The sequence below is a fragment of the Podarcis filfolensis genome (genome assembly GCF_964270895.1).
Source record: "Podarcis filfolensis genome assembly, chromosome: 10".
NCBI lineage: Eukaryota > Metazoa > Chordata > Lepidosauria > Squamata > Lacertidae > Podarcis > Podarcis filfolensis.
Genome location: NC_139612.1, coordinates 27,839,779 through 27,911,867, shown reverse-complemented (window position 1 = coordinate 27,911,867; position 72,089 = coordinate 27,839,779). Strand labels below are relative to the sequence as shown.

Sequence of the window (72,089 nt, the reverse complement as noted above, 5' to 3'; positions counted from 1 at the left end):
CCAGCCCCACAGACAAGTACTGGCTCTTGCAGGGCAAGGAGAGTGTTGTGTCAGGGTGGCAGAAAAACACATCAGGAAACAGCAGCCCTCTCAGGCACACCTGTCCTTTATTGCTACATAACAAAAATGGAAAAAAGAAACTCACTCCGGAGCTCTGCCGCATGCAAACTACAGGAGCTTAATAATAATAATAATAATAATAATAATAATAATAATAATAATAATAATAAATTTATTATTTATACCCCGCCCATCTGGCTGAGTTTCCCCAGCCACTCTGGGCGGCTCCCAATCAAGTATTAAAAACAATACAGCGTTAAATATTAAAAACTTCCCTGAACAAGAGGCCCCAAAAGCACTGCACTGAAACACAGCATACATAACAGAGAGATTAAGATCACACTCATCAGCCCTATCCACAATGGTAGTTCCTATTGCTGTCTCTACCCTCATCACCCCTGCCATTCTTTGACTGCCACCACCCGTTTTGCTGGCTTAAGTTGTCAATCATGTAACCAAGCTGAAAGGAGTTTTTGATAGGTGTACGTTTCCCCTTGCCCTCTCTCACACCTGCCACACCCCTGGGACCTCCCCTTTTGGGGCACTTGCACCAGCTTGCTGGCTTGGCCAGGTGGAGGTTCTGCCAACATATCTTGGGGGGAGTTACCTTACCACATAGGCTGGCTGAGCCCCAGATCTGAGAAATCAAGGGTCTCTCAGCTCAGTGAATCTTGAGTTTGGATTGCACTGTAAGGTAAGGCTGCAGCCCAAAATCTTTTTACCTGTGATTGAGCACCTCTCCATGGGAGTTACTTCAGAATAGACATATCAGACTGTGATGTAATTTGCTGAAGTTCCATCTATAATACATAATATTTGTCTGTGTGTGGCATCAGTGAGCATTAGACTGTATAATGAATCAATGCATTACTTTTTTAAAAAAGTAAGCTTTCGAATTACAATAACAAACCAACCAACAATGTTCTGGTTCTTTAATTGCTTTTGATGGGGAAGCATCAGTGCTTTGCTTAGGGCTTGAGGAATCATTTTGCATTAAGGTAAAAACCGCTTCTTGGAAACACAGTATGGCTGAACCCTGTAGAAATCAGTCTGGAAAATCATCATGGTGTTTTACAGGGAAAGTAAAATTAACAATGAGAAACAGCAAGCTCACATTTAGAGTTCTGCACTCTTGCTAGCACTTTCCAAGGAGAGACTGGGGATTCTCTAGTGACGGCGGTATGTGGCTCAGAATTTCATGAGCCAAGAGGTGGGTTGGACTAGATCGGGTGTTAGGAACTTTTGGCCCTCCAGAAATCGTTGAACTACAACTCTCATCAGCCCCAGAAAGCATGGTCAATGGCTAGCAGTAATGGGAGCTGTATTTCCACAACATCTGGAGAGCCGAAGGTTCCCCTCCATGTCTAGAATCCTGTTTCATTATTCTTAAATGTAGTGCAGTGCCCGATATGTGTATGTCCATTCCCCCCCCCTTTGTGCTCTTGTAGAGCAAAGGAGCCTGTGCACATCTAGTACTTTCAGAAATCTAGTTACAGTGCTGGCAAGTTGCACTAAATCTTCCCTCCTCCTTCCCTCCCCAACGCTTGTGTGCTGCTTTTACTGATTTCTTGGCAGAGAAAACTGTGCAGAACCCGTGACAGTTAGACTGGGGAGTTAGATCAAACATGAAGCACCTGTTTGTACATATGGAGATATATAGATTTCAAAAGACGTCTGTTTCTCTTTGCCTGTGCACCATAGCTGAGAAACAAAACAAAGAAAAACAAAAGAAATGAGAACAGGTCCAGAAGAAACCTTTGCTACAATTCAGTACCAGAGGGGGCAAATTAACTTTGTCATCTCAGGTCAAGCTTATCTTTCAGTGTATTTATAAACAGTGCACATTGCAGGAAAATGATGAGAGTAAACAATAAAAAATAAAATCCTATAGTAACTACTGTACATAGTTTGCCCTTGTATATTTATTTATAAGCATTTATAAACTGCTAAATATGCTTAAATATCTTCAAGTAGGTTGCAATATGAAAATAAACAGTATCATTAAAACAAAAATGCAACTCCAAACCAGATCAAAGGCCCCATGAAACTCCATAAAAACAAACAAAACAGGAATTCATGGGATTCAGAAATAATATTTCACTTACTCCAGGGGGCTTAGCACAGGACCCCAGGCAGCACTTCCTTTCTAACCTCACCCAACACAAGAGTCATAATTCACCTGATGCTGCCCAGATGTTTAGGACTCTAAATTCCCATCACCCTTGAGCATTCAGCCTGCTGGCTGATGGGAGTTGTAGGCCGAAACATCAGGAGAGCTGCAGGATAGTGGAGGATGTGAAGTAAAATTGCTGGGTGCCCACTGAAAAGCCACAAGTCAGGGTAGAATTTGGGATGTGAGAGGCCTATCTTGTCTAGTTTAAATCGATGTCAATCAAGATGAAAAGACGTACTGGTGACTGTAGCATTTGTTATAGGGTTTCTTGTCCAATAAGAGATTGCAAGTGTGGCCCCACACTGTTGTGAAGGGACAGGAGAAACAGCCATGACATTCAGTGGTCACAGAATGAACAGAACTAATCTGAGCTTTTAACCCAGTGCCCAGCCCTATTAGACGTCGTATCTTTTGAAATCATAAATCAATGTGAATTGCTCTGCAGGTTGCAAGGTTTTGTTTTACATGCTTTCAGGATGCCACATTTGGAGCTAGATTTGACTTGTGACATTTCCCTACTGAAGCCAATGGTGTGTGAAAAACGGTGGAGGGGAAAGCCATTAAAGGTCACCAGAACATTCATTTATGCAAAGGGCAAGCTCCTATTTACTGTTCCCTCCTGCAAGTTCAGTTCAGCAGCTTAATTCATTGCTCATTCATGTTCTTCTTAATCAATATCTATCACAAGATATTTGGATCATAATGTATGCAAGCATTTTTATTTTCAAAATTCTCAGATAAATAACTGGTGTTGTTGTTGTTTTTAAAAAAGCATCTGGTTGGCTACTGTGAAAATAGGATGTTAGAAGACCCCCTATTCCCTCCCACAGAGATACAGTTCTCAGAGTGTTTTACCAATCAATGGCTCTTCCCATGGAACTCTGGGAATTGTATCTTTAGTAGGGGAATTAGGGTGGCGCTGTGGGTTAAACCACAGAGCCTAAGACTTGCCGATCAGAAGGTCAGGGGTTCGAATCCCCGTGATGGGGTGAGCTCCCGTTGCTCGGTCCCTGCTCCTGCCAAGCTAGCAGTTCGAAAGCACGTCAAAGTGCAAGTAGATAAATAGGTACCGCTCTGGCAGGAAGGTAAACAGCGTTTCCATGCGCTGCTCTGGTTTGCCAGAAGCGGCTTAGTCATGCTGGCCACATGACCCGGAAGCTGTACGCCGGCTCCCTCGGCCAATAAAGCGAGATGAGCACTGCAACCCCAGAGTCGGCCACGACTGGACCAAATGGTCAGGGGTCCCTTTACCTTTACCTTTAACAACTTGCAGCACCCTTAACAAATCACAGCTCCTAGGATTCTTTGGGGCAGGGGGAAGCCACGCTGTTTAAAGTGGTATCATAGTCCTTTAAATGCCTGGGATGAAGCTGGCTTAAGCATCACTGCATGAGTGGAAGTCCTTATGCAAATAAGACTTTGTTGATAACTCCAAAATGTACATTTTTTTATGCAGCTGAGAAAGGACTTCTTCACCATTAGACTCCACAAATGTGCACATTAAAAATCGTTCACCGAGCTTTGCCTGCCCATCCCACACAGACACACATTTTAAGAAGTGCTAGGTGAACTTCCCATCTAGGTGAACTTGCATGAGCCATTACCCCTAAACATCAGCTATACATTTGCAACATGAGGATACTACTGACCAGCTTTAGAGAGTTACTGTAAAGACTCCTGCGAAAAAGTAGTATGTATGACATGGTTGGAAAACACACCCACAAAAGCACTGTGGTATAAACGCTAAGCATTAATAGTAGGCAGACAACAGAGCAAGCATGCTATTAAACTTATTAATGTCTTATAAAAAGACATTTAACCATTAACCTTAATGGGGCCTGATTGACTGAGGATATAATCCCTTCTAATTAAAGTCCTCCTACTTGAAGTATTTAGCACAAGGCAGCCGTTCCCCACCCCACCCCTGCCTTCCTCCAATTATCACAAAACACTTTACAGGAATATTCAACATCGAGGGCAGTGACTTGTAGGGACTGAGTGAGCAAAACTATTCAAAGGATGACTAAAAGAGAAGAAGCAGGAAATTATAATGACAAAGATATATTAATCTAGAGGAGGCTGTGGAAAGCAGTAGTAGTACGGAAGGGAATATTAATTGGCTCAAGGTTCAATAGTAGGAGGCAGGCAGGATAATTAAAAGAGGTGAGGAAAAAGCATCGAAAAGTGGCAAAATGTTGGGTGATGATAATTAGAAAATAATGATAAAATTGAGTGAAAATTATTTTTAAAAAATCTTAAAATGTTTGAATAATTGAAGTGGTATTCCCTCACTGGTAAATTTGCAACCTAAAGTCTCCTCAGACCATTTTAACTGACTTGTTTACTTCCAGGAAAGATGAGGAGCAAGTGAAGACCACCTCAGGGCCTGCTCCAACTTGACTGTTCCTTTTCTAGCCACAGGGCCTTCAACCACTAACAGTCCTGTGGAAAGGATCGTGGTTGCTGCAATTTTCATATGGTTACCGCGGCTTTATTAATATCTCTTTATGTTGTTTGAAAGTCTTGCAAGGATGCACATCCTGAAAGGCAGGATACATAATTGTGAAAGTGAGGGGCGGCTATTAATCCCAGCATGACCCGAAAGCAATTGTAGGGTGGATGTGGGTGTTTGTCATTTTTGCCATTCGGAGCAAGGAAGATCAAATATAGCAATTCAAAATCTGCCATGGTCCAAAATCTTTTTTTCTAAAATGGCTGGAAAATCCTCCATATCCTGGCATTTCCTTTGAGGAGTCAATCATTTTGTTGACTATACAACATTCAAGGAACATTCTGAATGCACGCAATGAATGCGAATAGGCATAACAGAATATCCTTGATGTGATGTGTCAGGTTTGCAGGTGGTTGCTCGCGAGTAAACAGCCAGGACTCCGACCTGTCTTTTACAGGTTTTATTAAGTGCAAACTAGGGGAGCAGGTGGAGCTGTGGGTTAAACCACAGAGCCTAGGACTTGCCAATCAGAAGGTCGGCGGTTTGAATCCCCGTGACGGGTGAACTCCCATTGCTCGCTCCCTGCTTCTGCCAACCTAGCAGTTCGAAAGCACGTCAAAGTGCAAGTAGATAAATAGGTACCACTCCGGCGAGAAGGTAAAGAGCGTTTCCGTGCGCTGCTCTGGTTCGCCAGAAGCGGCTTAGTCATGCTGGCCGCATGACCCGGAAGCTGTACGCCGGCTCCCTCAGCCAATAAAGCGAGATGAGCGCCGCAACCCCAGAGTCGGCCACGACTGGACCTAATGGTCAGGGGTCCCTTTACCTTTTTATGTATAGTTCAGAGATCCAAAATTCATGTCTGTCTCAGTCACTTGCAGATTCCGGGAGTGGTCCCTTCCAGTTTTCCACCCAACATAAATACTTGGCCACCCCAAATCTCCGCCTCCCCTCCTTACGTTTGACCCCTTGCAAAAACTGGGCGACGGAAGCGGCATGTCCGTTTCCTCACCAGCCTGGCTAAGCAAGGTGCTTGGGCTCACAGTGCCATCTGTGAGCCTTTGCCTCACCTCGCCCCTCCTTTCCCCCTCTGCTTTGCTGGAGGCGTGACTCTCTCCACTGCCTGACAAAGTGCTACTTCTCAGCGACGTAGGAGGCTCCCTGTATTTTTCTGCCCCCCTTCCCCCTTTTGATGGCAGTCCCCTGACATGATGCATAGAAGCTTTTCTGACTGCTTTAGAACTAAGTGACTTTTTACACAGTGGGGCTTCTTTCCACCTCCCTGCCCCTACATCATATGCACAATTGCTTCTCCTTTGTTGTGCTGAAGTCTGGGAGGGAAGACGTGTGCTGGTTCGCCCAGTTAATTCTCCCTCTTCTCTACTTGAGGTTCTGCCTCTCCTTTCTGGCAATTTCTATCTTTCTGGATATGTATGTATCAGGATGCCTTAAGTCACACTGACTTTGCAAGTTTTTGCAGAGGCATGGTTGACATAGGAATCACTATCAGCTTGACTGCCAGGATCTACACATCGTGAGTTGCCATTGGTGAGTATTGGTATGTCCAGGGGAAGACAACACACACGGGCTCCAAAATCACAAGAGGCCCAGTAGAGGGCTTTGGTGACTTTGCAGATCACAGCAACCACAAACATCGCTTCCATGACAGTGCTGCCAACTTCAGCTCAGAGCCAACACTCCAAGCCAGGGATAAAGGAAAAATTTGATTCGGTTTGCATTTAAAGGTGAATCTAGCACATTTACGCTTTGCGAAACAATCTGAGAAGTGAAATACAGCTATCCTTTGAAATTCACACTCATCCCAATGTGATCTGTTTGTTAATAATATACCAGTGCTAAAACAGGTTGACCAAAGTGGATCTCGCTGGTAAGGATTTCTGTCTCCAGTGTGGCACCTTGAAGACAGGAGTCTGGAACATAACTCAAGGTTGGACTTTAAAATTTAAAAGGTAAGTTGGTACTTTCATTCTAATTATTCCATGATTCTTATCCCTGCTGTGTACAGTCTTGTGAACAAACACTTAACCTAACACTTTCTTAACATCTACATTAATATGTTAAAAAGTACTCCCCACAATCAATGAGCATTTCAGATGTTGTCACTTTGGTCCTTGGTTACGGTTTTCTTATTTTACATCAACAATATTTCCCCTATAGTCTAAAGTTTAGTGTAATATCTAAGCAATTTTTGAATCATTATTTTATTTCACTCCCTCCAGGCAATATGCTATTTTTTTCCTTTGAATTAACGCTTTCAAGATGCCTGCTCATGTTCACTGACAGACCCTTTTAAGACCCTTATAAGCAGTCAGATATCTTCATCTCCCATCTGATAAAATGTATTATTACACAGGAAAGTATGCAAAAGCCATGAAGTAATTCTCAGCTGGTTTGCAGGGTATGATTCATTCCCCCAAACTGCCACTTTCTTCAGGTGGGATAGGATCCTCATAAGGCGATAGCGGAGCTTTCCAAACTTTTCATGTTGGTGACATACTTTTTAGATGTGCATCATTTCGTGACATGGTAATTCAGTTTTACTAGCAAACCAGAGGTTAAACTAACCCCTCTCCAGCCCCGGGAGGAGCACAGGGAGCACTCATGTGACACACCTACACATTGTAGCCAATGTGTCAAGACACACAGTTTGGAAAGCTCTGGGCTACAGTATATAGAGATATTTCCTCTGCTCCTCTACAACTGGGTTTTGTATAGATATTTTTATGTCCAAGTGCTTCTCTTCAACTCAGGAAGTTATTCTGAATGGCTTGAAAGTACAGTTGTACCTCAGGTTACATACGCTTCAGGTTACATACACTTCAGGTTACAGACTCCGCTAACCCAGAAATAGTACCTCGGGTTAAGAACTTTGCTTTAGGATCAGAACAGAAATTGTGCAGCAGCGGCAGGCCCCATTAGCTAAAGTGGTGCTTCAAGTTAAGAACAGTTTTAGGTTAAGAACGGACCTCTGGAACGAATTGAGTTCTTAACCCGAGGTACCACTGTACAGTCCACACCTCCCTTTGTCTTGGATGTGATGCTCTAAGATTTGCCGTTGTGTGCAGAAATAGAAAGTGAAATGCAGTAGACTTTGGATTACAAGAGGGAAATAAAGAATTCAGACAGAACTACAATGGACTAGCCCGCTGACTAAACTAATTCAGAGGCTGTTAAAAAATTAATGAAGGATCAACATTGGGAATGTCTTATTTGGACTATTGATTAATTAAAAAATGCAGTATGAGATTAGATCAGCACCCCCCAAAAAAAACTTCAGAGCATGGGAAGTGACCCAAAAGATATATAATTTGGCAGTGAATATTTGGCTTATTTGATTGTATTGTAATTTGGAATGCTTTAATGTGGTTTTTATTGGATTGTTAAAATGGGAAATTTATTAAATATTTTTAAGGGGGGGGAGAGAAAATGCAGTCCTATACATTTCTACCCTGAAGTAATCTCCTAGAAAAATGTGCATAGGATTGCCACCTGAATGTCTGGGAATGAGGCCATTAATGAGCTGCATTTAATAACCTGGTTTGTGGGCTGTTGACACAGTACCGGTAATTATTTTTTGTCATCACTGTATGAGAATTGAGTACCAGTCATTTTTTTCCCCCGGTGCACAAACTAGTGCAAACCCATTCACAACAACTTGTTCTTGGGTGCGCTCATGTGAGTGTCTATACCAGCATAACAAACATATCAGAGACCCACAGATATTCTAATGTTTTTCTCCCCAAACTAAGATTGATGTTGTAGTTCATTTATTGGTAATTTTGTATGCTCCCTAAAGAGGAAGACAAATTGGACTTGCTGTGCAATATATTAACCACAGTAGGCTTTATAGAAAGAAGAGAAAAAAGACGTATTAAAATAACTTTCCAAGAGTTCAATTCCATTTTATTGTTAGATAAATTACATTTCACAATTCTGCAGTGGTTTTATGCAATCATTCTGCATGCAAGAAAATGATTTGGCATCCAATAAGTGAAGATTAATTTGTTCCTCTAGTAGATACTGACTGATTAAAAATTGTTTTCTTGATCGCTTGGAAAGTCGATCTGGGCATCAGATATCCATTGTGTACGTCATTTTAATTAATTCATCTTGTAAAGCATAGGCACAACAAACCAAAAAAGAAGCTGTAGTCTAAAGAGCCTCCTATAGAATTAGATGGAATCACCATATGGAAGGAAAGTAGAGAAATTATTGAGGGAAGTAACTCCTTTCTCAACTAGAGAGCAGCTGAGCTGAACTTATTATTGCCTGAATAATTGCCTTATTATTTTTAAATCAGGCTGACGAACAGTGACATGAGGTGAATTTTTTGGTAATGGAAACAGTTAGGGTCAGAGGTGCCAGCTTGCAAAGGTGATGGGGGGTGACATCACGTGTGTGGTGTCCTGACATTCAGACACCATGCGTGTGAAGAGTTTGGATTTGATATCCCACTTTATCACTACCCGAAGGAGTCTCAAAGCGGCTAACATTCTCCTTTCCCTTCCTCCCCCACAACAAACACTCTGTGAGGTGAGTGGGGCTGAGAGACTTCAGAGAAGTGTGACTAGCCCAAGGTCACCCAGCAGCTGCATGTAGAGGAGCGGAGACGCGAACCCGGTTCCCCAGATTACGAGACTACCGCTCTTAACCACTACACCACACTGGCTCCTCCCTCCCTAAGCTAAGCAGAAGCTTCCCAGGCTTTGGGAAAGAGATACTAGGCCTCTGCCATGATGCTGGAGCCCTCCTCCCTCCTTCTCCAAGCCGGATGGGCTTTGGGAAGGTGGCAGGAAGGCTCTTGGACATGAGAGCATTGCACTTCCCTTCCTAAGCTGGGCAGAAGTTTCCTGGGCTTTGGGAGGGAGGCGCTAGGCTTTAATACTCTAATTTACTGGGAACATTTAGGAAACGAGCCTAGTCCCTTTAATCCATTAGCCGCACACCACTGCTGAGGAACATATAAAATTATGAAAAGTCTGCCATGTAGCCCTAGGGTTGTAGGTTGTCCATCCTGGGCTTTCAGCAGTATTGTCCAAAGACAAGAAATTGTGTGACTTGGTACTCTGATTCCTTGCCCATTTTATACACACTAACAGCAGACATGATACAACTGGAGATAGCTATCAATACATACTGTATTACTTCTTGCCTTGGTGAAAGCCCATGGTGATTAAAGACTTTGATTTGCAGTGATAGATATAGATAGATTAGATAGATAGATGATAGCTATAGATAGATAGATGATAGATAGATAGATAGATAGATGATAGATAGATGATAGATATAGAGATGATAGATGATAGATTGATAGATAGATAGATGATAGATGATAGATGATAGATAGATTAGATAGATGATAGATGATAGATGATAGATAGATAGATAGATAGATAGATAGATGGATGATAGATATAGAGATGATAGATGATAGATTGATAGATAGATGATAGATAGATGATAGATAGATTAGATAGATGATAGATAGATTAGATAGATGATAGATGATTGATAGATGATAGATAGATAGATAGATAGATAGATAGATAGATAGATAGATGATAGATAGATGATATAGATGATAGATAGATAGATGATATAGATGATAGATAGATGATAGAGATAGAGATGATAGATAGATGGATGGATAGATAGATGATCGATAGATGATAGATGATAGATAGATAGATAGATAGATAGATAGATAGATAGATAGATAGATATCCATGAAGGTAGTAGCTGTAGTGTTAGGCTACAATGAGATAATGTGTGATATGAAATATCACCCACAGAGAGACTTTGGGAAGATTCTTCTGCTCCAGCATATCATCTTAAGTGCAATAATAGACTATAACTTGCATGTCACCAGTTTTGGATTCAAAGATCTTTTGAAAGCCTGCCCGACCATATAACACTTCCCCAATATTACTTTCAGCCTGCCTGCTTGAGAGCACACTGTAATTTTTTTCCTATAACCATATCATTGTTTCTGGCATAGCGTGTTATTACATTTGAAATTACACTATCCAAGGAATTCAAACAAGTCTAATGAAGCTTCAGGTCTCAGAAAGGCTTCTTTCTAATTAAAACTCTCTTTTCATCCATGAGAAATATTATGAGGAAAAAAGAACTGCAGAAACTTTAAATATTTGCACTACGCAGGAAGAGGATCAGCAAAATTTATACCTCTTTTCATTCTAAATTGTCTTTTTCAGATATGTCCTTAGCTACAGTTAATGCCATGTTTGTAAAGAGGTGGAAGATTAATTTTTAAGCGGCTCATTTAACAAAACAGATATCAGATGTCTAAGGTGTTCCAGCAACTTGTGTATGAGCATGGAAACATTCAAGCATTTACTGAAAAGTGGGCAGAGAAATATATTTTTTGCATATTTATTTTAAAAACATTTTCACATTATCCTTCTGTATAAATATTCTAATGACAACCATAGCTGTAATGATATCTCTGGCTATAATGATCAGATTCAGGGTGGTGTAGTGGTTAGATTATCGGACTAGGACCAGGGAGACCCAGGTTCAAATCTCTGCTCAGCTATGAAGCTCACTAGCAGGAGCGCTGCCAGGCCCCAGGTTATGGGTGTGCCCAGTACGTGCACATGACATCATGCACCCTGCGACCTCAGTGGCACCAAAAGTCAGGTTCCAAGGTCTTGCAAGGCCTCGGGCAGCATCTCAAAGGTCTCGCAAGGCCTTGGGCGTGACTTCTGGTGATACACAAGGCACCAGAAGTTGCATTGGGGGCCCTGCAGTGTGGGTGCTGAGCACCCACAGCAAAATTTTTGTGGGTGCTTGGGCCCCCCAGAACCCCCTATAGTTGTCACCCCTGCTCACTAGGGTCCCCTTGGACCAGTCACTGCAAACCTACCTCACAGGGTTGTTGTGACTATAAAAAGGGGAGTTATATACACAGCTTTGAGCTCTTTGGAGGAGAGGCAGGATATAACTATAATTGATAATGATGTAGTATTTGCATTGTGTACATTAGTTTGATAGCATCATAGTTTTAAACTAACAGTGCAGTCCTATGCACATAGACTGCATAGTTCCGTGGGGCTTATTCTGATATAAATCTGTTTAGGATGGCAGTCTAAATTACATGGAATTATTATTATTATTATTATTATTATTATTATTATTATTATTATTATTATTATTATTATTTCAATGTTTATACCACCCTTTATCAAAAGGTCCCAGTGTGGTGTACAACATGAAAAGCATTTTAGAACATCAACAATAAAAATATAATAATGAAATGATAATAAAAATTAGCACTAATGCATGATCTCCGTATATAAGGTGTACTTATATGGAAGTGAAGCTTTTGATTTGTGTGTTGGAAATCATTTGAGTTTAGATGAACTAGCCTTGCTTATGCAAAGTGACTTGACTCTGTGGTTTCAGACATAAAGTGGATAGGATCAAGAGAATGCTCTATAGTAGATGTGGAACAGGTGGTCCTCCACAACTTCCATTATGCTTCACCCTTGACCATGCTGGCTGGGACTGACTCAGAGAATATCTTGAGAGTCACAGGTTTGCCGTTCTTTAGTAAAGAGTAGATTATCTTCCTGTTTCTCCAAAGAGAAAACAAACAAACCACAAGAAAAACAAAAGAAACCAAGTACCATCCCTTAGAAATCCCAAAATAGATGCAAATAAGAATTTAACAATATCCAGCATGTTTTTAAAAAATTCAGGGCCCTCACAGACCTGCAGCTATCCCTGTTTCCCAGAAAAAATTCTATGTTGAATTATTTGAATCAAATAACGCTTGAGATAATGCCCCATGAATGTAGAGAGCAACTTTTTAATTAGAGATGCTAAAAGATTGAAGATATTTTTAGCACTCTATAGACAATGAACCCACTGAAGAGCATGAAATTTGATATTTATGAAAAGGCACAAATATGATGAAGGAAGTCAGCGCAACACACTGTGTCAGCTACTTCTATAGCACCTTTCAGCTTGGCAGCTGTTTCCCCAATTAGAGAAACAAAGCCACATTAATTGTACTGTTGGGTTATCAATTACATCAAGGCTTTAGTTTAATGAAAGCAAAATAAATTTGTAGAGGTAAAAATGGTATCAGGAAGCACAATCGGTCAATCAATTAAGCCAAAGCACTAGAACTTAATTAAAATTTTCTTATATGTCATGCTTAACAGATGGTGGGAGATGTTGTGAGAACATTCCAGAAAGCCCTTAGTCAGAACTTGCTAGAACTTGTCATTCTGCTCCTTGGCATAAAGTTTTATACATTGGACTTTTACTGCCCTGATGGTGTTCACTTGCCTCCCGCTGGTAGCAAGTGCTGGTAGTCTAATGTGCCTAAGAATATAGAGGATTGGTGGCAGCTGTAGATTGGTTTGGCAGCAAAACAGCAAAAGGAAGCCACCTCAAGTGGTAGATAAGACATTGGGTGGAATCCTAGTCCATTAATGGGTTGATGTGAAGTGGTGCTTCCAGCAGTGGCCAGGGGTGGTCCACCTCAGTTGACCTGTGTATTGATGGTGGCCCAAACCCCAGGCACTACCATAATGAAGCTTCAGAAGGCTGATAATGGCTATACACCCAATGCTACACCTGTAATCAATAAAGCTATGGCCAATTTTTAATCCCAGACTGTTGTCTTGTCAAGTTTGATCCATCATACCATTTCCTATTGCCTTCACCCTCCAGGGTTGGGTGGAGGCATTGTGAGTGGGTCAGCAATGCTCTTTCCTCCTCCCAAAGGCCTTTTCAGTATCCTCAGCTTTTGTAGCAGGAGTCAGACATGGCCCTGCCCTCCTAGGCCAGGCAGGAATCGGCTTGCAAGGCAGGGAGCAGGACTCCTAACCAAAGTGGTCAATTCAACTGAATTCAATTCATTTATGAGTGTGAGTCTGAGGATAATGCAGGCCATGCTGAATCTTGATGCATGTTCAGCTAGCCACGTTCAGCTGATCTTTAAAGTTGCTGAGACCTTGGGACTTTTGCTTAGAATCAGAAAATAAATTTGCTTTAGACATCTAAATTAAGGTGTAAATTTCCCTGTGGCTATGGAGTACAGTGCTACCTCAGGTTAAGAACTTAATTCGTTTTGGAGGTCTGTTCTTAACCTGAAACTGTTCTTAACCTGAGGTACCACTTTAGCTAATGGGGCCTCCCGCTGCCGCCACATGATTTCTGTTCTCATCCTGAAGTAAAGTTCTTAACCCGAGGTACTAATTATGGGTTAGTGGAGTCTGTAACCTGAAGTGTCTGTAACCCAAGGTACCACTGTATTTAGATGCTGCTGCTGCTGCTAATGCAGGAACTATGCTCCAATTGCAATGGGGTTGTTTCATATCAAGCAAATTAATCACTCTTTTAATCATGGATTAGTTTAGATATGTTGCTGAATCTTCTGGGATTTAGTGTCAATAGGTAACCAACTGCTCCAATTTGCTGGAATTTAATACACTGACATCAACTGTAGGCTTTTTTAATTGCACAAATAATGTAAACAGAAAATCCCTGGATTATACTTTTTTTCTGAAAGAAAGCAATCTGGTATGATAATTCAACGCTCTCCACTAAATTTAAATCAAAATATTTAGACATGAGTTAGGTAGATAAAAGGGTGCAGTTATTTTTCATATCTGAATACTTTTCTTACTGCATAACAATCCATTTCTGTTGTTGTTGTTGCTGCTGCTGCTGCTGCTGTCATTGTCCTTATGAACAACAGCAACAAATAATCACATATAGTTTATTAAAACTATCGATTCAGCAGGAAAATAATATTCTGATGTATTCTTTGTTCCTTACCCATTACAATTTAGGCAAACTCTGTGTTGCCTACTGAAAATAGTTCTTACAAATCACTGAAGAACAGCCTTCCTCACCCTAGTGTGCTCAAGATACTTTGGGCTACAATTTCCACCTGTCCCAGTCTGCATGACCAATGCTCAGATGATGAAAGTTATAGTTCAGAAACATCTGGAGAGTGCCAGATTAAGAAGGTCATTATAGAAGCATAATCATATCATGATTGAATGGCACCAGTATACCACAGCCAAGGCCAGTGTAACATATCTGTGAACCTGTGGAGAAAGAGCAGCTGGTGTGTACATCTCCCACTCTTAACCACTTGTTTAATCAGGGTTTAAAACATATGGCCAGTGGAGAAGAAGGAGAGGCACATCTCATGTCACACACCCTCCCAACTGCTTGACTGTCGATTAATGGACAGATCCAGGTCAGGTCAGCCTGCTTGTCCTGAGTTGGAGTAGGGCAGCTTCTGGGGAGATCAGAATTTCAAGAGTGCACTCCATCAGGGCAGATGGGTCTGCTTCCCTGTGCAAAGGTGGCCCCTGGTTCTAGGGGACAAGACTCTGTTGTAATATACAGTTACTGACTCACTCGTGCATGCATGAAAGGGTTAACCTGAGCCTAGAGCTCAAGTTGCCAGAGTGGGTGTGTCTTGGCTGCCCACACTTTCTTTCTTTTCTGTGCTTCCTGGAGCAAGTGAAGGAGGAGCCAAACAATCATGGCTCCTTCCAGGTAAACTGAATCTCTACAAAAGGAAGGTCATTAAAACCCGCATCTTTGCTAGTCCATAAGAAAACCGAGCACTTTTCTTTTTAAGCCATTTGGAAACATTTTTCATCTTTATTTTACTGGCAGTGGGTGGAGACTTGTTTGCTTCAACTTTTGGATACCCTGTGAGTAAGGCAGTGCCAGGGCTGCAGGGCCGGGGATATCCAATGTCACCAAGGGCCACCAACAAAGACATTGAGGGCCGCATGTTGGGCTGCCCTGCCCCAGAAGGTTACCCGTGAGGCAATGCGGCTGTCAAGCTGAAAAAGCTTCTCCTCCTCCTGCTCAATTGGTAAAGGATAATTACATTTCCATGTTAATTTTGATGTTTTCCAAAAGCAACTTTTAAAATAGCTATCATCTTGTGCCATTGTACACATTTAGCTGCTTCTCATTTGATTCCACTGCGAAAAAATCCAAACAAGACATTTTGGCAACATGCAAGAGAGACAATTCAAAGGAGTCTGTATAATGCCAGACAGCAGACTGTAAACAAGATGCTTGCAGAGTCATAACAAAACCAGTCTTGAATATCACTTTGCAGCCATGTAATTCTTATGCCTGTCTACCTATGGAAACGTATTGTGCACATTCGTAGTCTCAAAAGTTGCTCAGAGATGATCCTGGTAGCCAACAAATACGCAGAATTCTGTCATGAATCATTAGATTTTCTGTGCGTAAGTGGTGTGGAGGACACATTTGCATAACCATTTTTGCTGTTACTCTTCTCATAGGCATAACTCTAAGGATATGTCTAGCCTGGGCATTCAGTGCTGCCTTACTATGCTTCAGTCACTGACTTTTTCCAGGGCATCTACGCAACACTGCCATTCAGTCATAATCACCCTGCATTTTCTCTGGGGTTCTTCCATTTTTTCTCACTCCACAGACTTTTTTTCCAGCTGAATGGCAAAGCAGCGCCATTGTGCTGGTCCCGTGGGGAAGGTTACCGTTGGCTTGGTCAAAGTCCGGTCCTGGGTCACAAGTCTGGAAACAGTTCCCAAAGAGCGAGGCGGGGTCCGAAGCAGGAAGCTGGGCAGGGACGGGAACTCTGGAAGGACAGGTCTGGGTCCGGGCAGAAGCAGGTATTCAACGACGTTGCTCCCGCAACCTGGGACCGGGCTGACTGGCCTTTATCTTCTCTGAGACCGGGGCGGTCCCGGCCCCCAGGAGACCCGCCTCTCCTGGCCTTAAGGCGAGCACTCCTCCTGGGAGAAACCAGTTCCCTCCGCCTCTCTGCCCTGAGCTTCTGCAACTCAGGAGAGGCTGGAGGGTTACTGGACCCAGGGGGAGACTCACCTTCCCCTGACAGGGCCGGGAGAGGCGCACCTGTAGGCACTGTGTCCTCAATCACCTCCGAAGCCAGAGTGGAATCACCCGGTGCCTGCTCCTGAGGATCCGGCACAGGTGCAGGCGCTTCAGATCCAAGGCCCTGCCCCCAACTCAGCCGGCCCTGGAGGCGGGGACTCCTGTGCAGGCTGGGGTTCCTCCGGTTCAGCCTCTGAATCAGATTCCCAGGCCATCACAGCCATATCCACAGGTTTAGATGGCCTTAGCACTACATCTTTTTAAAGTGTGTGGGGTGATGTGGTCAGGAATGTATCTGGCAAGCGAACTTACCACAGCTCTGCACACATTCATTGCCAAGCCAGTAGGGCAGAGGTAGCAGACCTGGAACCAGCTGGGTGCACAACCCCCAACATCTCCCAAATCTCATGGTGGCTAGACCTGACAGGGTTTGGAGTCCAGCAACATCTCGACACCATGTTGGCTGCCAATGCAATAAATATTTCCTGTCTCAGGTGGATAGATATTTCAGTGGCTGATCTGTTCACATCCATTTCTCCAATGAAAATTCTCAGGCCATTCCCCCCCCCCCCATTTAAAGCAGTGTGCATTTAAAACAACATCACAAACGGGCTTGAATTATTCCTTGGCTCTTTATGTATATTACAGTATTCCTTGAAAAACCCCTTGTAGTACCATCTCGCATCAGTACCAAAAAGAACGGCTGCCTTCTTTAAATGTTGTTGTTTAGGTTTACCAGACTTGCACAGTATTTAAATTACATCTCAGTTATAACCATATCCATACCATCTGGTGTGTGGGCTCGACAGCACAAGCTAATTTCTTATGTGTTGTGCAAATAAACCTTCCTTTGTGCGGTTTGCTTTAACTTGTGTGTTTATAAACACCCATCTGAAGCAGAAATTAGATGGACGTTTTCAACATTCTTCAAGAAGTGAAGAATATAGCTCAGTCTCTGGAGGCAGACTTGGCAGCAGTCCAGCACACAGGTAGTATTTGAGCGGCAATTTATGCATTTATTTGTCTTTGAAGTCCACCCTTTTCAAGATATGTCAATCATACACCCCAGACCCAACCCCAACCCAAAATCATTATATGATCTTGCTAATGTAATCCTAAACATTACAAGTAAGCCACATTGAGTACAACAGGGCTTGATCCCAGCCAGGTAAGTATTTATAGAATTGCAGCTGTGTTCCAGGTATTTTCTCTGGATATGTTTAATCTCTGTTTTCTGTAACTTTTGAAACAAAGTTTATTTATGCCTTAAAAAAAGAAATAACACCCTGCGCTATTTTGGGCTCATGGCAGGCAGCAAGAGTTTGACAACAGAAAAATTAAAATGTATTAAGCACCCTGGTCCATCTGGTGGTAGGAGAGAAATGAATGAATGAGATATAATTAATGCCACAGAGAAATGTTTACAACTAAAATACCTCCTGCACCGATTCTCTAGCCAATTAAAGCTTGGTTATATAACAGGTCTTCTAGCACTATTTGAGAATAGTTCATTCCTGGGTGGCAACATGTTCAGAGCAAAGAGACAGGTACTGAGATCACCTCTTTAAATGCTTTCCATTTGCCTAGTTCAGTCCAGGTGATCAGTACAAATTCAACAGGCTGAATGCAAGGATGCATACTAAACTTCCCCCTTTCTTTACCAAACCTAATATTAAAACATGACGTTAAGACATGCTGTAATCTATTACTCATGCACAACTGTGGGGATATTAAAAAGAACAGCATTCCTAGATCTGTTTTCCAGCTCACTTTTATAACATGCACAAATGAAGGTACAGGTTGAGCCACGAAAATGTAACGCTACCTATGTGGATAGTGTCATCATATAGTTTAGTCACTAGGTGGCACTGAACTTAGTTGTATCTGGGTGGAGTCAAAAATTCCCTGGCTTCTGTGACTCTGCCCAAGCACTTTGCTTTCCGGTCTACCACAAGTAGGATTTAAATGGCATCCTCTGTAATTTCATAGATATATCAAGCTAAAAATAATTGATATTAACAGATGTCAGCGCACTTTTTAATTACATTCCTGTAATATGGGGGCTATCATTAGGACAACAAAAGTAGATTTTGTGAGTTTTTATGGTTGCCAAGAGACTTAAATCTCAAGAGTGGCTGGGGAAACCCAGCAAGATGGGCAAGGTAATAATAATAATAATAATAATAATAATAATAATAAAAACAACAACAACAACACAATAGACTGGAAGAATAACCACAGTCTATGACACAATGCTCTGAGGCCCTAACTGTTCTTGCTGCATTTAAACTTAAAAGCATCTACTTCATGTAGGTACTTATTTTGACATTTGCCAAATGTAATATATCAATGTATAGGTTTAAATTATGATGGATGTCTTGTGAGTTTTTTAGTTAAAATGTGAGCGGATGAGGTTTTTCCTTTCTTCTCACCCCTTTTTTTTCCTTTCTGTTTTTCTTCGCCTCCCCCCCTTTTCGTTGTTGTTAAAGATGCTATTTAAAGTCAGTTTTAAAATTTTGCATTATTCTGTTTTGTTCAGAGGGCCCCAAGTTCTCATGCGAAGTGCTGGAGCTGTGGAGCAGACCTATAATAAAGTTTTATTGGATACAAAAAGCTATTAAACTTTCCCAAAACAGCCTCGAGGCTCTGATCTGGCGTACCGAGGAAAATCATTACAGCCAATTTACTTAGCACTGACAAAGTAGTTAGTACTGCACAGAATGCAGAAGGGAAAAACCAAAATCATCTCATGAAGGACGAAGCAATCTAAATGACAGGTTGGGAGTGGGGAAACATCTAACATCAGTGCTGTGCTATCTTGTGGAAAAGCTAGGTTTCCTTCAGCAACAGTTTCCTGTGAAAGTGATTCCTGGTATGGGTTTGCCCATTTTTCATACAGAATATTTTACTATTTTAATTCAAAGCATTCATCATTCCTTTAATCAAAGAAAGCCAAAATGACATTTTGCAGAAGTAACTGCGAGACACAGCCTACCATGCAGTGCTTTTATTTAACACCAAATGCCTAATAATATTGATGCACTATAGCTTCAGTTTTCTGGAAAATTGAATGAACCATGGTAATAACTGAGAGCATTCACCCTCACTTGAAGCTTCCCACTGTGCAGCTCAATTGAAACAAGATGGAGAGGCTGTCACCCACAACTTGACAAAAGTTGCAAGAACTCAGCAGTGCTTGAATTGTTTTCAAACAATGTCAGTGTCAAAGACTGATTATAGGCCGGAACCCCAAGAGTCATTTTAAATATATGGGGTTTTATTTTTATTGCTTGTATAGCAGATTCCCCCTGCCATATCATAATCTGCTTCCAAAAGTCTCCACTTACTTCAAAGCTGTTGGCCATGTGGTGGTTGGGAAGAGTAGGAGCTGCTGTTATGAGAAATACAAGCTCCATGAGAACTGGAGCTGTGTTTGGGTTGCATTAACAGGAGGAGGAAGAGGAGGAAGGGGGAACCAATGTGGGAACCTGACTTCCCTGGGAAGCAGAGAGTCTTAGGTGGAATCTACACACAAATAAAACACACAGTGAAACGTTTTGAAAAATACATTGAATTTGGCATAGCTCACTGTTGCCATCTAGTGTCACGTTTGTGTATTGCACTGAACACATTTAAAACATTTTATTTGCTGCTGTGTAGCTGAGTTCTTAGTAGAAGCTTGGAGGCTGGGGGCAGCCATATGGGGAAGTGGAACCGGAGGCAGGAATGGCTGAATGTGAACCCCAAAAGGAGGGTGCAGTCTTGTCACTAAGAAGCAGGTGTCATCTTTGCATATAGGAGCAGACCTACCCACCCCATAGGAGTGCCTGTTTGCAATCCCGACATCCCTGCAAGATGAGAGCATCTCAGGTGTGAGTACACCTTGCCTTATCTTTTAAAGCTTGGCTGGCAGGTGTGAAAACTTGTTAGGACATCTTTGTTTCTTCCATTCCGTTCTGAACTTCTTGCTCTGCTCTTGAACTCCTGAACCATAACACCTGAGACTTGTGTCCACTGCTGAGTCTGTGCCACTTCCCTCAATGAAATCCAATTCTTTGTTCGCAGGGTAGTAATTTCAGAATGGCAATGTTCCTGGAAACATCGTAAGGAACAGCCAAGTACAGTGTGAAAAATTGGTTTAGTTGCTTGCCTAGAAAAGAAATCTTGATCCGCAGTAGCTTTCTGACAAAGCATGCTAGCTAAGAGTTATTCTCTAGATGGCATGCCACGTTGGCCATAAATTCACTTCTCCTACTTTGCACTCAAGCAATTGCTAGTCTGCTGTTTGACACCGTTAACCTAAACATATTTACACTTTGAGCTGCTCCAGTGCTTTCCAAAGAACTTCCACAAATCAGCCTTTTACTTGTTGACATACAGTGAAAAATCCACTGGAAATGTTACTGTGAGTTTTGGGGGAGAGGGAAGAAAGTAAGTACAGTGGTACCTCAGGTTAAGAACTTAATTCATTCTGGAGGCCCGTTCTTAACCTGAAACTGTTCTTAACCTGAGGTACCACTTTAGCTAATGGGGCCTCCCGCTGCCGCCGCCACGCCACCACTGTGCGATTTCTGTTCTCATCCTGAAGCAAAGTTCTTAACCTGAGGTACTATTTCTGGGTTAGAGGAGTCTGTAACCTGAAGCGTCTGTAACCCGAGGAACCACCGTATTGGAACCAAGCCTTCACCTTCTGATGCAATCCTATTTTGAGCTAAAGTATAATCACTCTACTAGGCAATCAGGGTTCATAGCAATTATTTTTAAACCTATCTTTTTATCATTTGATGGAGTCTTTTGTTCCAATGGAAATGCCTAGTTTGTAGAGCTAGGATTCTGTTGATTATCATCATTTAATTAACTGAAGTAAGCTTTTTAATACATTAAGACAAAATCTGTTTTGCATCTATTTATCCTTGCATTCATGGTCAGAGGCATTTGCCTTTACCAAGGCAAGATTTGGGGGATGAAATCTGCACGGTGACATTATACCATCAATTCCAATGCTATTTCCAAGATTAGAACCTTGCTTTTCCCTGTTTATATAACCAGAGCTCTGGTTCCCTATCAGTGCCAGGGATTTAGGAAGCTGAAAAGCTTGCTCTGAATTGAGGATTATTTCTACACACTGAGGCAAATTTATCCTTGTGGTAAGTCAGATTCCTTCAGTGACGTTACCATAGGAATAGTATTGTCTCAAAGCATTTATTTCAATGTGTTCTTCTGGCTTAGGTTATCTGCAGTATTTGAGTAACAGCTCCCCCCACCCCCTCAGCATGACTTATGAAATCCCAGAGTCTTTACTCCTAGGAATCTAAGCCATGGGTGGGGGCTAACACTTGCTCTAATGTACTTAGTAGAGGCAGCTAATGCCTTTTACATGGCATGTGAATTTGGTCAAAGCAAAATCTTTAATAGAAAAATTAACTTTGTTACGGGAGCAGAGGAATGCCACAACTTGAACCAGTGTTAAATCCTTTCTCCTAATGTTTGTATGTGATGTCAATCATCATTATCATCATCACAACAATAAACAAAAACTAAGATACTCATTCAATAATACGTTTTAAAGGAGCAAGGCCTACTCACCCCACGAAATAATAATAATGTTTATTTGTACCACGCCAATCTGACTGGGTTGCCCCAGCCACTCTGGGGAGCTTCCAACATATATAAAAACATAACAAAACATTTAACATTACTGGTCATTGACTGAAATAAATAAATACATTAAACATTTAAAAAATCCCTGTACAAGGCTGCCTTCAGATGTCTTCTAAAGGTTGTACAGTGGTATCTTGGGTTAAGAACTTAATTCATTCTGGAGGTCCATTCTTAACCTGAAACTGTTCTTAACCTGAGGTACCACTTTAGCTAATCGGGCTCCCACTGCCGCCAATCCACCAGTGCACAATTTCTGTTCTCATCCTGAAGCAAAGTTCTTAACCTGAGGTACTATTTCTGGGTTAATGGAGTCTATAACCTGAAGCATCTGTAACCCGAGGTACCACTGTACACATCTCTTTGACGTCTGATGGGAGGGCATTCCACAGGGTGGGTGCCACTACTGAAAAGGCCCTCTGCCTGGTTCCCTGTAACTTTGCTTCTCACAGTGAGAGAACTGCCAGAAGGCCCTTGGAACTGGATCTCAGTGTTTGGGCTAAACTATGACAAAGGATGAACATGACAAAAGCCAGTGACATAGCTAAAAACCATAAGCATAGATAAATAAGTACCGTATTTTTCGCACGATTGGACGCACCGGACCATAGGACGCACCTAGTTTTCAGGGGGGAAATCAAGGAAAAAATATGATTCCCCCCCCCAGCTCTGGGAGCAGTGGACAGGTGGCACGCAGCCTGTGCGCTACTCCAAGACCTTCTCCCTGCTTTTGCGGGAGGTGGCGGAATTCCCCCACCTCCCGCAAAAGCCCACAGGAGCCCCGCGTGACTCCTGCGGGCTTTTCGACCAGGAGGGAGAAGGGACTGAAACGGCCCGTCAGTCCCTTCTCCCTCCTTGGGGAAAAGCCCCCAAGAACCGCTCGCTCTTTAAAGGCTGCGCGGCTCCTGCGGGCTTTTCTAGGAGGTGGGGGAATTCCTAGAAAAGGCAGCAAAGCCGCGGAGCTCCTTTAAAGAGCGCACGGCTTTTGCCTGCTTTTGTGGGAGGTGGGGGAATTCCCCCATCTCCCGCAAAAGCCCACAGGAGGGAGAAGGGACGGACTTGGCCAGTCAGTCCCTTCTCCCTCCTTGGGGAAAAGCCCCCAAGAGCTGTGCGCTCTTTAAAGGCTGCACGGCTCTTGCAGGCTTTTCTGCGAGGTGGGGGAATTGCTCGCCTTCCCGCTGCCCCCCGATCTCTGGGGCTGGCGATGGGGGAAGCGCTGCTTTCCCCACCGCCAGCCTCAAACCCGGGTTGGAGAGTAGCGGGAAGGCATCGCTGCCTTCCCGCTGCCCCCCGATCTCTGGGGCTGGCGATGGGGGAAGCGCTGCTTTCCCCACCGCCAGCCTCAAACCCGGGTTGGAGAGTAGCGGGAAGGCATCGCTGCCTTCCCGCTGCCCCCCAATCTCTGGGGCTGGCGATGGGGAAAGCTCTGCTTTCCCCACCGCCAGCCTCAAACCCGGGTTGGAGAGTAGCGGGAAGGCATCGCTCGCCTTCCCGCTGCCCCCCCGATCTCTGGGGCTGGCGATGGGGGAAGCGCTGCTTTCCCCCACCGCCAGCCTCAAAGAGCAGACTCTCCTGGCTTCAGCGGAAGCAATGCAAAGCCTCCGGAGCACAGGCTTCGGAGGCTTTGCCTTGCTATCGCTGAAGCCAGGGAGCCTGCATTCGCTCCATAGGACGCACACACATTTCCCCTTCATTTTTGGAGGGGAAAAAGTGTGTCCTATAGAGCGAAAAATACGGTATGTTTTTGCCTGGTACCTAAAAACAGAGAATGGGCACCAGGCATGCTTCCCTAGGGACAGCATCCCACCAATGAGGAGCCACCACTGAAAGGCAACCTCAGAAATGGCACACAGTGTCCAGACTGGTTCATGTGAGGAGATGCAGTCCTCAAGATCATGGGCTTCTGAGCTGCATAAGGCTTTATAAGTCAAAACCAGCACCTTGGCTTGAGCTGAAAAACTGATTGGTAGCCAGTACAGTCAAGACTGGGTAGGTGTTACATGTTCAGACTGTCTTGCCCCAGTCATGAATCTGGCTGCTGACTTCTGTACCAGCTGCAGTTTCTGAACTGCCTTCAAAGGCAGCCCCATGTATAATGTGTTGCAGTAATCTGGCCTAAAGGTTACCGGAGGATAGACAACAGAAGTTAAGCTATCCCTAAATAAGTACATCTACCACATTATACTTGTGTGTGTGTTAATCATACAGGTTGCATTCCCTTAAGCAATTAATTAAATCTGCATAAATTCACATAAGCATTAAAGAAAGAAGCACTGCTTCTTTGTTTCTAAATGAGGCGCACACATTCTTGCTTGCACTATGAAAGAGGTGTCTCCATTTTCTCTTCACACAGAACGGAGTGCCTCCTTTAAGGAACGGAATTTGCAGTTTTCAAATCGAGGCACCAAATTAATTGGCAGCACCTTTAAATTCAATCCTGTGTTTTGGTCAATTAATCAGGTTAACCAACTGATCAAAGAAGCCTTACCAATGAGAACTGTCTGTCTGTCCATATACGTGTGACAGACAAAGCACAACAATTAAATGAACAGATCTGCCCTCTATTGAAATGGATAACTGATAAGATGTAGAGGAAAAGAGTGGTCACCAAATGGTGGGCAGGAATAGGCTACATGATGGTTCTCCAAGTGTGAGAGGTGAGCCTTCATCACCCTGAGCCTCACAGTAAACCTCTGACAATTCAATCCTATGTTTAGTCCCAAATCAGTCCCATTGATTTCACTGGGATTTATTCCCAGGCAAGTGCAACTGGGATTGCAGCCTTCATTGCGATATGTGTCCTTCCCCATTGCAAGTTGTGTTTAGAGGCTTAATTCCTTGGCTTCAGCCATTTTCAGTAGAAGAAAATAAAGAAGAGTAATTTCTTGCTTCTTGAAGATGGGGCTGCTTTTCAGCAGGTGTTGCCACTAATTGCTAGAGATAATGAGCTGCTGTCTATGGCAGAATGCTTCCAATTAATTGACAAGGACCAAGTCCATGATAAGGGGACTCTTTCCAGGAACTGTCTATTTGCAGACCTACCCCCAAAAGCTAATGGATCCTTTCTTCCAACTATGATGAGTCAATTTCTGTTGCAGGGGAACCAAAAATTGCATAGAGGATCCCGCCAACAGTGAAGAAGGAATCTAGGCTGTTGGACCAATAAAACAATATACTCATAACTTCCTATGAAGGCACCAAAATCAACAAATACATCAGAGTTCCCACCCACCCATTGCTTGGGCAGAGGAAAAGATTGCTGCAAGGCTTAGCAGCTGCAGTCGTGATGATCTCTTTATAAATTACCTTAATACATTTGTAGCCACGGCCGTAGAATGCAGAACCAACGTTTAGTGTCTAGAGGTGATTTTTCCATTTTTTCCTATTTGGTTCTGGCTTGAGCCCCCACCCAAGAAAACCTGGATAACCAAATTGGGTATCTGTGTAGTTAACCTGCCCCCCACCTGAATACAAACATCAGAGTTTTTTATTCTTTTCCAAATTAACAAACAGCGGTAGCAATTACAAAATAGCACGACAGATGAAAAACCGCAATGATATCCCCAAGTTCAAAACTTCCCACTTCCTCCCAAGACTGATATGTTCTAATGAGAGTCTGTGTCCTTTTGCCTTACTCATGATTAATCCAATGACGCCGTCTGTTAGTTAGTGTTCCTTGCTTGCTCTGCCAACATAGAAAACATTGAGAGTATTATGGGGCACCCCAGAAGATGGCAGCAAATAGGCTCCTGTAATTCTATTTGGGCTCTGCAGCTGTAGTCAGTAGAAAAATCAGACCTCCTGATCTAATAAGACAAGAAGACCAGGTCTTGCAAAACCAGAAATTGCCTATGCTCCATGCACTCCAGGGTAAGGATCCAAGGTAGCTGAAAGCCTCCTTTCATAGTAGTGAGTTCATCTAGGAAATATGAGCTCATCTATTTGCGATTTCATCCAATGGGAATTCCTGCAAAGCTGAGCAAATCCATATTTCAAGTAGATCAGCATTTAGACCATGTAGTAAAATCTAACTCCAACCAGTCAGAATGCAGGTGGGGTGCCACCACTGTTGCACCCTCCTGAGGGACAGCAAGGACAGGGCAGGGTGGTGGCAATGTTGGGGGAACGCCAGGTTGACAGCAGCGAGCCATGATATCTCTTCACTTTCCCTGCCCCATTCTGGTCCCAGCAAGAGGCAGCCAGGTGGGCAGCATTCCAGCAGGGTCCTACCTCTGGGTGACTGGAGAAGGCACAAGTCCCCCAAGTGATAAGCTCTACCTCAACATAACAGTGAAGCGCATCAGGACATTTCCACATATAACCATTCCACTTATAATGCTGTGCTTAAAGTCACGATCAAGGGGCTTTCATGCACCATCAGGGCCGTGCGACACGATGGCGAGCTTTATGAAACGCGGATTTTTCATGCAGCAGGAAACGCCTGTATTTCTGTTTCTGATGAGCTCACTAGGGAAAGCGCCTGAGAAAATCAAGAAGCATTGCTGCTTCATTTAATTCCCAGGAACACAGGGAAGCCCCTATCAGTGCAGGAGGCGAAGCCTGAGTGGAAGAGCGGTGGGAATAGCAGCAACAAAATCAGCCCAGGAAGACAAACAGCCCACAAGACAGATGGTTAGTAAAATGCAGCAGCAGCACTGAAGTTCTCTGCTTAGCTAGAAGGAAATCCTCTCTGGCTTTGCTTCTGCCCTCTAGGAAGACTCTTGCATGAGCACAATCAGAAGGCTTGCCATCTGGCCTTGACTTTAAGGGCTTGTACCTTGTTCTTTCAGAACAGTCACAGCCTTTGGGAACATCACAATCAGCTCATGGTTGCAATCGTCTATTGTTTGATGAAAACCCATCACAAAAATCAAAACAAGTCCGCAGTATGCTGAGCTCCATTGGGACAAAGGCTGGGTGATAAATCTGCTGGATCTTGTTTTAGAAAACCTCTGTCCTCTTATACCTATGGAAGCAGCGCCCACTGAGCTCCGTGTCCTTGCTTGAGAACATCACAGTCTCTTACAGTAAGATCCATGCATTAAATGTGTGAAGCTTATTATTTAAAATGTTAATCGTTTTAAATTTTAATCCCTCATTTCTGCAGAACTTTCCATGTAGAAAACCAAATAAAATCACAGGTCCTACATATACAATGTGCAAATTCAATGTACATGTTGAGCCTCATGAATTCTAATAATAGGTATGTCATCTGATTAATGTCTATTATATCCATGCTGCTTAGGAGCACAACAGAACAATCCTATGCAGGCCTACTCAAAAGCAAACCCTGCAGAGTTCAATGGGGCTTAAGATGACACTCTATTGGATTGCAGCTTTCATTCCAAAACAGGTGTTAATTTGCATTAACAGGGAGAACTCTGGAGTACCTTAAAGAGTAAGAGAGTAATAAATAACCTCTTGCTTCATCAGATGTCTTGAATTGGTCATATAATGGATATCTGTTTTTTCAGGCAGTTGTAGCCTAGTCCTTTGAAAATTTACTCAGTCCTAAAGAGCATGGGAGCAGAGAAGACAATCTGCCACCACAACTGAGACCAGGGGGACTTGCTTGCTAGGATGGAGAGCGAATCACACATACACAGCTCCAGACTGATGTAACTGACGGTACTGAGCCTCTTGCAGGATTCAAAACTTCTGGTGGTCAACTCTGTCAACAACCCATTCTGGGACTCTCTGCCTGCTGTTGACTTTAGCTTTCCATCCATACGTACACAGTGGGAGCTTCCTCCATAACAGAACCCTCACCAACAGTGGTGCTCCTCTCTGCAAATAAAGGCTGGAAGAAAGGCACCAACACACCACCCAAACCCCTTCCAGCCAAGAACATGGGCAAGGATAAGACCAGGAGCAGACTTTGGTAATATTTTCACAATCATTCCTTTTGGGGTAGCTGCCTTTTAATGGATCTTTTCAATAGGTTCCCTGAAACTTCACATTATTACAAAAGCAGAAGTTGTTGTTTTGCACCTTCTCCGTTTGGTGCCTTATGAGGGGGAACCCTCTGCACTGCCCTAAATCCGCCACTGATAATCACCCTCTTGGTGTACATAGAATTGTATGAACTAATGTTTAATGTGGTCAGAGACCATTCATAGGCATAAGGGATCACAAGACATGGTGAACACACACTGTTTGAATGGCAATGGCCATCACCTTGGGGGGGCCCTCTCAAATATTTTAGGGGGGCGAAGAGACCTCAGCCCCTAGGAGTTGACTCCTATAACACCTTCCCTGCTCCCCCAAGAGAAGCAAAGCTCAGAGAAGGTCGCTGGTGACCCGTCGTCCCCTCCTCGTTCATCTGCTGGCGAGGGCAAAGGAAGAGAAATTGTTGTGTTCTTCTTATTTGACGGTCTAGCTAGCTGGCTGCATCTCATGCATCAGATGTCAAGGAACTAAACAACTATCTGACTTTTAGAAGACATCTGAAGGCAGCCCTGTTTAGGGAAGTTTTAATTTTTTGATGTTTTATCGTGTTTTTAATATTCTGTTGGGAGCCACCCAGGGTGGCTGGGCAGGCGTGGCCGGATGGGCTGGGTATAAGTAATTCATCATCATCATCATGCAATATTTCCCCACCCGCTGCTCAGTTTCCTCCCGGGTCTTTTCCAACCCAAACCTCCCTTGGGAGACCTCTCCACGTGTGGAAAGCTCCACACCCTCCACCACCGACGGCGCGGCGCCGCCCCATCCATCTCCAGCGGGGGCGGACCATTCTGCGCCTGGAGTTCGCCCCTGGCATTGCGCTGCCGCTAAGGATTCGCCCCTTGGCAAGCCAACTCGGGAGCGAGAATCGAAACGCTCCCGCCGCTGCGAGCTCTACAGAGCGCGCTCTGTAGCCGGGGCCGTCCGAACTGGTTCGAGCCCGGCTGACTCGGCCAATCGCGAGGCTCCCGGCTCCGGGGAGCCAATCCGCTTCGGAGAGGGGGGCGGAGGCGACGAAGCGGGTGCGCAGGGGATGCCTTGTGCGCGCTTAGAGCGCTCGCTTGCTTGCCTGGCGCCGCCGCCGCTCGCCCTCCCGCCAGCTCGCTCCCTTCCGCCGATCTCGAAAACTTCCAGCGCACTCCGGGCAAAGGAGCATGCACGGCGGGCGGAGGCGCAGCGTGAAAGCCCAGGCCCCTGGTCCCACGCCGGATCTCCGCAGCTCTTTGCCATGAAGCACTGGCTCCCGCACCTTCAGGATCAGAGGTAAGCTTGGCCGAAGTGCTGGTCCTTTGGTCCTTTCGTGCTGCGCTTTCGTCGCCCAGACGTAACGCTGCGCAGGGTGCTTTGACCCGGGAGGGCAGGGAGTTTTCGGAGTCTCCTTTACCCTTTAAATACACGCGCGCGCCCTAAGGATTATGCACGCGATCCTTCACACGATTACTCGGAAGCAATCCGCCCTATGTTCCAGAGGGATTGACGTCGAAGAGTTGGGCATCGAGGTGTAAATCTTACGCGGGGAGATCCGTCGCGCTAGGGGAGGCTTCCTAACGTGCGAAATTATGAATGGAATCGGATTCCGAGGGGAGTGGAATGAAATGCCTGGGGAGCGACAGAGAAGCGACGTGCCGGCAAACTCTGGAGATACATATATATTTGGTGGGGTGGCGATTATTCTGAGATTTATTCAGCGTCCCCCAGACATGACAACGTCCCAGAAAATAATGGCCATGCGTTAGAACGTCGAGGCGCCACAACAGCTTTGCTGTTGAAACTTTGATGTTCAATTGTGGCGACAAGGAAAGCCTCTGGCACCAGATTTCTAAAAATGAAGTTAGGGTGGGGGGTAGAAAGAGTAGGATGCGGGGTTGAAAAGGAAAGGGCAAAATGCTGAGAAGAAGAAGCGGAGGTGCATACCAGTTCAAGGGGAGTTGATACGGCGGCAAACGGCAGATCCCTACTTGCCCCAAGAAGAATGATGGGGGGAGCCGGGCTACATTTCCGTGGGCCTTTAAGAGCAGCACATTTTCAGGCGCCAAGACAGAAAGCAGAAAAGGGAAACGAATTGCAGGTGGAGGCAAATCTCAGTAGGGAGCTGCAAACCTGGCTAGGTAGCGGTAATTGGGAAGAGATGCATTCCCTACAGCGATATGTTGGGAGAAGGTGGGATGTCGAAATTGCATGGAGGTGGGTTAATAATCAGACTCGGTAAAGAAGGAGGTGAGTCAGATGCTGGCTGGGACAGGTGGGATTAAGTTTAGGTAACAGTGAGCAGTATGAAGGTTGTAACGGAATGATACTGTAGGCCCCAGGCAAAATGGAAGAAGGGGAAATGTGCAAGAAAGTAATGATTACAAGTGCCAAAAACGAACCTTTGTTATATATAAAGTCCCTTTTTATTTATGTAAACAGGAGTACATTATAAGCAGAAAAACTGGGGGATATATATGCTGGTATAAAACTGGTGGGGTTGTAATTATGAGTGTTTACATGTGTCCCTCTCCCTTATCATTCACATAAAAGTAATTAGGAGAGATGCCAATAACATAGATGCAAACTTCTGCAAAGTCTCTTGTGTACAATCAAAGGGTATCTGAATTTTGTTTCCTTTGATTTGAGCATAGCCACAGAAAGCAAGGGAGTGGCTAATGTAAGTCCATTGAATTCAGTAGGTCTTCTGAGGTCTACTTCTGAGTATGCCTTGGATACAACCTTTCATTTCTTTTTATTTGTGAGATGATACAAAGTAATGGCTTCGAAGTAAAATATGGCTGCAAGCTTTTTTGGAATTTGCTTGGTAGATTTATCAGTTAACTCCACAGTCCCAAGTAGACACCTTTCCTTAGAAGTAGGTCCCAATGATTGCCCATGGACCATCCTTTCAAGTAAGCATGATCAAACTGCAGCTTATAGTTTAAAAATTAAAATTATAGTTTAAAGATTAAAATTCGTCCCTCAGCTGATTGGCAAGGGCTGATATGGAAGAGCAAATGACTGGGCAGGTTGTACAGATGGACCCTCTCCTTCCTTGTGCCAAGGTTAAGGGAGAATAATCAGATAACTTTCTTCCCATTTTTATCCAAAGCTATCAGACATTTTGTGCCTTGGAATGAAACCATTGTGGCTTTTCTTCTAGCAATAAGAACAACAAGCAATTGAGTCAGTTGAAATCAATGTCACTATCTTTGCTTAGACCTAGATCAACTGGAATCCTGGAGGGAACATTTTGTACCCTGGTTCAAGTATAATGGGAAATAGCTTATGAAAGACAATATTCCATTTTCTTTTCTTTTATCCAGTTGTTTGAGTAACTTATATGCAGGGGAGCAAGTAGAAGAAACTTTCCTCATAAAGGCTCTGTATTTAAATGCAGTTGATTAATTGATTAAGATCCATGTGATTAATCAACTTGTAATTGCTTGACAAACACTGCATTAAATAGATATTAAGATTCCTATGCGGGAATCAAAACATAGTTCAGATTCTTGTGGTTTAGCATGATTTTTATGTGTGACTGGATATCAGCCACTTGGGTTTATTTTTTCATCAGGCTGGGATGATCAAATCAGTCACTATATCAAATGCAGTGGGTTGACACAATTTGAAAACTAGGGAGGTTATTCCCCCACCCCAACGTAACATGCTGAACCATGCTTGCTATCCTATATTATTATCATAACTGAATATACAAAGCTCCATTAGAACCTTAATATTTGTCCTGATCAGCACGGAGACATATGCATATAAAATCTCTTCAGGAACAGCAAACCATTCTTTTTGCTAAATACTTCAAATCAAGCAAAATACTAAGTTCAAAATAATGCACAATAAACAAATACATTCTCACAGAGTCAATGTTTGCGTGTAATTTCAAATAATGTATTCCTTAGCAAAGCATGATTAAGAGATTCTGTAGGCATAGGATGGGAGAACAGAGAACAAGAAACCTCGTAATCCAACCAGTTAAGCAGTTTAAGGGAGAGAGATTTCAGCAAGTGCTTAATACTCCTGTGGAAATCAATGAATTAATATCAAACTTTGGCTGGGTAATTCTCCAGCTTGATAATGTATCCCAAAGATTTGCTTATCGTTGTTGCTGGCATCTGGTTAAATTCTAAATTGGTTACATTGTTTTTTGGAAGATGTCCCAAAGAGGAAATAGCATTTCTGGTGAGGCCTGTATAGGGTGCATAATTATTCTTCTCTTTCCTTTTTTAAAAAACAACATTAGACATAATTAAAAGAGCAGGATGGTTTCCTTTTGTTAAAAGCATTGGATCCATAGTTTCTTTAACTTTTCTCTTACTTCCCACGGATTTGTAAAATCATGTCCATTGGTAGGGAAGTCTCCAAACCATCAATACCTTCTGGTAGTTTAATTCATTTGCCTTTCTGCTTTTTATCACAAAATACTTGTGCTGTCTAAAATGCCCTTTTTATTCATATCTGCCTTTATTTTTGTGTTTATTTAATAAACATATCGGTCACTTTTCAGCAAAAGCAGCTCTCTCAAAGTGACTTACCAAGAAGAAAATATGTAATTATTACTCATATCCATTAACATTACTACAAAGTTGGACTCAGTTCAAAACCAGGAGCCTGAGTTGGAATGCCTGGCTGTTAAAGAATCAGATGGAAATCTTTCTATTTTATTTTTCTACAAGGACTTGCAAAGGCACAGAGAATATTTTCGTAAGAAATCCATCACTGTTTTTGCTTTAGTATTCTTAAAATTATATGAAACTTTTCTGGCTGACTGCCTAAGGCAGCTATGGGTAGTCAACACGGTGCCTTCTAGATGTTTGACTCTAGATCAGCGGTTCTCAACCTGTGGGTCCCCAAATGTTGTTGGACTGCAACTCCCATCATCCCTGAGCTCTGGCCTTGCTAGCTAGGGGTGATGGGAGTTGTAGTTCCACAACATCTGGGGACCCACAGGTTGAGAAAGGCTGCTCTAGATGGTCCCATCAGCTCTAGCCAGCATAGCCAATGGACAGGGAGCATGGGAGTTGTAGTGCATCTGAAGGGTGTGGCACCAGCTATCCTTTCCTTAAGCTGTTGGAAGCCTCTCTTTTGAACTTCATTTATCTTGGTGGTGGAGAAGCTGTAGTGCTGATCAGTCATCCCTGATCAGTGGCCATGGTGGCTGATGAGAGTTCAATGACATCTGGAGGGCCATAGCTTCTCCATCCACGATCTAACCATATGCTTCTCTTTTAAAGTTCAGCTGCAGAAATAGCTTAGCAACAATTTCAAGTGAAAGTTAAATAGAATAGCTTTATCATAGCTGTCCTGTCCTACATTTCTGATGTATTCTTTCTTTTTTTTGGGGGGGGGGGAGAGAAGCCCTGGGTATTTGAAGCAGAACATAAGTGACAGAAAGAATTCCAGTACAATTCCTGCTATTGAACGGCTGCTTTTCTAAATGACTATGTTGTCTTCAGCCACAAGTGGCTCTCCATATGTAGACACCAGGGGGACTACCAGTGATGGCAGACTTGGGCAGCTGGCTCGAAGCATGCAGGGTGTTTCTTGAGGACACAGCCAACCAAACAACAGCCAGCAACTGTTACAGCAATTTCTCATGAATCGTTGCCACCCGTATTTCTCTTGTCTCAAGATGTGTGGCCTCAGAGATGTTTTGTACATCCCATGTTGAGTAGATCCCAAATGAGGCCTGCAAGTCAACTGTACCTCTGTGTGGGTTGCCTCCCCCACCCCCTAGTTATACCCAGGGCTTTTTTCCAGCCAAAACTCACCAGAACTCATTTTTGGCACCTCTCAGGTGGGCACCATTGCCATTAGAAGACGTTGGAGCTTTGTGCTGGACTTTGGAGCTTTGCACAATGAAGAAAGCGAGTCGATTCCACAGTACCCATGTCTCCAACCCCCTCACTCTTGGGGCTCTTACTAGAGCTTACCGGGGAGCAGGGGAGTCGCTAAGGGTACCCGCCAGAACACCAGGTCCTCAGAATGCTCAGTTTGAGGTTTTTAGTGGGGTTCTGCGATGCTCTCGTGGTCACCCCAATCTTCAAAGCACGAGGGCTCTTTCAACCGAAAGAGCTCCTGTCCGCCATTAATCGGGCGACCAACCGGAAGTCCATGGCTGTTATTTTCCAAGGTACATGACATAGAGCAATGTAACTGGTACAGCAGTACCACACAGAAGTGGTGATGGAGGGACACTACTCTGGCCACATTCATACCATACGACCTTTTCAATACATGAATCTAGACTCAGGGGTTCTAGACTCGGGCATTGAAGGAATAGGGTGGCCATAAAACCATTTGGGAACTTGTCTACTTGTCCTCTCCCTCTTTAAGATGAATAATTACAATGATGTAGGCTGGTGTTCCTCAGCCTGGCACCCTCCAGATATTTTGGACTATCTATGTGCCTGTTTGTTATGATCAGTAGGTAAGGTTCTCTTTGTGTTCCCTGCTCTGAATGATGTGAGCAGTGTAGCGACCCATGAAAGAGTCATTTTGGTGGGGTTCCTTTCTGGTGGTCTCCCCACTGAAGTGCATCTTGCCTCCACAACATATTTGCTGTGACAGGTGAGGATGTCTCTCTCCTGCCAGCCTTCTAGAGGTGAGGTCTTCTAAAGATCTTCACCCTCCATTTTAAGTATGATGCTGCTATTATAATAGTTATGAATGAGTTGTATCCAACTTATTTTGACTCAGAGTAGATCCATTTGAATTAATGGACCCAAGTGAGTAATGTCAATTGATTTCAATGAGTCTACTCTGAGTATGTCTAACACCAGAGACAACCCTAAGCATTTTATTTGAAGTTGGCTTTAATAATTGTATTCTATATTATATTTTGTTGTTTGTGACTATTGTGGGGAATGGGTGATATATATATATATAAAAGACCTTAATAAATAAACTCCACATTGACCAAGCTGACTGGGGCAGATGGGTGCTGGAATCTGCAGAGCACCAGACTGGAGAAGGCTGGGGTGCAGTACATGGGCTGACTTTTAACATTATGGGATTTCAATGCCGTCACAATTTGGAGGTTTGTCAGCATTGTGGATTTAGTTGCAGCTGCTGTGACTCAAGAAAGTAGGATTGCAGAATAAATCCCCCAAAAGAAATCTTCTAATCAACCCAGCAATATTGAGATTATTGTCTGAAGGAGGAAAAGTAAGCCTGGGGAAATGGAACCCATGTAAGAACTCTGGGCTTTCTCCAGAATATGAGTTTTTCTCTGAAAATGTCATTACAGTACTAACAGGCTTTAAATAGTGCCAAAAACTGGAAAGCCCCTTCCTAAAGTATTGTTTCCATCTGTGAAGAGGATTTTGGAATAGGAATGGCCACACAGCTTGAAAAGGATGAATGGAGGATAATCTCTATTTTTCTGTGTGTCCAATAGAGACAGAAACCTTATACAGAGCGCAGAAGCTGCAGCATTCAGCTCTTTGTGTTTTGAAACACAAAACCTGCATTTCACAGTCTCTGTATGTAGATAAACCATACAGGGGGCTTTCTCCTGAGATTCTCTCCTCAACAGTCATTAGCAGAGTTGTTTATGATTGGCTGTGAAGGATCAGTCTGTGTTTTTGGTTTTGTTCTTATAACTCAGAGGATAATGCAACATAGGAACTAGAGTAAAACTGTAGCAGTACTCTTGGTTCAAGAGTAGAGGTGTTTTTTGTGTTTTTTAAAAGAATGCCTTATATAATAAACCTGTGAAGTAGTCTGTGCCCTAGATAGGTGTTTTTCACATTTGAAATCCAGAATTTGTTTTTCAGAGCTTGATTTGTAAGAATCAACCCAAAGCTTGATTCCTAAGAATCCAGGGGCTGCTTGAAAGTTTAGCAAGACAAACTGGTCCCAGGTTGACCCAGCAGCAAATCAGCAACCAGTGCAAATCTCCGAGCACAGGTGTTGTACGTTGACAAGACCTCATTCCTGTCAGCAATTGTTCTGCAGCATTCTTCACTAACTGTAGCTTCTGGATCAAGCATGAGGGAAGACCCACATGGAGCGCATTGCAGCAATGCAGTCTTGGAAGTAATCAAGTTAAACCAGTACATGAACTACTGTGGCAAGGCTTTCCCAATCCATGAATGCCTGCAGCTGTCAAACGAGATGCAGTTGGTGACAGGCAATTCCTGGATCCAGAAGAACCCTCAAACCTTCTCCTTTGGGGAATCCAGGGTAGGCAACGGACCAGTTTCTCAGTCACGGGAACGACTCACCCACAGTTCATTCTTCATTATTTTTCTGCTCCTTTCCTTTCAAATATCTTGGGGTGTTTATCTTGTTGGTCTTCAAGGTGGTGGCACAAAATGTTATTGCTTTACTCAATACAGCTATGACTCAGGCAGTCTTTGGAAATATCACAGTAAATGAGAGCAGACAAGCTGTGTGTCTCACCTATTGCAAACATGAGTGCTTGGTGTACTGAAAACTAGTCACTGTTGGCATGTAAACTATGCTAAATCATTTCCCTATGTTAGCATCACATCTCTCTGCCTCTTGCCCCCCTCAATACCTGACTATGAATGCTATCTGTAACTATTTGAACCAGTGAATTAAGCAGTGTATCAGTGCTTTGTAGATTACGGATATTTAAGGCAATGTGGAAGATAGCTTTGGTTTCTCTTCTTTTATGCAAACTTGCCCAATTGTTATAACAAAAGATATTAGAACAGTAGAAACAGTGAGTTTTAGCTTCCTGTGTATATTATTATTATTATTATTATTATTATTATTATTATTAATAATGGGGATGAATGGCAGGCATCTGGGATACTTTGGGCTCAGTAATAGATGTTTAAAATATGTGCAGGCCATTTTTATTTGTTTGATGACATAAATTGTATTAAATTTGGTGCAATCAACCTCAACCTTAGTGGTTTAGAATCAGAAGTGATCCTGGCATTTCATACCTCTTGGATTCCTGTTTATAAAATGTTTGTTGGCTTGCTGGAGCTAGCCATGTGGTTGAAAGGGATGACAAGATAGCATTATGAGTTGCTGACCTTTTGTCCTTTTTCGTGTAATCACCAGTAATGATCCCTACATCTGAATATTAAGCTAGGGTTTTCTGGTGCCTGAACATCCCTGTTGAATGAAAGCAGCAGCATGCCCTTGTGGAGTTAACATACTGCAGTCAAGGAATTTGTAAAAGAGATCTGCCTGGCCTTTCATGACATTTTAGTTGAACAGACTCGAATCTGCTCCTCTATCTGGCTTTGACATAAATTCATAGTAGTATCCTTAATCACTTCCCTACAAAGCCCTGTTCCAGGATTCAGTCGTTCACTAATGCAGCGTTCGAGAAATAGCATGCTGATTCCTCTGACAAGGATTAGTGCATTCTAAACATCCTGGTGAGTTTTTTTGCCCCCTTCCCAATAATACTGTCATTGTGACTGCAGAGGTGAATTTCTGGAAAATAATTCAGTCCAAAAATATATTTTAGTCAACCTACTGCAATAATTACATTTCGTATCTTCCTCCGTGACATTTCATCTTTTCCTCATTCCCAAATTATGCTTTAAATTTTCACTGTGCTTTTTATGTGTATTTTTGCTTTCTCCTAAGGAAAACTGCTGGAAACCATAGGTTTCCATATATGGGACTAGGCGGTGGCTGTTTAGCCTAGTAATAATAATAATAATAATAATAATAATAATAATAATAATAATAATTTATTATTTGTACCCCGCCCATCTGGCTGGGTTTCCCCAGCCACCCTGGGAGGCTTCCATAGAAACCAAAAATACACTAAAATATCACAAATTAAAAACTTCCCTGAACAGGGCTGCTGACTACACTGACAGGTGTGGCCTCTTGTAAGATCTCACTCAGAGGAGCATTGTTTTCCCAGCCATGGTATATGAGATAATTTTCATACACATTTTGGTAGTACTATTTTTTTCGCCAAGAACTATAGTGCAAGATTAGAAGTGAGATCTGAAGGATCCACATATTATTTTATGAAGTGTCAGTCAGCTTAGTTTCACTTTAAAATGCTTATCAAATGAATTCCTCAAATATCCCAAGCAATATCTTATATTTCAAATGGGTAAACACCATATGCAATTACCCCCCAAAACACCATCCTACCTACAGCTCAAAAATTCTTTGTTTCTCTCTGTTGAACAGTTTTAATCCTAAATGTCAGGAATGCAAAAGGGTTGCACCTTGAACTTGACCCTAAACTTTAACAAATATAATATGTTTACAATTGCAAAGAAATCAAAATAGTTTTCTAGAAATGCTAAGTTGCTGTTTGTAATGCAAAAGCAATGCGTGAATTAAATTAAGTCACACCCACACCATGTGTTTAAAGCACCTAGCTTCCCCCAAAGACTCTCAGGGACTTTAATTCTCCCCCACAGAACTACAATTCCAAACACCCTTAAACTACAGCTCCCAGGATTTGGGGGGGGGGCATGTGCTTTAAATATATGTTATCAATGTGAGCTCATTCTTAATTTTCCCTGGGACACAGTCAAGTAGAACAAAACAAAAAAGCAACAAGGACAATGAAAACAAAGTAATTTAAATCTAGGTCATGAAATTAAAATAGCCATATACCGTATTTTTCGCTCTATAAGACGCACCAGACCACAAGACGCACCTAGTTTTTGGAGGAGGAAAACAAGAAAAAAAATATTCTGAATCTCAGAAGCCAGAACAGCAAGAGGGATCGCTGCGCAGCGAAAGCAGCGATCCCTCTTGCTGTTCTGGCTTCTGGGATAGCTGCGCAGCCTGCATTCGCTCCATAAGAAGCACACACATTTCCCCTTACTTTTTAGGAGGTAAAAAGTGAGTCTTATAGAGCAAAAAAAAAATGGTAATTGATAAACCAATGATAACATATCATCTGTTAATAAATAAACATTAAACAGTCCTTTGATAATTCCCAAGGTCCATCAACAAAAATACCAGACAACACTTCAGATTAACAGCAAAAACAATGCATTTCCAAAACTAAATCCTGACATCAGCAACAAGTGATAGCCCACCCTGCTGCTCTCTACAGCAGAAGCAGCCTTTGTAGCTGGAGTCAGTCAAGGTCTCGCCTTTTCAGGCCAGATCACAATAGGCCAGGTGAACAGCTCTTGTGGGACTTGCAATCCGATGACACTTTGAGGGGCAGCCTTTGTAGGCCAGCCAAGCAGGGAGCAGGACTCGCAGTAAAGCACCTTCAAAAGCGGCTTTTGACATCCGGAACAGCATAAGCAGCCTTTTGTAGCTGGAGTCAGGCCAGGTGAAAATAAGACAGATGAGCAGGTATTCCAGAGCTCTCAATGAATTATTTCTGGCACTTATAGCAGTAGCTTTTGCCGCTGGAGTCAGTCTAGCCCCCATCCTCTCAGACTAGGTAGAACTGGGCCAGATAAGCAAGGAGCAAGCCCTGTGGGCTCACAGGAAGATTCATTTTAAAATGTACTGTCCACTTTTCCTCTGGGCTGCCTCATTTCGGGTTCCAGATGGGGGCTCACATAATTGAATGTTGCTCCCGGTAAACAGAAAAGCTTGTATGACAGGAAGCATGCTAGATTAAAGTCCTGTTCACCAGCATCTAATTTTCTAGGCAGGGGTTTTTAATCTTGTTTTTCTTGCCTGGAGAAGCATTTGGTCATCTGGTACAGCCTACATGTAGGTATCTCAGTTTTCTTTGTTTACAAAGTGGGAGCTATGTCAAGATGTTGCGATATGTAGTGTTCTTTTCAGGAATTCAACCACTCTTTCCCACCACCACCACCTCTTTTCTGATTTTTTAAAATAAATATTATTGTCCCCCTACAGTTAATCAGAATTTCATGACTCCTGGGCACACTCAGTACTCATTGGATTGTTTTGAAGGTCCTCCCTCTAGGATTTCTCTTCTAAAGTTTTTTTTGTACTGCTACAAAACTTGGCATTCACACAACCCTGCTGATCCCTCTGTCACGTGTGTGTGCGCAGCAATGTTTTGAATGTGTATGCAATGGTGCTCACCATCTGAACATCAGAAATAGAGCACAGTGTTTAGAGAGCTAATATCCAACTTTTTAAGTGTATAGAATCCTTAAAGTAGCTGACAAATAAAAACAGAAATAGGTAAATAGTCATAAACAGTATTTATCTTAAGGGTCAATAGGCAAAAGCTTGTGAAGCAGTAACTTCATTATTCTAGCCAATAATTGAGGCTGTTCTGCTTTTAATGGGTTTTTAACATTTGGTTAGAATCCCCATCCTCTTTTCATCAGTGATACAGTGGTACCTTGATCTACGAACTTAATCCGTTCCAGAAGTTCGTTCTTAAACCAAAGTGTTCTTAAACTAAGGCATGCTTTCCCATAGCAGCGGGGGACTCAATTTACAAATGGAACACACTCAACAGGAAACGGAACATGTTCTGCTTCCAAGGCAAAGTTCACAAACCAAAACACCGACTTCCAGGTTTGCAGTGTTCTTAATCCAAGTTGTTCATAAACTAAGCTGTTCTTAAACCAAGGTACCACTGTACTAAGAATGGTGTTTGAATTTCCTCTTTTATATTCTGAATTGGTGGGGAACCCATAACGGATGAATATCTACATTTGATTTTGTAATCTTCCGTTTTCCATTTTGTGTTAATGACATTCAGAAGCAATTCAGAGGGTTGTTTTTTTTTTTTGTTTCTTCAAAGGTTCTGGCAACATCATATATGAGAAAACTGTTGGTTAGCAAACTTACTGGGTGCTGTTGGACTTGATGGTTGCCTCTTGGCTGACCCTATTTTTTAGTGCTAATGTGACATTAAAATTAGATTGGAGATATATTGCCATCCTGAAGCAATTTGATGGGACATTAGAGTAATTTCTGAATAAGTAATCAGTACCATGCTATAATCTGGTTACACGGTAGGTCTGTTCTTTTCAAAAGTGGAGAGTATTTTCTCCTTGGTTTAAAATTTAGAAGCAAAGAATCATTCTTGCCAAGTACATGATATAGCAAATATAAAAAAGTCACAAACCCATGTTGCCCCCTGGATTCACTGCTACTGGCAGCATACTTTTGAGAAGGGTCTTAGAGAACAGGAGTTTTCAAGATCAGTGACAGTGGTCATCCCAAAGTTTTGAAGCAACTGATCAAATATTTTTAAATGTCAACAAATCTTCATAACCCTGAGCATTAAATGTAGCACTCATGGGACACTATTGTCTTTTGATATGTGGTTCTAGAAACTGGAGGGAAGGGTTATAAAGGGGTGAACATCTGCTTAAATTCTCCTCATCTCTGATGGAAAGAGGGACATTTGCAAGAATTCTTTCCCCATCCTGTCCCCATTATACCTTTCACACAAATACCCCACCAGCATTTTCTGCATTGGGACATCAGAGAAAACTGGGAGGAGGCAACCGTAGGCCACTGCAAGAGGCGCAGACTGCAAATTAAGAGACACAAATCTCTGGAATTGTGGCGTAAGGAAAAATCCTGCAAGCAAGAAGCATATAATGCCTCCCAGTCTGACTGAGAGGCTTCTGTTGCCATACAAGATCAAATGAAGCAAATGGGCTGCTTGGCTGGGTGATTCACACTGGAGCCTGAGAGCAAATCACAGCCTATGGGAACTTATAACCTGCAGTCCTAGGTGAGTCACCACATAGACCAGTAGAAAACAGACCTGACACCTTCAGTTTCTAGATCTGGCAACTCATGATAAGAGGATAGCCTATTTCCTCCATCCAATTAAATGGGTGGGCAGGGTGAGCTTGCCCCTAATTTTCTGCTGTAAGTCTTCATGTTCTTTGTGACTCTCAGTATCTCATTTGGGCTGCTGACTTTGTTTTTAATAATGTACCACCGTGTTAGTTAGCATGTCTTGGTGGCATACACATCCTTGTTATTACGAGGTAACTCATTGGCTGGTGTTGGTTGCTTGTTTACTGCCACTGTTGGGAAAAGAAAAGAAAGGATCAGCAGATCATTTGGAAAGTGTGATGTGGCATGCAGGTTGCTTACACTTAAAATGTGAATACTTGGGCAAAACTAACACAGAGCAAAGTAGCACTCAAAACATAATGTTTGTCACTGCACATTTCTTAATGCAACCAGTACCATGCCTGTTGACAGGGGTCAATTTGTGCCTAATAAACAATCCAAATGATTAGGGCATGGTTAATTTAACTACCCATCTAAAAATTCTTCCTGCCTAAGATTCATGCAGAATGGTTGTCTAGGAAATTTTCTATTTTGGTTGTAGCCAGAAACATAGAAGCAGCTCAAAGTTAGCCTATCATACTGAATTGTTCCTGCTTGGCTGGTAATCAAAATTTCATGAAAGCTCCATTTGAACCAAAGTCCTGAGTTTCCAAGAGTTCAGTGCCTCTTGAACTGCATAAACTGGAAGAAAATGAAGGTGGATCTCCGCTTGTTCTGGGGATGATGGCTCAGCACAGATCCTTAGTCCTCCTCTCCATTAATGCTCTTTATCCCCTCCTCCCAATCCCCAAATGACTATCAGATTTGATGAGCTGGATGAAAGAAAGGATTGAGTGTTCCAGCCCTTCCTGTCCCCATTCCTCTTAATGTCCACCCTCACTGCCCATCTTTCCACCTTTAAGCTTGAATGTAATTAACACAATCTGTATTCTTTGCATTTCATTGTCCTCCGACGGCACTGTTTCCATTCCTCAAACCCCACACCCATGTCTGCGATACTTCATGCCAGAATGAATTTGTTAAGTCTTTGATATGTCGTGAGACTCTTGGTGGTTTTTACTGAGAACTAATGGAGCTTGCATCTGCATTGCCCTAATTTGGATTCAGTTTTTTCCTAAGTTAAGTGCAGAGGCAGCCAATATGGTGCCCCACATTGGGCTACAACTCCTGTTGGCCATGTTGACTGAGGCTGCTGGGAGATGTAGTTCATCAACATCAAAAGGGCACCTCATTGGCTATTCCTTGTCTAGTCTGTGTTGGAATGTTAGAAGACCCATCTTTTGCCTAGGATCTTAAACAGGTGTTTGAGATGTTTACTGTATGTTCATAATTTGTGTTTCTGTGATGCTGAATTTACCTTAACTTGGTGCAGAATTACAGAAGTGTTATACCAAGTTCTGAACGTCCTGCTTCATAGCTGGATTACTGGCAACCTCAAAAGGTATTATGTACTCTTCATTAGTATTTCAGAGTGGCATGTTAATACACTAATATCCTAACGTAGGAGTGTAGGACAAAGCAGGCCTCTGTCATAGAATTTACAGTCAGAATAATCGTTTTGGGTGCCTTTTTTAACAAAAGCCAACAGCGTTACAAGTAGAATATTTAAAGGGGATAAGAAACTCCATAGAGCTGCTCAACTCTTCCACAAAGCAGGATGATCCAGTACCAACCTTTTCCAGATCTGTCTAATCCAGTGTGCCAGAAAGAGACAAGAGGCTCATGACAGATCTCTCCAGGTGAATGTTTCATTTGCATCAGCATTGTGGGGAAGATAACACCCACACACCCATTCCTGGTTATACAGTGGTACCTCTGGTTGCGAACAGGGTCCGTTCCAGAGCCCCATTTGCAACATGAGTAGAATGCAAACTGCGCGTGCGCGGGTCGCGATTCGCCACTTCTGTGCATGCGCGTGACATCATTTTGAATGTCTGCACGAGCGGTGAAACCCGGAAGTAACCCTTTCTGGTACTTCTGGGTCGCCGTTCGATGCAACCTGAAAAGATTTAACCTGAAGCAAACATAACAAGAGATATGACTGTACAGCATTAAAAGAACCCAAATATTATTTTACTTGTATTTAATTTAACTAGAACACCAAGTCCAAATATTCTTTGAATTTTACAACATTAGGCTTTAATCGCTGCCACCCCTCTCTCTGTGGATGTGGGTGTGAATAATCCTTCAATTTCTTGTAATAAAGAAGCCATTGTTTGAGTGACAGGAATGATGATTATTATTATTACTATTATTAAATGTTGTTTGGTTGTAACACCTACAGTATTTATCCTAAAAGTCCCATAATAAGAGAATTGTTTGCTGCAGATGGGTTTGCATCCATATAATTTTTTTAAAAAAGGAAAAGCTCCCGATGCACATTTGAGTCATCTAGTTCCCTTCAACAATGCAGTGAAAGCAAGCCATAATATTCCTGATTCATTTACAATACAACTAAAAAAATCGTTTTTATCGGGGGTGTGGGAGAGTATCCTAGCAGAAGACCTTTCTATCCTATTTCATAAAATTGATACACTGCTAGATTATAGAAAACCTCAAAGCTGTTTACAAAAAGATAAAACAATAAAATCTAGTGCGTTTTCTGTGAGTCTAACAACTACAATTGCCAACTTTTATTTTCTCTCCCTCCCACTTATTTCATATTAGGGCGCAGAAGAAATCACCCTTATATTTAGACCAAACACATTTTTCTTTATTACCCATGTAGAAAATTCAAAACAGATGGGGAAACATCGATATTTGTTGTTAACACTTAATTATTCTCATTTGAAGAAGATTTAAAATGGGGAAAATACAGAATTTTGGGGTTTGGGGCAAAATGTACAAATGTAAGACTGGCATTTTGATCCTTTCTTAAAACATCCACAAGCTCTATTGGATTTGAATATTTTAATTATAGGTACATTTGTGATTATTTATTTTGCTAACAAAGTCAACATTATTTCAAATTCTGCAATAGCAATTCACAAGAACACTAGCATTTCAATACTTGTGGCTTCCAGTGTCAAGGTTATGAACATTAAAAGAATATCATTTGAACAAATATAGTTGAAATGGAGAGAGAAGCTTGGATTTTTACTATAAACGTAGCTTTTTGTGAGTGCCATGCAAACTATGAACAGAATAGTTTCCAAACCAGAGCTTCAGCTGCTGCCATTTTTTAGACTTATCTTCATAACCTCTTTACGGTCATGGGCTGTATGCCCCTAAATATCAGTCTGGGGCAGGAGATGGATATTGCACTCATGTCCTACTTGAGGGAAAGGATTATGTTCTTAATCTTTTTTTCCTTCCAGTAGCACCTTAAAGACCAACTAAGTTAGTTCTTGGTATGAGCTAACATGCATGCACACGAAAGCTCATACCAAGAACTAACTTAGTTGGTCTTTAAGGTGCTACTGGAAGGAAAAAAAAATTTGTTTTGACTATGGCAGACCAACACGGCTACCCATCTGTAACTGGTTCTTAATCTTGTTTTGGATTCTGAGGACCTCTTGAGAATCTGCAGTCTTTGGGCTAAACTGATGTGATATTGATTCCGTGAATGCAATAGCGTGCCTGTTTGTTTTTGCAGTGGTTTTCAACAGCACAGAGACTTCACCTGAATATCTTCCTTTCATGTTAGACAAGGGGGTGGTTGTGTGAGGAAGGACCTCTAGAGGTGTGGAAGTCCCGTGTGAACACATTTTTGCCAGTGAATATAGGGGGAATGGCACAGTCAGTCTTTTTATCAAGTGAGTACCACTTGTGGTGATGGGTAAACAAGAACTTTGCTACCCATCTGTAATGTGGAAACAGTAGTGACCCATATCACAGGATAATCTTGAGGATAAGCCCATGAGAATGATAAATACAGCTGAAACATTACTAGATACACAATACGGAATGAAACTTAGAGTGCTGAATGGCACTATTTAGCGGGAAGAAACCCCAATTAAAATACTTGTTATTACATATTTTTACATGGCTGTTTATTTGTATACATTTTAGAATTTTATATATGGATGTTTTATGATCACCAAACCTTTATTAGGCACTACAAATATAGGCTAAGTAGTAAAAGTGGACTGAAACTTCAATCAAAAAACTGATAATGCCAAAATTGACCATTGGAACCCTAAGGATCCAGCACAAATGAATCTGCGAGATTTTGGCACTCAAAGTTAGTTTGTTATAGTAAAAGAATGCTATTTGCAAATGTATACTGTCTGGTTCAGAATTTCCACAAGGTGCAGAGTAACAGTGTTACCTAATCAGGAGGTATCTTTTGCTTATGATGCAAGTTGCTAGGCAATGGAGAAGAAGAAAAAATAACCAGGCTGTTCTGTGTTGGTGCTTCATAATAATAAGTCACTTAGCAGTGCAGGCATATTTAAGGGAGCCCAAGCCTTCTAAGAAGGCTTTTTTCTTACACTGTAAACTCACATTATCATTCACTTTTTGCTATCATTGCTTGTTGAAGCAATAGGGAACAATCTTGTAAAGGTAGCTTTTAATTCCGATCTTATCCTTCACCCTTCTCCCCTCAAAGTGACCCTAATACCATGAAACAAAGACTGCCTGTGGTTGCAGAAGAATATAAAGCAGACAATACCAGACAATAGCAGCAAAACATCTGCCAAGTACAGTGGTACCTCGGGTTAAGTACTTAATTCGTTCCGAAGGTCCATTCTTAACGTGAAACTGTTCTTAACCTGAAGCACCACTTTAGCTAATGGGGCCTCCCGCTGCCACTGTGCCACCGGAGCACGATTTCTGTTCTCATCCTGAAGCAAAGTTCTTAACCTGAGGTAATATTTCTGGGTTAGCGGAGTCTGTAACCTGAAGTGTATGTAACCTGAAGTGTATGTGACCTGAGGTACCACTGTACGTGCAAACTAACTACACAGGGAGGGCAGCAATAGGATTGTATATTTCAACCTACAAAAACCACTTCCACAAGAACTGGGCTTTATGTAGCTGTAAAATCATCTGAACTTGCTTGCCCAGGGTAGGCATTAGGGCAATTCTAACACTGGATCTCCTGGGACGCTGGCATTGCCAGCAAGGATACCAGGATTTCATCCAGGTTACCCATATGGGAAACCAATTCGAATATGCCCACAGGTAGGGATGAAAGGATCTGTCAATTCCATTTCTTTACGTTCCTCATTTTTCCCAGTCTTAAATTTGGTTCTCCACATTTGCGAATTTTCATTTTAATCTTAATCATGAAAATTATTCAGCATTTTAGTGAAATTTTCTCCTAATGAATATATTTTTGTGTGCACACATTGATGTACACATTTTGCAAGCAGTTTCTCCTAAGGCATGTTCTTGGTTATTTTTAGCCAAATATTCGTTTTTTATGCACACATTCACCTAATACGTGCATTTTTACAAAATGAGAAACAGCATCGCAAAATTCAGATTAGTGGGAATTTTAAAGTATGGCTGTTTCTGTTCTCATATTGGATCAGAAAGTGCAAATCTGATAAATTCAGCTTCCTATGTGAACTGAATTGAATTTCTCTCCATCCCTACCCACAGATTACATTCTTCTCAGGAGCATATGAATAAGCCTTCGTATGTTTGGCATCTTGACTATTCCTGTTCAATCAAGTGCATATCTGTGTCTATTTGGGGCCATCCCCTGAAAAAAAAACGTATAACAGGATCTCAGCAAAGAGCAATGTGTTGCATCAAATACTGTGGTAGTACACACTATTGTTTGTTTACAAAATATTTATCCTAGTAACCTGTTTTACTTCTTTTCAAGATGTCGTTTTGATTCATCCATGCACCAGTGGCTGGAAGAAAAAATGCACATTGACCCAGTCAGATGTTTGGCACCAGGCTTTTAGCTTTGAGACAATGTGCGCTCAGCTCTGCATTCGAAAAAACCCATAGAGTTTGAAAGAGAAATACAAAATGACATGGTGTGTAATGCTAGGCCTTGCAAAGAGATGGGCAGTCAAACAGGAGAGTAATGTAAATTGGCAGATATCAAGTTTAGAAACTATTTTGATTTATAAAAATTAGCGCCATACCCTAAAATTGGTTCAGGAAAGCTATGGGATAGCTCACTCATGTAAGGAAACGATAGCTACACAGACTCCTGTCTCGCTCCCACCCTGAACAATACTGAAATGTTTTCTGGTGACAACCATGCCACTGTGAGACGTTGGGTGATTGGAAGAGATTAATATTCTTTCTCTTTCTCTTAACAGCGACTGGCGCAAAGCTAACTACATGTATAAAGTGTGGCAAGGAGCACTGGGAGACGGCTAAAACACAGTCATGTCTTCTGTTTGGCGCACCATTTCAGCTCTTCACGTGAACTACAAGAAACTGATATGCCTCTTGGTCATCGCCGTAAGCGTATGCCACAGTGCCTCTGCGATGTGTCCTGCCGCTTGCATTTGTGCCAGCGACATTGTGAGCTGCACCGGCAAGAACCTCTCGAGAGTGCCCGCAATGCTCTTCAAGCACACGAAAAGACTGGATCTCAGTCACAACCGAATTGGGATTTTGGATCATGACTGGATGCCAGTGTTGCTTGATAAACTGGCCACCCTCATCGTCAGCCACAACGGCATCATGAGTATCTCCACAGGAAGCTTTTCGGCGACTCCAAATATCAAGTACCTCGACTTGTCGTCCAACAGCTTGAGGTCGCTTGGTAGTCCTGTCTTCCAGGAACTGAGAGTTCTGGAGATTTTGTTGCTGTACAACAATCACATTGCCCATGTCGATTCTGCTGCTTTTGGAGGGATACACAAATTGCAGAAGCTCTATTTGAGTTACAATTCTCTCTCCCAGTTCCCGATTGACCTGTACATTGGGAAACGTAAACTCTCCGAACTTGTGCTATTAGACATTTCTTACAACCAAATCCAGTCGATACCCATTCACTACATGAGCTTAGTGCCGGCCAGACATCTTAGTGGGATCTATCTTCATGGGAACCCCTTTTACTGTGACTGCACACTTTACTCCATGCTAAACTTCTGGTATCTTAGACACTTCAGCTCAGTGGAGGATTTCAAGGCTGAGTACACATGTGTGTTGCGGTCAGGCTCCAATATGAATAAACTGCCCTTATTGCACGACAACTACTTGAATTGCTCGGAAAGCACCATCAATGGCTCTTTCCACGCATTTGGCTTTATTCAGGAAGCTCAACTTGGGGAGAGGCTGATCGTACCTTGCGACACTAAAATCAGCGATGCAGGCACCCACTTTGTTTGGATCAGCCCAGACAATCAGTTTTTGGAGCCCAGCAAAGATATTGAACACTTCAGAGTATTTCTCAATGGGAGTCTGGAAATCGACGAGGTCCAGTATGAGGATGCTGGACTTTATTCCTGCATTGCAATAAACAGGAAAAGACTGTTGAATGAGACCATCGAGGTGAGGATCAATGTGAGCAATTTCACCGTGGACCGGTCTCACTCCCACGAAACCTTCAACACGGCTTTCACCACCCTCGCCGCTTGTGTAGCCAGCATTATCTTGGTCCTCCTTTACCTCTACCTGACGCCGTGCCCTTGTCGGTGCAGGTCCAAGAGAAGAAAAAGGCAGCCAAGCCAAAGTAACCCACATGCCTCCATATTGACCTCGAATCCTCCCCTGGACCTTCCAGCTGATGAGAAAAAAGCCAGCAGCGGCAAGAGGGTGGTGTTCCTTGAGCCCGTGAAGGAGCCAAAGCCGGGACAAAATGGGAAAGTAAGGATGTTTCCTGGTGAGAACATCATTGCGGAAAGTATCCTAAAAACTCCCCGAACGAAATCGGAATCCGATTCCATGAACTCTGTGTTTTCGGACACGCCTTTCATGCCGTCCTCTTAGCTTCCTGCCTGCATTCGCATTGTATGGCTAACTCTTTCAACAGCTGACTGTCCTCCCTCTAGCCAATCTTAAAAGAATAGGGGAAACTCTTTCAAACCAAAAGAAATGATGAGTTCATTCTGATAGGTGGTGGTTACATGCCCATCATTCTGTAAACCTGGACCAGTGCTGGGGAGGAACACTTTGCTAGATGGCTTTTGCAGCTCTCTGCTTTGAAGAGGCCACATCATGGCAGATGCCACTGCTGTTTCAATTTCTGTGCTTATAGGCATGTGAGTGCCGTTCAATGAGTGGCGTTTGTGCACTGCTCCCATTCACTTCAGTGAAGCTTGTATTGGAGAGCTTCCCAGCAGATTAGATCCTTGGCTGCGTACCTGTATAGAATTTGTGTAATTGTAATTATCAGGGATCCGAACCACAATCAATATGGCTCCTAGAGCTTAGATTGATAGGGAAAGAGAGAAATAGCCATTTACTAAACTTCTGGTTTCTGCATTTAGGCACTGAGCACATAACAGAAACAAAGGAAGTGATACAACAGAAATATTTCACAATGGTTTTTTTTTGTAAATTATGACCTAAGATTTGTGATTTTGGGGGGAGGGGAGCTGTCATCTCCTTCTGAATACTAGAGATTCAATAGCCAGTAACTGAATGTATGATTATGTGGTTTAAATAAACTTTCACTATGAGAAAACTTTGACAGAAAACACTTGTCCAAAGTTACGATTTATAAACCACTTGAGCCTTTAATGCTTTTCTCTCAAAAGGGACAGTGCTTTGGTCCTATTAAGAAATTGGAGCCAGGGCGATGTTCAACAGGTAAAGTTTCCCCACCAGTGCACAGAGATGGGAGAAGCTGCACCTTTGGAATATCTGGGTTCCTCACCATTCTTAAAGAGACATGAGCTATGTTGCTTCTGGAATGTGGCCACTTCATCCTACCTACTTATTCTGAAACATGCATATGTGGTGTGTGGCTTGAGGACAGAATATCTTAAAAGAGGAAAGCAGAGGATTCGTTTGGAAGTAAAGGAACCAGGGTTTGTGCAATTAGATGTTTTGTATATGAGCTACTGCACTTTGAACACTTTTGCTGACTTGTTGAGAGCCATAATGGAAACCACCAATCCCAAATTGAATCCAGCAGGAGCAGCCAGGCCTTCTCATTATCAGCGATGAAGTGGCTGGCGTGTCCGGACATTGCCTTCTACAGCTGACGGGGGAACCTGGTTGCATCCAATTTCCCGGATTGCAGCCTTACTTAGAAGAATCGGAGTAATTCGGCAGGTTTTTCAGAACATATTAATGTACTAATTTACAGGCATATAAATTGCAATGTATCAATTTACAGGCATATAAATGACGATGTAATGAAATTTGCATTTCGTGGTTTGATATAGAAAGCATCAATTAAGTACTTATTTCTAGGCTTATCAGTTTCAAGAATTTTCCATTCCTAGCAGAAGAACTAGAATTTTGTAGGATTAGGCCTTTATAGTTATTTCCATCTGCTTTAGTATGGTTTTTGTTATAAAATAGACTACCAAAAAAAAAAGCCGTGTTGTTTCTAGAAAACAAAAGACCCCAATATTTTAGTGTTGTTTGTACTTTTTGCACTCTGATCAAGTAGGTATACTTTGCTGCAACAGCACATGGAATAGCTTGTTCAGCCAAGGCTTCAGTAGCATTGTGTCCTTGGGAACTGGGAGAAGCCAGCCTTCGTGTTTTGCTTGCCAGTTGCAATCATCTTATGAAGGTTGCTGTCAAATATTTCTCATGTACGGTTCTGTGTGGCGCTTGAAATGCCTTTGGGGTGACCCTTGGATGAGTTTTCCCCAGTCCTCCCCCACTTCTCCATCCTCAACTGAGCCAAGGAGAAGCTTTTATATCAAGTTGTGTTTGATGTCTAATGTCTGGCTGGCAAAGTTTCACTAACCCTGTGATGCTCTATGCATAAAGTACTGTCCTAGCATCCTGCATCTGATCCATTCCAATAGCTATGTTTCACTGATGGCAGCAGTTGTTTAGTTTGAGCCTTGGAAGGACTCGCATACCAGTTCATAAGATCAAGCATAGGGCTGGGTGATATCTGGTTTTCAACTTTGTGATATGTCACCAGCTACACATCGCGATATGCCAATATATCACAGTGTCTGAAATAAGGATGGAGCTATGTAGAGGCATTGGCTGGCTTCACAGTTTTTCCCCACATTGTGATTTTTGCATAGCACTCATGATTCACAATATATTGCCAGGTCAAAAATTATGAAACCGATATCACAACATGGACTTCAAACCTGTTTTGGATGATATATTGATATATCGCCTAGTCCTAAGCAAGGGCATCCAGCCTATACCCAAGCAACATAGCTATCAGCTCTCTGTACTCAACTTACACAATTCCTGATTTCCTTACTTCATTTCACCTTTTCTTGTACATGGGGCTGAGAGTGGTTCACCTCCCACAGGGCTCCTTCTGGTGAATATAACTAAGGACTACTTGTGCAACATGGGAGCTTATAAATCTAAAGTAAATACATATAATTTTAAACATCCCCTTTCCTCAACATTCCCCATGACCTTCGCCTAATTCTTTGATTCAGCATCAAAATATCTTGAAATAAGCTTTTTGACTAGCTGCAGTCTCTTCTTTGGTGAATAATCAAGGGCTTATACTGGTGCCGAAGGAAACTTTTACTGTCTTGGCCATAAAGATCTAAATAACATTTGTGGATCAGGGTAGATCTAAAAAGGTTTGTAGTTCAATGCAGTGGACACCAAAACAGGGTAATCAGTTTTGCAAGCTGGAGACCAGCTTTGGTCCTCCAAAAGTTGCTGAAATAAAATTCCCCTCAGCTATTGCAAACATGCTCTCGATTCTCAAGTGCTCAAGGCATGGCTTATCATTTCAAATTGAAACAATTTAGATAGCAAAGGACAAGATGATACTGGGTGTAGCAGAATTTGCCCACACACTCCCCCATCTTCGTTTCAGGGAAGGCATGAAATGGATGCTGTCAAATGTTTGGCAGGCTTTGCCTTGCTGACGCTTGAATGACGTCTTGAAAGCCTGTGAGCTTGAACAAAATTCATGTGCTATGTTGAATCCATGAATCCTGCATTCAAAGTGTCAGACATTATTTGCCACCCGCAACCCTGCATCAGGCTATGAAATCACAGCCTAGTGTATTATGAGAAGTATAGATACGGTACTTGCCCAATCTGACCCTCTCAATATTCTGTACTACAACTCCCATCATTCCTGAGCATGACATTTGGCTTGATCTGATGGGAGTTGTAGTCCAGCATTAGACTAGAGAAGGCCAGAGGAAAAGCGTCAATTTGAGAATGGAAGTTGGGTGTTGAATTTCTAAGCATAAAAATAATTGGTTGTTTTCAATGTAAGCATTGCCCAGGCAGGCACATTATGTGACCCATGGGAGCAGCAAAGCAACCAGACTGTACAATGGTGATGGGATAAAAGCAGACCAAATCTCTATTGACAGCAGCAGGCAGGGCAAGGGTTGGCATGGCATTGGCTCCCAGGATCAGTTCATCGTTCCATGTTGATGGAATGGATTTGCTGGGTTTGGATCGCTCTAAACTGGTATGACAGGAGGCAGCCAGTGTTGAACCTTGCTATGGTGTACGCCAAGCAAACAAGGTTTCACTGGGGGACCAGGGTGCAGATTCCAACCAGGCTGATACTGAACCCACGTTTGGGTTTGCCGTGGTCAATCCTCCCCTCAGGCCCCTTTGGGGGCCCCCTATACTATGTTGATCTTGACCAATGCCATTTCCACCCTCATACAAACAACATTCTTCTGCCTAACGAAAGAAAGCCACAGTTTCACTGAGGGAAAAGCGGAAAAATACCCAGCCAAGTGCCAATCAGGTTGAGAGAGAAAAATTCATTTCCAGCCCTGTCAACCCGTGACCCAAAATTGCTCAGTGAAGGCTCTAACCCAACGGTGGGAGGGCAAGAAGCTCTCAAAGCTCCAGGGGAAGCAGCCTTATATAGGCTTTCCCCTCCCATTTTCAGCAAGGGCTCATGGGACAGCTTTTTCCCATGTGCCCATCACACAGAGAAGATACTGGGCGAAACCTTGCCCAGTATTTTCTTGCAATCTATGGACACAGCACCTCCAGGCAAAGTCATCCCATGCTTATTTGACATAGAACGGGGCCTATCAATGAGAGAGCCTTTTCAGTTCTGGCACTGTGTTGCTGGAAAAACTCTCCAGACAGGCTTACCTAATGCTAACCTTGGTCATGTTTGTGGCACCAGGCAACCTCCTCCTTACTTTCCCACCCTTTTAAAACCTTGGCAGTTGCACAGACTCATTCTGGTGTTTTGTGTGTTGTTTTCGTTTCACCATGTGAGTTGATAGTTATTCATCGCATTCCTATGCATATCTATGCCAACACAAATCCCATTGCTTTCAGTGGAGCTAACTCCTGGGTAAATGTGTATAAAATTGCAGCCTTTTAATATCTTAATTGTCTAAAGCACCTTAGAAGCAGCTCTGGTAAAGGGCAGTATAAAAATACTCTAAACAAAGAAATAAGCCCTCAAGTTGTGACATTTTGCATAAGTGTGACAGAAGATCGTCAAGGAAAATGTTCTAGCCGGCTCACTGGATAATGAAGAATTTGCTGCTGACCTTCGGAAGAGCATGACCTAGCCTTATAAGAAAGCGTTGCTTAAGGAATCTATTTTTTATTGACGGAGAGAGAAAGAAAAGTTGCAGGATTTGCTGCTGTGTGCCATCTGTGCATGGACAAATTGGACTGTGCAAGGAGGAAATGAGTTATTGTAAAGAAGGAACATTTTGTATTTTCGTCATGGAAAACTGGTGGAAACAGCAGTGTTTGAGCTTTTAGCATTTGGTCTTTAACTGATAGGTTGGGATATTTTAGTTAGAAAAGCCATTACTTCCTAGAGGTTGGGCACAGCCGATTATACCCCTTTAGAAGTCCTATTCATTGCTGTGTGACTTGAGTAGGATAAAATCCATTGCTTTAAGTCACCAAATGATTACAAAATGCAAAGTAGCATGAATAAAATAACCACTGGCTCTTGAAGTTGTTGTCCAGTTATGAGAACTGGAAATGAACCTCAAAATCAGCCCCTTGTAATAAATATGCTATGCTGAGCACATTCAGTTCCCAATATTTGGGGCAGTAGTTCTGGTTATCAAAATGTGCAAAGTGAATTGTTACTTCAGCAGCATAGCTTTGTATATCATAGAAGAGACTGATGCTCAATCTACAGTGAGGAATAATTGTAAGAATAATCAAAGGCTTGCTGGATCAGATAAATATGAATGTCGAACTTGTTTTTAGCTTATGACTTGTACTGATAATTTTAGTGTACATTTTATATTTTATGCAAGTTTCACAGAGGTCTTTAGAGTTAAGCAGTATGCAAATTCTGCTAAATAAATGTCTACAACTATACATAATTCTGAGCGCAGGCACAATGGTACAGCTGTTCTGGAAACACACATTCTCCCCAAAATTTCAGAAAGATTTTGTTCCACCAGTTTGTAACAGAACTGAATTGTACACAGCTGTGATTGGGTGAGCATTTGTGAGGTGACAATCCCTTCTCACCAGGTTTGCAACATTGATTTTCCTGTTTTAAAGAATGAGGGAACTAAATAATATTTCACTGATTGAATGTACGTGTAGCGCTTTTGAAAGCGAAGCTGGAGAGCTCTTCTGAAGCGTACAAGATTGACGACGCAGTCAGTATTGAGTTGTCAGCAAGGACACTTGACAAATAAATTGCAGAGAAGCCAGGCTCAGCACAAATAAGAACAAAAAACCCACCCCATGCTCATTTCTGTTTCAGTGTATGCTTATACACAGTCCATGTCAGCTTGCTATTTTTTAAAAGAGCTAATTAGTATTGTTAAGTATTTGGTTTCACTCTTTCTTTTAGCCATTGCTTTGAAGTGTACTGCTATACAGGTATTTCCTAACAATTTAAAAGCTGTAAATTTGACATTAGGGGTGGACTGGTACTGCAACTTGTCCACGTGTCATGCCCTCCTCCATCAGCCAGCCAGCCCTTGTGTCCGACCTGGACCCTGCAATCATCTTCTGTAGTCCTTCTTTGTGTGCTTCCTCCACTGACGGTCTGGAGGGTGGCAACACAAGAGCGGGCCTTTTCTGCAGTGGCTCCCTGTTTGTGGAATGCTCTCCCCAGGGAGGCTCGCCTGGTGCCTCCATTACATAGCTTTAGGCGCCAGGCAAAAATGTTTCTCTGTAACCAGGCCTTTGACTGATAAACATTCTATGGCCTTTTAAATGTGTTCGTAGGAGCGGGGGCTATTGGTTGGCTTTTGTTTTATCATATATTATTTATTCTCATTTCGTAATTTTATGCTGTGGACTGCCCTGCGGTCTTCAGATGGTATACAAATTTAATAAATCTCAGACAGCCTAGAAAATGAATGGTTGCAGCTTTGAAGTATCCTGGTATTTTTAAATGATATCTTAGTGGGAACTGTCTTACTTGGCTCTTCTACGTTTTAAGCCTGCCTCTTATCATTGTTAGGGGTTGTAGCCAATTAAGTAATACTCAGAGAAGACCCATTGAAATCAATGGGCTTCAGTTAGTCAATGGACTATTTCAGTGGGTCAGTTTTAACTATGAATGTGTCAGATAAACCCCCATGTTTATTTGCTGGTTTTATATTTTACTTTATTATTTATGCAGCGTGTGAATCGTTTGATTGAACTGCTGAACATCACCCTGGAATGTTTTGAATGAGAGTGATTAAGAGATTTTTTTAAATGCTAAAACACCATTAACAAAATACAAACTCTCGGTGTATCTCACCTATCTCCTAACTGTAAAGCAAATGCAACTCGTCCCATGAAAGAGCACATTTATGTAACCCACCAGCAGTAAACTAAGTTAGCTAAATAGGACCAAAACACAACCTCCATAGAAATTAGTGCTGGCATCTAAATTAATAGAGAGGATTTAGGCAACACAGCTGATAAATCTCTGAGCTGAACATGGAGATCAGCTTAACTTACCTTCTTGGACTTAGTAAATCTACTTGATATATCATCATGACTAAAGCTGTTCTATGTCAGTAGATCAGAGTTTTCTCCTTGATGTAGTAGCTGCCTGTAGGTATTTTATTATGGTCCTGAAGCATCTGTTTGACATACTCTCTGAGGACTAAAAGTTTCCATGGATGTATTTTTATTTATTTTTGTCCTACTAATGCAAAATCGTGATACATGTTGTCAAAGTGTTACATTATTCTAAAACATGGAGGTCAGGTATTCAGAAGACTGCTCTGTAATTCCTCTGAGATGAAGACATCTATTTGTGCAAATAAAAAATAAAGAAAAGATCTGTTTATTGCACACAAGAGGGGAACATTGGTATATCCATGCTGGAAATGTGCAGCTGTATATACGTCCAGAGATGATCACATTTGGCATGGGACCCATATAGTGCTTAAATAAAAATTATTGAGTCTCAAACTAAGATGAAAGCCATAAATTCTGACTTTGGAATTTCAACCCTCCAGTTGTATTTACTGAGTAGTTACAGCATGCATACGCAACGTTTTATTTATGTACCATTTTCTTTATAATGGGTGGTTTTCAACTAAGTCTTATTGAAATTAAGGGACCTAAGTTAATTATGTTCATTAATTTCAATGGGTCTACTCTGAATAACACTTAGTGGAATGCCACCCTAAGTCACATGATCTAGGCTCAAATCCTAGCCTTGAAGTGCTAGGATTAATTTGAGCCAGAGATTGCTAGGAGTTAAGTCCAATATCCAAAATACCAGAATATTTTGTGTGTATAATTGTGATAAATTATTCCTGAATTTACCCTTGGATTAGTGGAGAGCTTCAATAAAGATAGCAGAATATTTATTTCCCATTCTAATGTATTTTCAGCTTCTTACCCTCTTTTAAAAAGATCAAACAGATATATGAAGAAACAGCAGGTGCGTTAATATTGTCTTCACAAGTTCCTTGTGTTTATATTCTCACTTTGTGTTGCATACGCTCTTTTTTCTGTACAAACCTTTTTTTGTATTTCTTTGTAGAATGATTTAAATTGACTGGAAATAAATATTTTCCCATTAAATCTAATGGATGTCGTGACCTTTGCTGAGTGTTAACAGTCTCTCTAAGTGAATGTCAACCTCTTCTATCAAGCACGCACAATGGGAGTTTCTTTGGAATATGAATAAATGTGCGTTTTCAGCCTCCAGAACAGCGGGTGGCAACATAATGCAGAAGAAAACACAGGGCGGGGAAGTTAGTCACTCCTCTTGCTTCAAGTAAATTTACTGGGCCTGTGTCAGCTGTGGATGATGAAGCCATTTGTGGTCATCTCTATCCCAAAGGTTGTGAAAAGCACCTTTCCCTTGATGCGTGTTCAGGCTAATCTTTTAATAAAGCAATTCCATATTTCAGATATCCCGGTTTATTCCAGTTTCCTTCTCTGAGTATCAGCAGTGAAAGATAAAAGCTGCTACAATTTCCATAATGAATGGCTAAATTTAGAACACGTTTATGAAAATGTCACGAGGGCTAATTGCTGTAATTTTGATATTATCCTTTGAAAAGCGAAAGCCTCAAAATAAGCCCTTTTTGGATCACAATGAGAGATTTTTAAAAACAGGTACAGGGGTAGCCAAGATGTTGGTGTGCTACAACTTCCATCAGCCCCTGCCAGCAAGACCAATGGTCAGAGATGTTGAGATTTGCAGTCTGGAGAGCACCACATTGCCTACCTCTGATTTTAAAGAAAGCCAACATAGTTTTGCTTTCTGTGAAGATTAAGAAGGGCTGCCCTCATACACACTTGTCCTCTTGTACACTCAGACATACACACAGATCTTTTGGAAGCAGAGGACTTGAGTAGGAGGAATCATTCCTGGCTCCCACCACCAAAACACAAACAGAGACACGTGTAAGTAAGAAAGATCTTTCTTCAGACAGGTGAAGGCACAGGCTCAGAAGCAGAGGCTCAGGAGTCATCATTTGGGAGCGATGAGTTTCAATGCCCTCCCCACCGCACTCTTAAAGAATTGGAGTGGCATGCTCACTATCAGAACTTGCTTGTTTTGTAAGGATGTCAAGGTTGCAAATGTGCTTCCATTAGGGTGGGTGAATCCGCTTCTATCTACAAAGGCAACGCCTGCTTTTTGACAACTAGATGCACCCTCAAGCTCCTGTTTTCAGTCACTGCTGCCTCCTGTTCTGGCTCTCCAATCTCCACAGAGGCTCTCTGCAGGAACATTATGGAAGAGAGCAGACTTCTCTCACTTCTGAAGCAGCTGAAGTCAGGTCAGAAAGGAGAGATTCCCCTGGCCTTGAAACCAGATCCCCATCATTCAGCCCTCATCCCCATTTCTTCTTCCTTCTCCGCTTCCTATCTCAGAGCCTGCCAATCCAAGCCCAATCCTGACAGCGCTGTGAGGAGCCCACCCACATTCAACAGAATGGACACACAGGTCTGTGCTCTCCATTGTAATGAATATTTACTACATTGCAGTTCCACTGCTGGAATAGCTTTTCGCAGTGGTGCTTCCCAGTAGCTTGCACGAAATTAAAGCATTTTGCCTCACCTTTGCATGGGATGAATATATATGTAATCATCAATGTCTTGATAAACTCCACAGTTCCCTGGAATTCCCTGACTGACTGCCGTTTGTTCTTTGCACTCATAACTAGAAGTCTTCTTCTGTAGCCTTTACTGTTTCTCGATCCATCAGTGTTAGCAAGACCAGAATAGCTCAAAACCCATCATCCTGCTCCAGCATAACACCCTCAGGCTGAAAGTATGAGATATAATACTGTTTCCAGAACCTTCTAGTTGCTAAGCCTTGATAGATGAGGGGAAAATACATTTCTCCTTTGTGTTGTGGGTGTTTTCTCACTGGCTACAGCAAGGACATCTTTGGAGATTTATGTCTGCTTCATCCCATGATACGTTATCTCTTGCTTCATAACCTGACAGTTTATTTATTTTGTTGACGCATTCAGATTACAGCACGTTAAGTCAAGTCATGTCAAAGTTATGGCTACTGGTATCCCATTACATTGGTCCTAACTGGATGCAAGGTAGGGGTTGTCCTGATGTTTTAGGGCTTGAAAATCGGGGGTTCTGGGAGAAGAGGAATGAACCCTTCTCTCCACTCTATTCCCCTGATCTAAATATCCCCACTACCCCCTGAAACTGTATTAACTCCATGGGAGAACACACACAAGTGGCTGCATGGAACTAAAGTCATATCAGTGAGCAGAAAACAGGAGGACAGTAGCAAATGATGCAGAAGGCCTGTGCCACTTCCCTGATGAGATGGAGAAGGGGAAGGGGAAGGCAAGGCAGCAGTAACGTCCATGTGGTGCAGGGTGGATTTGATTTAAATCAAATCGAATTAAATCATGATTTAAATCACTAGTCAGTAAGACTTGATTTCAATTATTTTTTTACAGAAAGACTCATTCTTGCCGGTATCATCTAAATATTTACAACCAGATGAAAGTTTCATTTTTGGAATAAGAAATCTTCAGAGTAGTTTTTACAGTTATATCAAAAATTACTGATTTGGTTATACTATTAGAAATACATAGACATATAATTATGAAATTATTGTGAGGTTTAATAAGTTAACTGCTTATATTTGGGCAACTTTCCTGCTGTACTTTACTGGAAGGAGAAAAATAACCTTTTCCTTAATAACAATTTAAACAATTTATTTAACTAAAACAACAACATTATAGCATATGTGTCCATTTTTGTTAACTGATGCGGTTAAACAATTAAAAAACAAAACCTTGGACTGAGTTTTAGCACACATGAATAACTTAAAACAAATCCTTATTTCCTGATTTGGACTATAATGTAACTTAAATAAAAAACTATCTTTAGAAAGATTTTTCCTCCAAAAGCATTTTTAAAAAAAATAATCCAAATTAAATCAAAAAAATCAGATTTAATTTTTTTAAAAATCCAATTTAATTTTTATTAAAAATCCATTTTTTTTTTTAAAAAAACATTGATTTTTATCCACCCTGATATGGTGCAAATGTGCCTGCTGGAGTACCAGTTTGGGTCTCCCAATGCATTTTATTTGCACCACACTGACCTTGTCTCCCTCCCTCTGTCCCAGTATGCAGCAATGGCTCAGCTGGAAGGAGGTCAGGTCAGCAGCACAGCCACACTGCACTCTCTGATACTGGGGATGGGGAGGTGGAATGAAAACAAGCATGGCTGGCCAGCTGCAATGTTTTCTTGTAGGTCCTGTTTGTTTCTTACCACACATGGATTCTTTCATGACATCCCAAAGTGCATTCTTTGTTCTCCTGGAACCGCAGAGTACTCGGAATGTAAATATATAAACAGAGATGCCTGTATTCTCTTCCTCAAGACAAACTGTCTTTGGTAATAAATTTTGATAGCAATATTAGTACATAAAAAAAACCTAATTGAACCAAACTTTTTCAATACCTTTCACCACCACCATGACCCTTGTTCTGAACCTTTTCAGCTATCACTTTAACCAGACTTGTTTAAAAAGCTTTTCTGTTTTCAAATTTTGCTTACTGTACCTCTCCCACTGAAATCAGTGAGATTTAGATAGGCTTAACATCATGCGCACCATTTGTAATCAAATATTTTCTTTCTTTCCTACAAAGAAGGGGGATATTTGATCCAGCTATGACTGGCATATGCTGGTGTGTTCTGTTTATTTTCTGGCATAATAGGATAGTTTGGGTACGGAATAATGTTTCATGTACCGTACTGTTCTTATTTAAAATTCCGTATGCAGAATTTGGTGAATCCTATCTACCACCCATATGCTCTGCAAAGATAAGCCACCTTCATTTGTGGACTGTTATACGTTATTCAATTAGTTCTTTTTTAAACTGCTTTTTCAAGTACAGTTTTTCTCCTGGTCTAAGAAAATGATCTGTTTAGTAAGAAACTGCCACCACTGGAAGACTTTTAGCCTCCCTCTCCTCCCCTCTCTCTGTTCACCAACTTAATTACAATTCCAGAGAGGCCTTTCGCTCTGACCTATTTCAAATCAGTCATGAAAATAACAAGGATCTTCAGCATCAGCTTGAGCAAGCATGTTTTCAGAACACCCCCATCTTTCATCCTGTCATTTCCCAAATCCAGAAGAACAAACATAGATACTTGGTCAAATTCTGGTTGTAAATAAATTTCAGTGGTGCATAGGTTTTCAGATAAATTGTATCATTTTTCCCTCCACTGCCCCCGATAAACTGCATGATGTAGAAATTCCAGCTGTGTAACAGATATGTTTATTTCTGGATCTTTCTCTCCTTTGAGAGCCAGTGTGGTGTAGAGGTTAAGAGTGGTGGACTCGTAATCTGAGGAACCGGGTTCGCTTCCCCGCTCCTCCACATGCAGCTGCTGGGTGACCTTGGGCTAGTCACACTTCTCTGAAGTCTCTCAGCCCCACTCACCTCACAGAGTGTTTGTTGTGGGGGAGGAAGGGAAAGGAGAATGTTAGCCGCTTTGAGACTCCTTCGGGTAGTGATAAAGTGGGATATCAAATCCAAACTCTTCCTCTTCTTCTTCTTCACTGCTGATAACTGAATTATTGTAGAACATTGAATACTGTTCATTTGGATATTCATCTGGTGTTGGATGACGGGCAACTATTCTCAACAAACTCAATGGAGTTGTTGCAAGGAGATTTAAAAAAGTAATAATTCACAAAGCTTGTACAAATCTGTTCCTTCCCATCTACTACCTCCTCTTCTTCAGGGTACTCTCAGAGACTGCTATCCTGCATGCACTGAGGTTATTCAAATCCCACTGAAATTAAAAGGAATTAATTGTAATACTTAGCGCTGGTCTTGGATGATATTTTGAGTTTATAAAATTACTTTATCTGCAGAACTGAATCCACAATGGCAAGCAGTGTTGGAAAGCAAACAATGTAATCATATTTTAAAGAGTTCTAAAATTAACTCATAATTTGGGGCTGCAGAAGGACTTCTAAGGGCAACAAAGCTTGATTCTTTCCAACTGTTTTGGAGCACTCCAGCTTTATTTGGGTATTCAGATAATTCGTATAAGCAGTCACGTGACGGGGTGTGCAGCCCCTCAGCTCCTCCATCATATCACCTGGATCCTATTTTTAGCCTTCCACAAGTCTGAAGGCAAGAGTCTGAATCAGGGAGCATTCTCTAGTCATAGAGCCTCTCTGCGTAATTCAGAACCCTGCACAACCAAGGTTCTAATTTTCACAAATGGCCTCCACAAAAAGAGGAGTCCTCAGCCTTCTACCCTCAAACTCCTGGAGGGCTGTAAATGGGATGAAGGGATCCCATTGGAGAAGAGGAGGCTTGGCAGTGCCCCCAAACTCACCTCTCATGATTGCTTGCACAGGAGTCATTAGAGTGCCTCAGTAAAGTCCATCTGCACTTCAAACAAGAGAACCACAATCACTAGTTGAAATCCGTGGTGCTTAAATGTGCCTCAGCTTAGCTGGATCTTCATATAATCATTTGTATAATGCTGTCAGCATTTATGTGTGGCTTTGTCCTATACTCCAGCCGTAGGAGCCAACTCCTAGGGTCTGAAGCCCCTTCAGCCCCCCCTAAAATATTTGAGGGGGCAAGGGCCCCCAAAGTTGATGGGCATTACCATTCAAATGGTGTGTGTGTGCCATGTCTTGTGATTGATTCTGTAGAGTGGGGCTTACGTTTCCCCCTCCCCAATATTTTATTCCCATTGGCACCCCCAGCCCAGGTGTTTCAATGCATTCTGAAATCCAGTTTTAGGAAAGCAAATATTCATTCTCGCTCACTACCCTTCGACAGCAATGTGTGATGTGATTCTGTGGGAAGTAGATGAGTCCTGCCTTTACTGAGAGACACATTTGTCCCATCTGTGTTTTTAGCTTAGTCATAGTCATATTTTGGGGAATGATAGCTAGGTTTGTTAGGGTGCTTGCTTAGAAGATATCTTCAGATTCCTCTTGTAGCACAGACCTCTGGTAGGACAACACAGCAGGTATAACAATGCACTATTTCATAGGGTGCTGCTGTTAAATACTGATATATTGTAGGCTGGGTTCCTTCTAAAACAGGTAAAGTTGTTGAACTACAACTCCCATCATCCCTCACCTCCGGCCATGCTGGCTGAGAGTGATGGAAGTTGGAGTCTAACAAACTACGGATGTCCACAGGCTAGTTGTCTCTGACCTCTAATCTAATCTCCTATGGATACAAAGGAAATATAATATTAAAGCCCAAGAAAAGTGTCTGGAGACAGCACATTTCTTCTCTTAAGCCACCCTTGGAGTTTTATACCAGAGAGTTATTCTCACTGCCATTATTTCCAGTAAAATTATACCTACAATTACCTGGCAGCAGACTCCATGAGACCCCCATTTCAGTAAGCAAAAACAATAGGCTTGTCAAGCTCAGCCAGGTGGAACCCCACACAGGCAAGGTTTCTGTTCATACCTTGTATGACACCTAAGCCAGGCTTAATATCACAAACCCTGTTAGTATGAAAGTATACAAATGAAGATCTTGAAAAGATAGGTAGAATACTGTATTTTTCTGTGTATAAGGCAAGGTCCCCCCCCCAATTCTTAAAGTTTAAAATTGGAGGTAGTCTTATACAAGACTAGCCCAAGGTCACCCAGCAGCTGCAAGTGGAGGAGCAGGGAAGCAAACCCAGTTCACCAGATTACAAGTCTACCACTCTTAACCACTACACCACACTGACTCTCAGGGGAGCGAACTGCACTCTACCCCTTGGGGGTGCACAGGCTTTCCGCTGCCCCCCCCCCAGCTGTAGGGCGGCTGAGTGGGAGGGGGCAGGCAGACTCTGGGGGCCCTGGGGTGTGCCTCACCCCTATGTTGCAAGGAGCTCAGTGATGGCACCCGGGGGGGGGGGGCTGAGAGGAGCAGCCGCCATTACACTGCTTGCCTCACTGTTTGAGGTTTAAAATGTTTATTTCTTGATTTGGGGCTCAAAAAATAGGGGTCGTCTTATACATGGGGGCATCTTACAGACGGGAAAATACGGTAATAGTTCCTGGGAAGTGAACAGGATGTTCTTCCATGTTACAGGCAAATGGTAGGTGAGGAACAGATGGTTTAGACTGTTTATCTTTCAAAAGGTGATAAAGCCAACAGCTGTAGAGTACACAAGACCTACAATGCTTGTTTTATGATTAATTCAGCAATGGTGATTTAAAAAGAAAATGTATACAGCTACAGCAGAATGAGAAAGAAAGATAAAAACAGCAGATCAGCTTGTGCCATCCACGGAGGAGCTTACATGTACGCAAAGCCCTAATGCTGTCTTTGCTTTTACTTTGTAGCAGGGAAGATGGAAAGATTTGCTGTTCCAACAACAGTGACAGGGTTCAGTCATCCCTGGAATAAAGAGATTGTTTATTTGTAGGCAGCAATGGAAATTTGATTCATGCAGCTTAATTGTCATCACATAAACCAGTCAATTTGTTAACCATAGGATCTCCAGGCTAACTTTTTATTTTGAATCTTGCAATTCAAGTCTACAGATTGTCTGAAAAATAAACTGAACGATGGAACAGACACAGGTGGTAATGGCATGAGAGAGAAAAACGTTTTTAATGTGGGGGCAGAAGGGTCAAAGTGTATTTCAGAGTTCCTGCCACATGTCAGATTTCTGAAATCATGGTATATATCAGATTAACATTTTACTTCTAAATGTATAATCTCTCCCACTGATGCGAATTCTGCATAAGAATCCTTTGTTGTCCAGTTTATGATTCAGTTATAAATTGTATGTGGAAAATACCTTTCCTTCATTTAACCACTGCATGGGTTTAGCAGTGAGGGGAAGAATGAGCAGCAAAGCACAGCTGGTCCTGCCATTAGGCAGAATGAGACAGGTGCCTCATGCTGTTGATTTGTGGATATTGTGAAAGGGCAGCCAATGTTCACTTAATTATTTCATTATTCCTTTATTTTATTTTTTCCTCTCAGGGAGAAGCACTTCAGGTTGTTCTGCCTCAGGTGCCACAATACCTTGGTCAGGTATAGACACTATGTCTCTTGAGTGGGCCGGGGGTGGCATTTGCCAGCTCACCTCAGGCAGGAAAATGCCTTGAGCCTGCTCTGGGGGTGAGCTACTAGTATAGAAGGACACCCTCCCCAATGTTCCCTGTGGATACTGAGTGCAACATCCATAGCAATTCTTGGTCTCTCCAGTGGCTTCAGACTTAACAATTGCGACTTTCCTAGAATCAGTCAAACAAACTGTAAGTTTTTGCACTGATGTATCCCCAACACAACCCCTTGCAAAATGCAGATATAAATATTCTCCACCGTGCCGCTTTTGCTGCCTGTGAAAACATAGCACCTCTTTTAAAACATTTATTCCCTGTTAGATGTGCACTTCATAGTACTCAGGCTGCTGTGATTTTAGCTCATTCATATTGTATTCGCAGTACAAAACAATCTGTCAGGCTTTTTGTTGGAGGCTTAAATCTTCTTATGTGAGAAAAGTGTAAGCAGCACACATCATCATCTCAGAAGCTAAACTTTCCACCAGTTATTCATACATTGAAATGTGTTCTCTAAATATCCTTAAGCACATGGAGTTTTTCCGACATCTTAAAATAAAAGCCATGTTGTGCAACAGTGATTGTGCTTTCAGATTTTATTTTTTTTTAAAAAAATGCTTAGAAAATAGATGCCTTGCTTCTTAATATTTGGGTTCTTGTATATTATCAAAAGTACTGAAGAGATGAAGACCCCTTCTCTCCAATATGTTTAAAACAGCACCAAATCATTTTAAATAGTCATGGTTCCCCATCCACAATATCCTCAGAATTGGAGTTTGTTGACCCCATTCCCTCCCTTAGAGCTACAATTCCCAAAGTTCCCCAGGAAGAGGGGTTGACTGTTAAACGACTCTGGGAATTGTAGCTGTGAGGGAATCTCCTAACAACTCTCAGCACAAACTACAGTCTCCACGATTCTTGGGTGGGAGCCATGACTGTGCAAAGTGGTATGATTCTGCTTCAAATGTATAATGCAGCTTGTTCTTTGAGGGAGGGAGGTACAATCTCTTGAGCTCCTCCTGAATTGAGATTGGAGTCTAGAACAGGGTAGGGAACTTCAGGGCCTGGGGCCCACATGCATCCCTCTGGGAGTCTCCATTCAGCCTAGGGAATGATCCCTAAGCCCCTCCTTCTCCCCAGGCCACACACCCTCACTGTCCCTGCTCTGTGCCCTTTAACTGCTTTTGCTTAGTTGGAATGTGTCATTGAACTGTAACAATGCCTCTTGCTCACCTGTACAGAGAAATGGGAAGTATGTAACCCCCTGATTTTATTGTGGCTCAGTGGTAGTCTGCTGTACAAAGGTAACCATCTGGCCCTGCTCATCATTGGCATGTGGCCCTCAGAAAGTCACCCAGAAGGAAATGCAGCCACAGCACTGGAAAATTGTTCCTCATCCCTGTCCTGGAGGGTTTACAAACGGCGAGGCTTACATTTTTGAAGCATATGTTTACCAGGTTTTAGGGATTGCAGCTGCCATCTATCTGTAGCCAGGAAAGGCTTTAGTTTTTGCTAGAAATGCTAACATGCAGTTGCACAAATTGCTTTTCGCTTCCTCTATGTGCATTTTAATTTTCCCATACTACAGATGCATGCTCAGCATTCCCATCTCTTCTGGGCTAATTCTCCATCAGACGTTACGATAGGAGTGCAGAAAAGCAGAAGCACAACAAGGAACTCACACATCCCCTTGGAATTTTGGATTACTCCACTCACAGACTGGAGCTCAGATATTTCAGCCTCAAAGGTTTGCATGGGGATCTGAACCGCAATAGTTGGGTGGGGGGAATAACTAGAATGTTGCAACCTCCACACTTCTTGCAATTCATGAAGCTCATGAAACTTTGTGCAAGTCAATATCTCTCAGTTTACAGGTTGGCCGCTTACCCAGAGGGGTCTTGACGAAAGTCTCTGTCCCAAAGCCAAGTGTGGGGCGGAAAGGCTTTAGAGCTTCCAGCAGTGACCTTAGAGGGCCACCTAGCTAGACCCACATCTTCAGGTGGTCCCATAATCCCAGGCATAACCCTGCTCAAGTGTCAGCGCTCCACCTGCAGGCTGAGAATGGATATACACCCAATGCCTGAGCCAAAGGCTACCTATAACTGTAATCAATAAAAGTTGTGGCCAATTTTTGTCTAGGCCTTTGGTCCCTGGGGGTTGCAGGTCCCTGCGAGTGGGTCTACAACTCAGAAGAATGTTACGACACTAGATGCAGGTTCTGAGCTGCTTGACAAAACAGCTGGGTGCAACTTTCATATTTAAAAGAAGCCATTAAAAAGAGAAATCCAGGTATTATGAAACAGAGCAAAGAAATGCAGGTTTTGTTTTTACTCACAATATGAAGCAATTGACTCTCTCCCCCCCCCTACCTTAGCAGACTGGTTTTTCCATCCTTAGCAACAAACAAACAAAACCTTGAAGGGTATTCCTTCTAGACATCATTCCTCACAGGGTGTGTGACCTTGAATGACAGATTAGTACCCCAACTGTAAAGGGTTATCCGATGCAAAGGGTCATAAAACCACTTGGTATTACTCCTGAGGTGGGGAGTTTTCTGTTGAAGATTCTACCTGTAGTATTTTTAGCATACAGAAAGGCAATGTTCTACCTGTGGTGTTTTCAGTAGCCTATAAAGTAAATACAATGAAACGTATTAGAAAAACTTCATCACGACTGTTAGCAGCTTAGCAGTGAAAATAAAAAATGATGTTATATGCATTAGGAGGGACTTCTACTTTGATTATATGAAGAGATCACAGTCCAGGGCATGCTCAGAGTTTAATAATAAGGAAAGAAAGCAGAACTTCCCCGAAATTATTCAAGGCATCTTTTGGTAGGTATATATAGAACATTGTAGACACTTTTGTAGATACTTGTAGATTGTAGTATGGAAGTTCATTATGCTTAATAATATGTTTGACATCAATGGATTCTTTATCAGGTTTTTTTTCTTTTGGCTTTGGGATGTTGCTGTTCGGCTTCATTACTTGATTTACAACATGCTCCTTCAGAGTGAAAACCTACTTAATTAGAAGTCACAGGCAGGAATCCACAAAAAACACCCACCAGTAATAACACAACAGCTGCTAAGTGCCTCTTTCTTCCTCTCTGATTTTAGTGGATGGGTCAGCCAACAGTGAGACCCAAGCAGGTTTCTGACAATAATGCATCCATTAGTACAGTGGTACCTCGGGTTACAGACGCTTCAGGTATCAAACTCCGCTAACTGAGAAATAGTACCTCGGGTTAAAAACTTTGCTTCAGGATGAGAACAGAAATTGTGCGGTGGCAGCGTGGCAGCAGTGGGAGGCCCCATTAGCTAAAGTGGTACCTCAGGTTAAGAACAGTTTCAGGTTAAGAACGGAACTCCAGAACAAATTAAGTTCTTAACCCGAGGTACCACTGCATCTGTTCTGCCATGTCAGGCCATGCATTCTCTTGTACACGCTGTTGTTTGGCCAGACTTACATGCCCGTGGTCTTATAAGAGCCTTACAGAAGGACCATAGCTCAGTCATAGAGCACTTGGTTTTCATGGAAGAATTCCAAGGTTCAATCCTTGGTGTCTCTGGGTAGTGCTGAGAGAAACTTCCAGGTCTGAACCCTTGAAGATGTTCTGCTAATTAGATAATACTGAAATAAATGGATCAATTTGCTGAAATAAGTATAAGGCAACTCCCTCTCTTCCTTAGGCACTTATAAACCAAATGATAAATAAAATAAAAAGCCTGTCCATTCACCTATAATAAGCAGTAGCTCTCTTCTTTGCACTTCTAGTAAATGCCAAGATTGTACTATAGCATGCGCCTGTGTTTTACAGCTTCCCTAGTTTTCTTTGCCGCAAAACTAATTTCATTGCTGCAAAACTCCATTCAATCCATTTTCTTCCATTTCTGTTTTTCCTGTTTATTTTCAAAAACATACGCTAATCAATCAAAAATGCAAAAAAAAGCAAAAATGCAATAAAAAAGAAATGCAATAAAAAGAAAACAAAAGTCACATGGGTGTATTATTTGTTTTCATTTTCTTCCATTTCTTAACGTGAACAAATAAGTATGGAGAATAACTTTATGAATATGTCACAGAGTAAAAGCCATATTTGTGATCAGTTAATCTGTCCATTCCCTAATGGAAATTATAGATATATAATACTCATCTGCCTGCTAGGTTCTGCATATGAATCTCAAAATTTAGCTAGGACATGTGTGAAAACTAATGTAACCTGACAGTCTCTCATTAGATGCATAACTAATAGGGTCTCAAGTGGATTAATTATTGAATCCTAATTAAGTTTGAACTTATGCTTTCTAAATATGTCCTGGTCATGCCTATTTCAGAGCAAAAGAAGAAAGAAAGAAAGAAAGAAAGAAAGAAAGAAAGAAAGAAAGAAAGAAAGAAAGAAAGAAAGAAAGAAAGAAATTGGCATCATCAAGTGGAAGATCCATATATATATATATATATATATATATATATATATATATATATATATATATGTTTTAATCCATCTACTTACTCAGCTTCCTTCAATTTCTACATGCTGGAACCTGAATCAAATTTACAAAATATGAACTCTGGCACATTATATTCGTTCCACACACAAAAACGGGAAAAGGTACAGCCCATCATCTGTCATTTTAATATTTGCTGGTTGGGATGGTGGATAAGAAGTTGCATATGCTGCAAAAATGGAGTCCTGTTGGAGAGGGACATGACTATGATGCAGAGGTCTTTAGAAAGGACCTGAGCCCTGAGTAATCAAGGCAAAATTGTTTTCAAGCAGTTGTGCTGCTCCCAGCTCTGCTGTCAGACACTATTCAAGCTGGTAGCATCTTCATGTTCTAGCTGTCAGTGGTAGTTGCAGAACGCAGCCGGTGGGAATACTTTGCAAGAATATTTCCAACATTTGGCAAAGTTTTTTGCTATTACTGAGAAAAAGATTGTTGGGCTGCGCTGGCTGGTGTAATGTTGGTGCCTTCTGTTGGTTTATCGACTCAGCCGTGTTACAATAAACTTACCCGAGAATTGTCATCCTAGAGCAGACCAAAAGTCCATTTTGTTGAGCACTTTATCTCTGATAGATTTGGTATTTCCAAAGCAATACATAAAAATTGTGACTATTTCCTATTGTTTGTCCCCAGTATGTGGTAAACACAGGTCTACTGCCTTTAAATACAAAAAGGTTATTCGTAGCTTATGCTATCGATGGACCCATTTTCTGTAAATCCTTTTTAGAAACCCATCTAGGGAGCCATCTCTGCTAATGGACATGGTCACATTATTTGGTAATTCCTGCCATCATGCTGCAGAAATATCTATGTGTCCCTTGACTTTCTAGGAAGTTATGAGGCAATCTTCATGCAAAATTCATTTCAGCAGAATTAAAGCTTGTATAGTGGTGTTCATACCTGAAAATGGAAATTAGGCATCACCTCTGTGTACTTGGAACTTGCCGTTTTATTGCCTCAGTGCTAGTTGCATTTGGTACGCAGCAAATTCCATTAGGTGAAACCTAATAGCTAATCTACGATGAGTCATTATTATGCAGGACTACACTAAAATCAGGAACAACAATTCTCAATGTCTGTGGATTTCACATCTATAAAGTTGCAAAAGAAGATTGGTGTAATCTGCCACAGGTAGTTATTCTTTTGGATTTGGAGACAGTGAGCTTTTGGATTTGGAGACAGCTTCACTTTTGGGTGAAGTTGTTTTATTAAGCTACACAGCAAATGTTAGACATCCTGGCCCAACTGCACTGGCTGCCATTTAGTTTCGGGCCCCAATTCAAAGTACTGGTTTTTTCCTATAAAGCCTTGAATGGCTCAGGACCACAATACCTGAAGGACTGCCTCTCCCATATAAACCATCCTGGACTCTGTGTTCATCACCTGACTTCCTTCTTTGTGTGCCTCCTCCACATGAGGTCCAGAGGGTGGCCTTCTCTGTAGTGGCTCCACATTTGTGGGATGTTCTCCCCAGGGATGTTCGACTGGTGCCTTCATTATCTATATATTGTAAGTGCCAGGCAAAAACATTCCTCTTCAATCAGGCCTTTGGCTGAATAATATTTTACAGCCTTTTAAATGTATCTGTACAAATGGGGGGGTGTTTTGCTGTTTTGTTTTCTTTATTTATTTGTTTTTATCCTGTATTTTATTCTGTGAACCACCCTGAACTCTGTTAGAATTCCTGCTCCATAATTGCAGTCATGGGATTGTTGTCTTTCACATGACAGTATATGTTTTGACTCCACAGAGTGGGAAGTGATGG

The 72,089-nt window shown here is 42.1% G+C and overlaps 1 protein-coding gene across 1 annotated transcript; it reads left to right on the top strand.

Moving 5' to 3' along the window:
* The first annotated feature begins 28,913 nt into the window (after nt 1-28,913).
* AMIGO2 (adhesion molecule with Ig like domain 2) lies at nt 28,914-57,853 on the top strand. Its single transcript, XM_083573668.1, has 2 exons — nt 28,914-29,462; nt 48,092-57,853. The coding sequence occupies exon 2, from the start codon at nt 48,162-48,164 to the stop codon at nt 49,710-49,712; it is 1,551 nt and encodes a 516-aa protein (XP_083429794.1). The 5' UTR covers nt 28,914-29,462; nt 48,092-48,161; the 3' UTR covers nt 49,713-57,853.
* Nucleotides 57,854-72,089: the final 14,236 nt, after the last annotated feature.

Coding starts and splice junctions, on each gene's coding strand:
- AMIGO2 (XM_083573668.1), top strand. CDS start 48,162: ATGTCTTCTGTTTGGCGCACCATTTCAGCTCTTCACGTGAACTACAAG.